This window comes from Sporisorium graminicola, chromosome SGRAM (genome assembly GCF_005498985.1).
Source record: "Sporisorium graminicola strain CBS 10092 chromosome SGRAM, whole genome shotgun sequence".
NCBI lineage: Eukaryota > Fungi > Basidiomycota > Ustilaginomycetes > Ustilaginales > Ustilaginaceae > Sporisorium > Sporisorium graminicola.
In genome coordinates, this window is record NC_043718.1 from 87,501 (window position 1) to 152,500 (window position 65,000).

Below are 65,000 nucleotides of genomic sequence, written 5' to 3' on the forward strand. Positions count from 1 at the left end.
GGTCCAGTTCTTGAACCGTTCAGCAAAGCGCAAGCGGTCACAACGGTGTTTCTTTGTCAGCATCGGACGCTTTTGAACAATCCTGGCCTTGTACTGCTGCTTAATCAGCTCCTTGCGACATCGTGAAGTTGAGGTGTTTGTTGACACTCTCGCACGCGTGACACACGGCTTTGATGGGCTTGTTCTTGAACTGGCGCTCCAAGAAGCGATTGACATGGAAGCCTATTTTTTTCGGATTACCAACAGCCTTCTTTGGAATGGCTTCTGGCAATGCTTTCCTTATGTTGCTGACTGCCCCAACGCTAAAAGCATAATGTATAGCTGTCTGGCTATGTGAAAGCCCTTCCTAGAAACATTGGATATGTCTTTGCGGCGATGGATGCTGAACTTTGCCATTGTAGGTGATGACGGTATGTGACGGTCAAATGGCAAGCTTGCATTGCTCACAGGCCTCCTCAAGTAGTCATTCTTGGCCAGCGTGACTCTGGAGGCCTGATAAAGAAGCAAGGAAGGATCTAGCTAGCTGCAAGGCCCAAGAGCGGCTCCGCTGTATGTACACGATCAGAGATTCGCATCTTTGGCTGTTTCAAGACAGGCTCAATATGGAAGACAAGGACCGCTATCTTGTAGCTGTGGTCAAGAGCTTTTGATTGACACAAGTACGTGAATAAGTCGATCAGTAGATCGCTTAGCATTGGTACGATGTATGTTGACAAGCGAATTCGGTGATCAATTTACGCGCACACCGTAACAGTTCGATTCGATTGACGTCCAAATTCAAAATTGTTGTGAAGCTACTGTAGCTCTATAGCCATTCTCTTTTTAATGCATGTCGATGCGTCTTGATCGGGCGAAAGAATAGCGCCGAAATTTTTGGTAATTGCTCGAGAAGAAATTACCAAAGGTTGAAGCGATGTGAGCTGAATCGTATCACGCGCACGTGTGACGATCGCTTAGTCAGCGCTGAGAGCAGGACCTAGCTCCGCTTTCATTCATACCGTACCTCGCTCCGCTCGCCCGTGTATATAAGTCAAGGCTTCACTTTGGTGGCTCCTTTCCCGCGAATCTCATTACTTTCCGTCAGTCCAAGCCTACGATCGTGTTCTCGCTTGACAAGCCGACAGCGAACGGGTAAGACCTCAACTACAGTGCTAGCACCATCCCGTTCCGCATCGCTTACTCTATCGTCGAAAGCAGCGCCTAACGCTTCTTTGGAATAAAACGAAGGAAGTGTAAGTTTTCGGCTAAGTGTCCTTGGGATTCCGAAAGCGGAGAGTAAAGGGCGAGAGCCTTCATCCGCTCCTGGTCGAACAAAGTTAGATCTGCATTGTTGTCTAGCCAAGTCTGGCTGTGATCTGCTTACCTTGATTAAGAATCGAAAGGCTCCATGGAACCAAGCGGTCCAGGCTCGACCTCGCGGCGATGCCTGCTGTCAGTCGATGTAAGATCGAATGATAAGCTTCCTGATGTACGCGGACGTCGAATCATCGGGAAGCACCACTATTTCGTGACCCCTTTTGAGACGCCTGGGATCGATTTCCGGTGGATAGTAGCCACAATGCTCCCAATGCAACTCCTCTTTCACCTCGAACGTCTGGCGATCAGCCACCACGTTCCCTTCGGGCAAATCCCCTTGACAAAGAGGATATCCTTGAGCATCTTGCTGAAATTGAGGTCGAACCAAATCGACACCAAGCTCGTCCGCGACCACGAGTGAGAAGCATGGCTCAGTACCAAAACTCTTGATTGTAGATGATCGGTGTCGCGCCAGCTCTTGTACGTAATTATCCAGCTGTTGGATCGCTTTCTCCTTGTCCATCGAGTTCTCAATTTGTATGGATCCGGGCAGCACTGCCTCGACTCTTCCACCGCCAGATAGACTCGATCTACTTCGTCTAGATAGAATATCACGTTGCGCACCGGGATACTTGTGTTCTTGACAATTTACTCGAGAGCGAGCTTTTCATTATGCAAATTGTTCGCCACATCGAGTCTTGCCATGACCTTGTGCGTGAAGGGCGACGTCTGGAATTAGCATGGGGAGAGGTTGCTGTCAGAGACCGCGCGCCTGACTTCTGAGCTCGTAAGTAAACTCGCCTTGTACTCGAGATCAGCTGAGCTCGAAGGCTAGGATGCCTCGACTTCGAGTTGGACTGAACTCGTAGCTGAGCTCGACTTATTTCCGAGGCCCGTTGAGCTCGAAGGTGAAGACACCTTAGGTTCGAGATGCGCCGATCTCGTACCTAACGGGATCTTGCTGACGAAGTCGACTGGTCCTTGTGGCCACTCCGTTCAGAGGCAGCGTGGCACGCTCCGATGTCGTGGTAGATCTGGACGACTGTCAGTAAGGCTCTCGCACACGGCCGGAGTGACCTAGCGACTAGTGCGAGAGTTGTTGATCGACGACGAGGTGTGTCGACGTCGAGAGTGGTGAGTCTATGGTCTGGTGGAGGTTCCAGACCGCGGTTGAGGTTCCGCTACGGTTGAGGTTCCGTAATGCTAGTGTAGGTTCTAGCACTGTCGATCACACGAGCAAATACTGCTGCACTGGATTCGATTGCAGCGACGGGCTGAAAGACTGTAACAGATCTTGTGGTAAGTAAAGTATAAAGTAGAGTGGATGGGCCTCCGCCCTTCCACCATCGTGAAGCATGGAACTATATAGTACGGCCGCCGCCGGCCGCGGCGCCTCCAGCCTCGCCGGCCTCCTTCTCCTCCTCCCTTATCTTCTCACAAGAGCCCACCAGGATGACGTGGCCGGCCATGCTCGGTCCTCTCCTTACCCCCACCTGCGATAGCAGCTCATCGCTGGCTACCGCCAGCACCTGCAGCCCTCCCGGCCGCCGTAGGCGTCCAACACACCCTTGCCCTTTGTTGGTGGCATCGTCCTCATCCGTGCGTGACTTTCCCGGCCGTGATCGCTCCACGCAGGTGAGCTCGAAGCTGAGGCCCTCCTCTATTCGAAGTCGCTCGACCTCGAACCTAAGACTCGCTTGCGTTCGAGGTGAGCGCTTCCCACACCGATACCTCCTCCTCCTCCACTACCCACCAATACCTACTCCGGTGACCGCCTGCGGCCACCGACTTCATCCTCTACACCTTCCCGGGACGTCTTCCTGTAACAGTTGCGCTTGGCAATACAAGGTATGGCGCTGACCAGGATGCTATGATAGACCTTCTCATCGTTACGGCTTCTCTCCGAAGTAGGAACTTTGGTTTGGATCAGCATTGTGACGACGCAATATAACCTATAAGCTGCTTGGTGCTACGGTAGCGTACAAGCAGCAGCAAGCACTGCAGCGTACGTACGCAGCAAAGCGCTTTGCTGTAAATGCAGATTGTACCGACTGACACTAGTCCCGAGAGGTGGCACAGAGACAAACGTACAGTACTGCATTGTATGGTGAATCAATAGGGTATGTGTAGGAGAGAAGGAGAAGGGATGCGTGAAAGGTGAATGCTACAAGTCGCCCTCGTAGACAGCCAAGCCGATGAAACAAACTTGCGCAGCGCTCGAAGCAGGTTTTAAAGCCAGGCCAGCTGGGTGGGTGGCTGGTGTTCAGGTCGGGCTCGAAGCGGACAAAATGTGGACCACGTGAAATGATGGGTGAACGGTGTGGAAAACGCGAACGATGCGCGTGAAACGCACCACGCTGGCGGGATTTATGGCTACTGTAACGGTGTGAGTTCGTGCGTACGTGGTGGGCACGAGCTTCACTGGTCCTGCGGAATTACAGGCGCATGCTCCAGACGAGGTCTAATGGTCGGACAAGCAATCACAAGAGGATCCTGTTCAGTCTGAAAAGCGGATCAAAGACGTTCTGGTGTACCGCTGAAGAACAAGGCTTCGGGAATCCAGCAATGACGGGCGTTCACACTGCTCATCTCAGCATGAAAGCTTCCGCCAGTCTTGGCATATTCACTTTACACATAAGCTGCAAGGCTTTCCAGCGAGGAATTCCAGTTTGGTTCAGGCTGCTGCCACCGCAAGCACCTTTCCAGAAATCTGGTCTTGCTCACTATCTTACTCTTAGGCGCATTCAGTACTCCAGCATGAATCTTGCGTGGTATTGACAGGGAAGCCAAGGACCTTGCGCGAAATGTTGTGCAGATGTGCGGCCGAAATGTACCAGACTGTTCTCAATGGTACCCGAAATGACGTCGTCGTCGAGTACGTGAATGGAGTGGCCCTCGGCATTCTCAAGATCCAACGACGCCGCGGAGCTTGCTTCACCGCTCTTGCCTTGGCGATGACATTCTGATCTTGGCGGCACCCTCCAACATCTGCCAACACAACAGATGCCAACTGACAGTTCTGGTCTTGTCCTGCTCGGCAACCACCGAACCGGCAGCGGCCAGGTCAGCATGCATGTTGTATCTGATTATCTTTCACCTCAAGGAAGCCAACGGATATGGCTACATCAAGACTTTGCTCAAACAGACTTTACCGCTTCAGCTGGGACGACACGGACAACGAGCAAAGACATGATTGAACGTAAAAGGAAGCGTGAATCTTGATGACTGAGGCAAGTGCAAATACGGAACATGAAGGCGTAGAGTCGTAAAGGCAAAGGAAGAGGTGGGGAATAGCCTCGTTCAGCCGAGAAGATGGACATCTTCGAGGAGAGCATCATGCAAGTACGAAGCGTGCTGGAATACCCCAATGGCGTTCCATGAGCCGCCGGCAAAGGCAAGAGATGTGGGACTTGACTCCACAGCTATGCTCCGTCCGAGCCTGAAGACGCGCTTGGAGTAGACTTTCCGCGCTCGGTGAAGCACCAACTGCAATAATCGGAAGAAATGAAAGCTTGGCAACGAGATCCAGAGGAAGAGGGTGACATGCACTCTTGATGGCGCGCTCTTAATCTACCTGCCTTCACAAAGATGCTGCTGGAATCACGGAGTGTAGCTTGTTCGAGAGGTCCACATCGCTGCGAAGTAGGTGCTAATGATAGAGGGCTCTAACGCTCGACTTGGTGCCACGCTTACTGTTGCTGAACGAAGTCGAACGTCATTCGAATGACGAAGAACAACGTGCGCAGAGGTCTTCGCGTTAGCAGCCGAAATGATGGTAGCTGCCAGAGAACAACCAGCAAGATAAGCGTTGGGCTCTCTCGGCCTATTGTTCTTGAAATGAAGGCTTTCGATATCCGAGCAGAGTGCTTCCTTGGTCTGCTGCAAGTTCGAGTAGATGTGGTCCATGCAGGCGCAGAACTCGGCGGTGGAGCAGACACGTGCAGAGGGAACCTTGCACAAACCTGTGCGAAAGCTGGCCGACCGATCTCGTCCCAAGACGATCGTCTTGAGGCAACTGCATATGTCACACAGCGCGTCGAAGAGGTTCCCCAAATCATGCCGGCGCGTGTTCAGCTGCTGCGTTCATGGAGCCCGCTCTGATGCCTTGAACGACGTCTGCGTAGCTCGAGACGTGCGATGAGGCTACGAGGCGGGGGAGGCACGAGCTGCGTTGGAAGAGAACGAGTCGAGTCGAGCGGGGAGCAAAGCAGAGCCGAGTCATGGCTTTGCTGCAGGTCGACCGAGGACTCGCACTGTAACATGCCCTCCAAAGACCTATGCAAGTAAACGAAACCCACCAAGTCGGTCAACGCGGTTGCATTGCCCAATCTGACGTGTAAGCAAATCCTTTCGATGTGCTGATCCGAGTACAATGGTCCCGTCCACCTCGAGCAACTGTAAGAGGATCAGGATAATCACCACATACGATATGGAGTCTGCAGATGTAATCGACAAAGATGGTAGAGACAGAGGCGACGAAGGCAAGATGGTGGCAGGAACGATGGAATGCATCAGAGACAATGTGGGACAGCGCTATGGCCAGATGCACGCCCTCTCGCCGGAGAGGATGGTCTTGGTACAAAGCCAGGAATTTGTTTGACTGCGTTCCGCCGTTGTCATGAGATTGGTGGGACAGAGATGCTGGCCTGGCACAACGCCAACATGTACTCTCTAGCTCACCGGTCGGGCGAAGACGCACGCGGAATCCCTCGCATAATGATGATGATGGTGATGGCGGCCGCGATGGTGGTGTCCCAAGCGACCGCAGAGCTGAATGGGAGCCAAACACTCGCAGGCGAGCACGTTTCGCGGTTGGTGGCTGCGATACGCGGTGCGACTGGGTGAGCTGTGCAGGCCTCCGCCTAGAATTTTATGCGCGCAGCACGCGCAGCCCCTTCCCGCATTTCTGTAACGTCACTTTGAGTTCATCACATTGTGGCGTTCTCTCCCCTCTCCTCTGGACCGTCACATTTTCCGTCCCAGCCGCCTGCACTCGAATCAGTCCGAACTCAGCCAAGAAGACAGACAGCTCAGCACAGCCAAGGATGACTCGAGAGCTGACAATTTAGCAGAAACGCGAGGCTTCCTCCTACCACCATGGTCTGTATACTGAAGGTTACCGTCCAAGATACACTGCCATGACACATCCACCGAGGCGGTTAGCTATGGACTCTCTCATTTCAGCGTCTTCGCTCGCGCGCACGCCATCGCCAGTCGAGGCTGATCCGGCTCAGCCTCAACCGCAACTCTCTTCACCCAAACAACAAAGAAAGCTGAATGACATCCTTGACGAGTATTGCGAATGCACAGATGTCGATCATCGTCATTGGTTCAGTCATCTCTCATTCGCATTTCGCAAGAGTAAGGATAAGAAAAGACGTGTCCAAAACATCACATTCTTTTTGGAAGAGGACAGGTGGACCAGATTGATCCAGGCTCTCGAGGCCGAAAGATCAAATCTTCCTCGCGCTTTTGTCGAGCACATCTTCACCATGGACTCATCCGGGCGTGGAGCTGCTCTCAGAGACCTTGTCGATGCAAGCAATCTACTTGGCCATCTCGACCTCGTAACGTCACCTCCCGATCCCAATCTGCAGCCTCGGCAGTGCCTCCAGCTCGTGCTCGAGCACGCCTTCAAGAAGCGAGGCTGTCAGCCAGCCCAATCCAGCAGCTCCCCGACAAGTGCCTCTTTTAGCGACAGCCTCTTCCAAGGTCCAGGTCTTGAGCTGCTCTCACTCTTTCTTCGAACTCACAAGCGAGTCTTCACTAAAAAGCTCAGCGCCGACGACGACGCCGATGTCGACATCACTGCACAGAGCTCAGCCCACGCCAAAGTACTTCCTGTAATTCAGTCGTCCGGATTTGGCAAGTCGCGACTGTGTGTACAGCTCAGCACCCTCTACCCAGGTATGCTCGTCTGTCTGCGCGAGCTGGGAGGCGATCAAGCGTCCTTTCCTCCCCAGGACAGCCAGGCTTTCGAATATTTCGAGCAATCGCGCCAACTCGCCAGCAGGCACACGGATTTTGACAAAGTCGATGCCCAACTTCATATCCTGTCTTGGCTCGCCCTCTACTGCGATACTATGGCTCACTATCTCGACATGTTCAAGCAAGCCTCGGGATGTTTTGATGTCCAGCACGGATGCCCAGCGGCCCAACATCAAGCCTGTTGGAGCACGGTTGTCTTTCACCTCGCCCTAGCCATCCACTCCTCGCCCTCGTCCAGGTTTGTGCCGGAGTCTCACTTCGACAACATCGACCCTGCATCGATGTGCTCGCGCGCCAAGGCAAATCTTGACCCGCTTGTCCGCTCACCTCCTTCGCACCCCATGCCAGCTTCGACTCCGCCAGTCTTTCGTCTGGCAGACGAGACCAACGCTGCCGTCGACGACGTCAGCCGAGCGCGCCAACGCGCTCCCCCGCTATCGACTTTTCGATTTCGAACCGCGCTGCTCAATCACATCTCGAGACACGCACACGATCTCTATCAAGTGCTGCAAGTCACTTGTGGTACTGCAACCACTTCGGCTACCATGCGCATTCGTGCGGCCCTCGGCCAGTATCTTAGTCCCGCGATCCGTGGCCTGGAGAATCTGGCACCCCGCCTGCCCACTCCCTCGTTTGCCTTCATCGCTCTCGACGAATGCGGCTATTTTATCGACTTGCTTCCCATCGTCCGTCGACTCTGGTTCCAGGCACGCCCAGCAGCCACTTGGATCTTGCTCATCGACACCAACGTAGATCTGGCTCCACCTACGTCTGTTGATGCCTTCTACAAGGCCTCGCGCCGCCTGGACATCGAAAACATGTTCCAACTATGCCGCCCCTTCTTGGCGATGCCCACCGATGTCAATCTGTCAAAAGACGACCTCACAGCCATTTTGCAGCTTGCGCTCCCTGCCGATGGTCACAATCTGAGCTTGCGCGACCTCAATCTCTTGCTACCAAAGATGGGCCGCCCGCTGTGGTACGACGCTATCTATCAATCAGAAGGCGTTCTGAGGCCCCACAACATCATCTCCAAGCTCGTCTTCCCAGCAGGTTGGCAGTGGCCGAGCTCTACGCCCCCGGCCTTCAGCACCGGGATCGACGAGAATGCCCTTGCACTTGCCTCGCAACGTATCCGTATCGAACTCACCGCCAACAGTGGAACAAAATTTGTCCACACCTTCCTGCAGCGTCAGATTTCAGAGCACCTTCGCTACGTTGGCCTCATTTCCACCACCTCTGAGACCATCGTCACCAGCAATCCTTCGGAGCCGGCTCTGTGCGCCGCCGTCGCCTGGTTTTTCCGTCTTCCAGGCCCTGACCTCATGTGCAAATGGGGATTGGTTGTCCACGCGCTAGTCAACGCAAGAGCTCCTCTCGGCATGGATGTCGGTGCTCAAGGTGAGCAAGGCGTGATGCTTCTGTGCACCATGGCTGCCGACCTAGCAGCCACAGCCATGTATTCAGCCCAACTCAGCGTCAGCGAAGTGGTCCCGGCATCGGCAGAGGTTATGTACGAAGCCGTCGTCGCTCCAACCAGGCTCTCGGACTGGTTGAAAACCTTGATTGGTGAGCGATATGTCAGGGTTTCGTGGCCACCTGAGAACAACAAGGGTGATAAGATGGCCGATGACGACGTCGATGCAGCCAACTACGAAGGTGCCGCACAGACACCGAACCAGAGCGCACATGGCCAATCACCGGCCGACGCAGAGGATACGAGCTTGGCCGAATTCGACTCTTGGGCCCAGCAGGCGTGGATCAACTTCAAGCACGTCGTGGTGCTGGACAAACTCGTCGATCACGAAGCAATTGATCCGATGCTGCTGCCGGAGCTCTGGTTGAGGCACGCGGCTGCTCAAGGCCCGTCTAGCCAGCCGGGATGGGATCTGTTGATCCCAGTGTACCACTGTGCATCAAGCAACAAGCCTCCGATCGGCGCCGAGCGATTCGATGCGCAAAAGATGTCGTACGTTGCGATCCAGGTCAAGAACTGGTCGTCTGCGGTTCCCGTCAAGATCAAGAATGGACCGGTAGGGCCAAAATTGATGGGACTAATGCAACCGACACAATGTGTTGAGCTGTTCCTGGAGTTAGGTGCTCCTTGCCACGAGACTGGACATGAGTACTCGATTCGACGCTTTCCCCCTTTGGCACCACCTCATCAGTCGCCGGCAGCAGCAGCAGCGGCAGGTCGTCAGACAGGTAGGGGTAAGAAGCGCGCCCCGGATGTTGAACCGATCGAGCCAGACACACCTGTGCTACTTCGCCATCATTTTTACGTGCGAGGCTCGGAAGCGACGACTTTCCCTTTGATCTCTCAGCTACGTCCCGATTATCAGCATTTTATCTCGTTGCTGCTGGGACGATTCGAGACAGTCTCGGACTTCGAGTTTGAAAAGGCCAAGAACCAGCTTGTGCGCGGGTCGAGCAAGCAGCATCAAGCCGCTTGGCAAGCCGAAGAGCATCGACGTCAAGGTCTGCTGGTACGCGTGGGCAATCTCAGCAACTGACCAGTTGCAAGATCCCGTCATTGCATCCCTCTGTTACATTCATAGTCACTGTTGCCGTTCAATGAATCTCTCAGCAGCCTCTTGTGTTTGTGCCTTTTCGAGAGGCAAGATTGGATCCTGAAAGATTGCTTGCTGAAGGTTAGGTTCGTCAACGGTTGCTGGCAGTGTATGTTTGCCAATTAGATATTAGATACACATCACCTTGCTTGTGCACGAATCGTCGAACGAAGGCCAGTCCAGTGCAATATGCCATCCAACAGCATCCGACCGCGGTTCTACATAGCGGGGTCAGCCTAATGCTCTTCGACCGTTTTCAGATCTCATTTGAGCTGAGAGTGCAGTCAGCCATGACGGCCTCGGCCTCATTTTGATGCTTGCGCGCCAGCAGCAAGGCGCTTGCGGGTCACACATCAAAGGAGCTGGGTGACCTCACATTCACATGCCAGTCAAAATTAAATTTCAAGTGTCCGGCTGAGCGTCACTCGCTGCATGGATGAGAGAGAATGATTTGATTGCGGCTCAGCGTATGTGAGACCTGAGAGCTCGATGAGGCTACCTGCCCGCCGGAAAGGGGGCCGGAAGAGCGCAAGGGCGAGCGAAAGAACAAAGGGAGGTAGTACAGGGAGGGAAAGAATCGAGCGCTAGGCGGTGACAAGCCTAGCGACGAGAGAGAGATGATGGAGGAAGAGAAGGAAAACTTAGATGCAAGGCCTAGGCATATGAAGAGGTGGGAGGCGAGCTTCGCTCGCCCAGACGCCCTCGCCCTGTTGTCGCACGAGAGGCAGACCCACCAATCTGATGGAGTGAGACTGCATGATCGTGGACCCTGAGCTAGCATCGTTCCCGAGCCCACCAACCGGTTTTCCCGAAGACGTGGCCGCCATCGCCTCTACTGCCAACACCGCTTGTATCTATCATCAAAGCTTCTTTTGATGGCTTCCAACTCGTCTGCATGCCTCAACGCCCCTCCTCCAAGCGCTCGGTATCGTTCCGAGCCGAATCGGCAGTCCAGCGAGACCAGAAGGAGCCTCGACTGCAGCTAGCCGCTGCCGAGCTCGGCACTGGGGACCACGACAGCACGCTGCTGCGGCTCATAACGTCCCAGAAGCGACCTTGCGCCACCGGATGAACGGCCGTCGTACCAAGAAAGACAGTCATAGCGACTCGCAAGGGCTTACTCCTGCCGCCAAAAGCGCGCTTGTCGATCATATCCGGCGCTGCGCCACCAGCGGCTTCCCACTGACGCCCGCCCTCATCCGGGAATACGCCAATGCCGTGACCTGCCCATCTCCGAGAAATTTCGACCCCATTGACGTCGGCCAACACTGGATGCAGTGGTTCCTTCTGCGGCACCTGTCAATCCGGTCGAATTGGTCACTCTGTCTTGACAATGAAAGGCTCTCTGGAGCCAATGCCGACGTCATTCAATGATGGTTTGCGTTCCTGGCCAACATCATACGCGAATACAGTGTGGCGCCAACCAACGTCTTCAACATGGACGAAACAGGGTTCATTTTTGGCGCAGCCGGTAGCGAGCGCGTGGTTGTACCTGCCGGCGACCCGGCATCTCGGTTCAGAGCGCAGCCAGGAACACGAAAATGCGGTACCCTGCTCAGCCTCGGCTTTCAATGCGATCGTTGATGCTTATCGTCAGGGAACCAGCTTACGGGAAGCTCGAACGCTCAAGCGATCGCTCATACAAGCAAACGAGGAGGCGCAGGCGTCTGTTGCGGTTCTAGAAGCCGAGAACTCTATCCTGCGGGCGCAGCAGGAGCATAGAAGCAAAACTTCGGAGAAGCTCGGAAAGAGGCAACACAAGGGTGTTGACGAAGGATCGCGTCATCACCCGAGACGTTGCAAATCAAGAGTTGGCGGCGAAAGGTCCGCCAACGTTGCAACACCGGCAAGGAAACCGTCAGGAGGAGGAGGAGGAGGAGGAGGTGGTGGTGGTGGTGGTGGTAGTACCACACCCCAGCCGCAGCTTCTGATTGCGATGCAGCGTCCAATGATAGCGACGAAGCTTGTCTGCTGTCCACAACAACCCACCCTCCTCGTCCAACGCGATTGCTCTTGGTCGAGCTCGACGACGACGAGCCTCTCAGCACAATCAGCGATGACGACGAAGACCTGTTCGGATTCTTCGAAACACTCCCACAGGCTGGTACTTCTCGTGTGCGGCATTGATTCGATCATGTACCGTAGCATCTCAATGTCCTGTAATCCAAGTCTCGTCTCGTTGCAATCACAGACGGCCGAGCTTACGATCAGAACGAGTACTGACATCATACTAAAACTTTAACTCAGAAACGCGTCGGAAGTACAGTTGCGTTGGAGATACAGTCATTACGATATACGCCTTCGGTGTCAGCCGCCGCTCATCATGGTACGGGTGAAACACGCGCACACGTCGCTCTCATCGACGCTCAACAGCTCTGGTGTATACAAAGGTGGTGAATACAGGGATTAAGAATCTCAAAATGACTTGCCAAGCAAGGAGGCTCTGACTGACTTTGCTGTCTGGCTTGCCTGTTGATCTGATTTCCTTGCTTGCTCGCCATCGCCTCCTCTCCATCATTACCGAGCGCCATCGCCATGTCGCGTGGCTCTCACATCGCCCAGCTCTAGCGTTCAAGCTCGCAGCGATGTCCATTCCGCCGCCTCCGATAATCCAGCGGAAACGGCGACAGCCAGTGGTGGAAGCCTGCAAGATCATCCTGCACCTTTATGGGCGAAATGATCGGTTTGCCGATTGTCCAAGCCGATTGTCTAAGGTGTTTGTGCCCGTCTTGCACCAAATTTCACGCACTGAGCTGCTCGAAGGGTAGAGCCACCTCCTCGCGTGATTGGACGCACTCATTCCGCAGCATTGCGCTCTGCTTCGTTATCATAAGGATCAGCACCGTAGGACAAGATACCTTGGATGCCCTCGTGAAAGATGATTGGCAAATCAACAGCATTCTCAGCTCCGAGTCGAATTGTACCTTCAATCTCGAGTTGCGACCCTTTGAATGAGTCTGGATGCACACCGACGATGAGGACCTGATCGTCAAGGTGTGACTGATCGTCCAGGATGACGAAGGAAACCCAAGCGAATGGCTTGTCAGCCTTCCTCGTCAAGTGTGGCATCACATAATTCCGAGCAAGTCTGAATGGGGTCCAGCCCTGGAACTGACCAGGGATTCTTTCCAAACGAATTGGTTCATCCATGCCGTCTGAGACATCTGCCGACGTCTCGGCTTTCGTGCAGAGATTGTGCAGCCAATCATCTGGGAAGGGTTTGGACGAGGTCACGAAGAGCGCCACCTTTGCAGATTTCTGGTAGGGAATCGATGCCGTCGATGCCATGATTGACTAACTGGGCGCTGCTGTGGTGATGTGGTGGATGGTGGTTGAAAGCATACAGTTGCTGGGGAAGATCATGCGAATATTCGAAGTGCAAATGAAAGCGCCGTATCTCTCCCCTCCTTTGTTCAGACTATATATACTGTTCGATGCTCCTATTTCCCCTGCCAACTTCTTCGCTCTCCACCTCAGGCTGCTTTGGGGGCCTAGTCGGCCTTTCAGACTAATACACTAAATGAATTCCAAAATTTGATGACCGGTGAGGATACACTGTACAGTACAGTACTGTACTTTACCCGAGTTGCGGCAGGTGAGAGAAGCTTAGAGCCTTTAATGACGGTGAGTTTGGAATTTGTGAGTTAAGAAATGGACACATACGCTTCGACGCACGGAATTGATCAACATGGCATGTGATTCTTCCTGCTCCCGATGTGGGCCATTATATATGATTAAATTAATCATTTGTTTCACCCGTAATATTAGATGCCAGCCGAAGCTGAACGGAAAATGAAGAAACAAAAAGTTGAGCAAAAAAAAAGAAGAGGTCAGCACGGCTGTTTATTTTTGGGAAGCCAGGCAAACTTACCAGCTTGGCATGGCACGGGGAAGTCGACGGCTCTTTGCAGCGAGGGAGTGTACAGTATTGGGGGAAGGTAGAACTGTCAACGAGCATGGTGCAAGGACGGACTGTAACAGCGAGACACGTTTCGAGCGAGGTCAATATTGGCAGGGAAAGTTCAAAGCGGAGCAGACTCTACCATAGTCAGCCTCGGATCTTTGGGCTTGCAGCTGCGAGATTATCTGATCCTTTGCAGTACTGAACCTGCTGCATTGCCTTCAAGTTTGGCTTTGTTGACGTCAAGCTGACCAGGTCGCCCGTGTTCATGCTTTTCTGGATCCTACATGGTGATTGTGGAAAGCAGCGCGCCCATACTGTTGCAGAGTGTGGCTTTTTGGCACGGTTGTCGGCTTCCACCCTATTCAACTTACCCTCAACAAACTAAGGGTGCTTCGGAGGTGTTGCAACACGTTCTCTGAGCCCAACCGCGGTGAGGAGACGAAGAAAGACTTGGGCGTACATCGATGGTAAGCACCACAGGTCGAATGCAGCTCGTAACACCCTCAAAACAGCAATAGTGAAAAACGCTGGTCCGGGATGCAGTGCTTTACTTCCGGACCGACGAAGTGAAGGAGTGGGAACGTCAGAGACGATTGTACATTTGACTGAATATTACGCGGACCGATGTTGCCTGCCGGGTTGTAGCTTTTTCTCTAGCCTCTTTCATGTCTTCCGCATGATATTTTAACACACCTCAAAGCTCTGCATCCGTGGGAAGGCCTCTTCTGTGCGCCTCATCTCATGATGGAAACTTCCCACACCAGGAGGTAGTGCTTGCATTGGCCGATGATCTGCATTTGGGTCTGTTAGCATCGCGCACAGCCAAATCCCCGCGTCGTCCAGGTACCTTCGCACGTAGGCATCTTCTCACTCACGAGTTCACAGGCCATTTCAATCGCTCGCAATAGATGGAACTCTTGGAACTGTCGATCCGAATCGAAGGCGCCATCGGCTCTGTTGAGCGAGGGACATTTGCGCCGTGTGTTTGTCCAAACGCCGTCGCATAGACAGATAAACCAGACTGCATGGCTGGGACCGGTAGTCGAGATTGTACTGCGTCGAGGGTGGCCGGCCCTTTCCCCATCGCCTTTGTCCGCCTGCTGCCTCTCACAGTCTGCACCTTGTGGCTTCGGTGGCCAATCAAGGCCAGGATGTCTGATCCACCGTACTCAGCGCCCAGCTGGTTGCCATACCTTGTTCGGCTCACATGTACGAATCCGCATTTAATAGCTGGCCAATTCGGTCCAGCTAAAGTCTTTGTTCCAACCGCACAAAGTCCCCCGAGGGAACAGCAAAAGTATGCTCGTCACCCTTATCGCAATTGTGATGCGGCCGCTGAGTGAATTGGAATCCGAGTTGGTTCGTTGTCTCCTGCGCACTGGTATTTTTGAAGTAGGCCGTGGATGTGATGGTTCGACAAGCACCATCGGCGGAATCGTGCAAAAGCTTGTTGCTCCCCTTGCATCACCACTCGTCGGAGAAGCACAAGGTAACAAAGAGAGCGCTAGATGTCCGGCGCTGGATACAGGAGCCTCCTGCTATGTGTGGACGATGTGGAGGTATCGTCTTTCCCCGAAGTTTGCAGCCGAAAAATCGATTCCACGCGAACGGCAACTTGTACGTGAAATTGTGGTGAGCTCTGCTTTATGTCCTGAGCACCGCTTACGACTTTCGGACGTCCTAGGTTAAAGACAGAGTTTGCGTGTCATGGCCCTGACCGGAATGCTCAGGTGCGTTTTATTATATATTTAAGCGCCGCCAGCCGCAACGTGTTACACCTGTTGGGCATTCCAGGAATGCCCATCCAGATTCGCTACAATCAACCTTTCTGTGGTCAGATCTGTGAAAGCCACAGCTACCATGGTAGACGTGCTCCTTGCCAGTCTACAAAGAGCGGACTGTCTTGAAAGTTGAGTTTCGACTCGACAACCTCGACGATGCCCTTGACGCTCTTCTCTACTGGCATCCCTCCGTCCCCGGCAGTATTGCCCATGTCGGTAGCAACCCAGCCAGGGTGTATCAAACCCACTGCCACGTTGTGGGCACGCAAAGCGTTGTGGTACTGGACCATGAGCATGTTTGCTGCTGCTTTGGAGACAGACTGAAGAGATACGTTCGTGTCAGAGTCAACCAACATCTTTGTCTCTTAGTATTAGGAACTTACATAGGGACCTTGGAGGCCGGCCCTAGCACCGATCTGGCGCTCCATGCTTGCAGAAGTGCTTGAAATATAGACAAGGCGCTTGGGTGAAGAGCCAGCCAGCAATGCTGGAATCAGACTCTGCACTACTGTATGGACGCCTACAACGTTAGACTCGAGATACCACCTCAGGAGGTCGCTGTTGGTCTCCAAAATGTTATCAGGGTTACCGACGGCAGCATTGATGACGAGGGTGTTCTGCCAGGTGAAAAAGAAGGGGAGCATGTCAAGGAGAGTGCAAAACAGGGACTACCCAATTAGACCAAAGTCACATCACACCTAACCTTAACTGCTACTTACGATTGAGCTAAACGCTTGGGAGAAGGCATGGATGCTATCTTGGCTAGTGATATCTAGCGCGTCAACCACGATGTCGGATGGTAGCAAATCGGTGTTGGGCTTCCTCATTGTAACAACCAGCTCACCCGTTGCGGGGTACTTTGCGTGGAATTGCTTGGCAAGCTCGAGGCCGATGCCACGGCTAGCACCGACGATGACAACGTTGGCTTGCCTCTTTGCTGCGGACATTATGGTTGTATCTTGTAAAGGCACTGGGGGTCGAGGGAGGACAAGAAGGAGGGATAGGGCTCGGCTTTTGCTCTTTCGACTCAGCACGCTGATCCGTTGCAACTATGGAAAGCGTGCGTGATGCTGGCGTGACGATAAGTGGCCTTTCAAAGTTGCAACAAGTGGAGGCAGCCGCGGACGCCTGCCGCGACTGTACCGCCACATTGGCGTGTCTTGCAAGGTGGAGGGCTCAGCAATTCTGTTGAAAAACAAATTGTGCAGCGAGCTCTCAATTTACGCGTTGGTGGGCCTTACGCCAAGCTTACTTATTGTAAATAGCTGTTCCCTAGCCCTTGTTCGAGCGGGGTGTTTCAAGGGGACCGACCTTAAACGATTGAGCGACAAGAAAGTCAATTCCAGGCGCGGATGGTTGCGAGACCTAGGTTTTCTTGACTCGACTGAGCTCGAATATCCAGCCTTGTTTTGCGGGGTTGGGCCTTTCTATGCATGGGCTAATGACAGGGACTCATTTGCCTCCATTCCCTTACTCTAACTGGGTACGCGTGATAGTCATAATTGAGCGCAGAAAGAACCTTGAAATTAGGGCTCCAAAAAGGGGCGCTGAAATTGAATCTCGATGGCCTTTTCGGAAACACACTCCGGGGGGCGGAATTGTTTTGAACGACAAATTGCAATCTAAACATGTTCGCGTTCACAGTGGAAGAGTCGAAACGCCCATCCCGGCTGAGCGTCACTCGCTGCATGAGTGAGAGAGAATGATTTGATTGCGGCTCGGCCTATGGTAAGACCTGAGAGCTCGATGAGGCTACCTGCCCGCCGTAAGGGGGCTGGAAGAGCGCAAGGACGAGCGAAAGAACAAAGGGAGGGAGTACAGGGAGGGAAAGAATCGAGCGCTAGGCGGTGACTAGCCTAGCGACGACGAGAGAGATGATGGAGGAAGAGAAGAAAAACTTAGATACATGGCCTAGGCATATGAAGAGGTGGGAGGCGAGCTCCGCTTGCCCAGACGCCCTCGCCCTGTCGCACGAGAGGCATCCCGGCTGAGCGTCACTCGCTGCATGAGTGAGAGAGAATGATTTGATTGCGGCTCGGCCTATGGTAAGACCTGAGAGCTCGATGAGGCTACCTGCCCGCCAGCAGAGGCAGCGGCGCCAGCGCAGCTGAGAGCGCGCGCTGCAACCCGGACAGGAGAACCATCGGTGAGTAGGCCGCCATCAGAGCACAGGATCTCGCCAGGAAACACTGGCTGGGACGAGTGGACCGTCTCGGACGGAGAAGAGGGCGGAAGCGACCATGGAGCGACGCTCCACGGCCGATCGATCGATGTAGCGGCGGTAGCAATCGGAAGACCATCGTCCAAGCAGCTGGATGGTGCTGCTGTCGATGCCGGCCGATGCTGCCCAAGTAGCCGCGCCACGTCGGAATGAGTGACCGGCGTAGTGGGAAGGCTGGAGGCCAAGCCGATCCAGCGCCAGGCGCAGGATGCTGAGAAAGAACGAGCGGGTGAGTGGCTGGAAACCGTCATTGATTCCAAAGACTGGGGCTGCTGCTGGGCGTTGCGCTGGACAAATGGACTTGAGCGCGGCGTAGGGACATTCGATGCCGCCAACCTTTGGCAGGACCAGCGGCGCGCCGAGCCTGAACGGGTCGGTCTTTGATGCTGGGAGGACGAGGATGGCGTACTCCTCGTACCAGGTGATGGCGCCAATGGTGGTGACAGAGTGGTCGAGGCTGGTCCAAGTGACTTCGCCGCAACGGAGGAAACAGGCAAAGGACACCGCAAAAGCGGCTGAGACAACTTGCCGATTCCAAGCGCTGAGGGAGTGGATAGACCTGAGCTGTTGCAGGATGGCGCGAAGGAGCGGCAGGGTGATGGGTAGCTTTGCCGTTGCTGGCTTGAGGCCAAAGATGCGTTTGACGCCTCGAATGGCTCGCTCCAGGCGGCCGCATGCAAACCCCCCAGTGTCAAATCCGAGATCAATGTGCCACGACTGCAAAGCGTGGAGCTCATGCTTGATGCTGTGATAGGAGCGCGTGCTGGCCATGTCTGCAACCCATTCGACAAGGAGGAGACCTGAGGCTGGAACGGCTTGGCAGCTGGGTCCAAACCGGCGAAGGACGAAGGTTTGGTAGCGGTTGACCGACTCTGCACCACGGCTACGGGTTGACGCTGCGAGGCCGTGCCAGATAAGCTTGGCCGCGGCTGTGGAGCACCCAGTGGCGGTGACAAAGTGGGGTGGCGGGCTGGCATGCTGGACGCTACGGCCTGGCGGGGGAAGAGCAAGGCGTGCGCTTTTGGGAACTGTGATTTGATGTTGGAGAATTGACGGCGTGATAAAAGGTCAGCAAGACGATTGTCGACTGATGATACCCGTCGTGGCTGGAGGGTGATCTCGCGCGTGAAACACAGCTCAAAGACCGCCCGAAGCAGTGTCTGTGTCAATGGATCCCTTGAGCGTCCTGATCGAAGGCCGTATTCGACATTGGTGTTGTCCACGTGCAGCACCACAAGGCAGGGGCCGGACCACGTCTGGCTGAAGATGCGCAGAGCGTCCAACACCGCTAAAGCTTCCAGGAAGCGGATGTCTTTGGCTCTGTGGCGACGGCTGACTTCCTTGGAGTACACTGAACATGGATCATTCATGGTTCCAAGGTGTCCACCATACGCTCGCTTGGACGCATCTGTCCAGATATGCTTGACAACTAGCGGTGACGGTTGGAGCATTGTGTGACCGGTCCAGCTGGACAAGGTGGAACGCCACCAACGAAGCTCGGCTACCGCTGGGCCAGATAGTCGTCTTCGCTGCTGTGGGTGCTGGTGCGCCCGCCTGACAGCGTCATAGAGCCTTCGCAGGTATGCTTTTGCATGCGGGATGACCTGCGACACAAATTGAAGCAGACCGGCGATCCGCTGCCAGTCCAAGAGCGTAGCTGAGCGTCGCGACAGCAAATGATCGATTGCTGCTAAGATCCGCTCCTTACGCTCGGCTGTGATGCCTACCGTTTGCTGCATGGTGTCGAGCTCAATCTCCAAGACTTCCAGCCTCGTAACCCCGCTGAAAGTCTTTGCTGGGGACGGCTGCAAGCCAAGTGCGGCGCACGCGAGAGCCAAGCTGTGGAGCGGCGCTCCAGGATTGTCGTCTGATGGGACTGCTCCAAAGAAATCGTCAAGATAGTGTTCCACTAGATGTGTTGTGGTCGTGCTGACAAGCCAATGAACCATCTCGGCGAAAAGATTGAAGAGCCATGGGGAACTTCGTCCGCCAAAGGTGAGGCTAGTCTCCATGAAGTATCGATTGTTGAATTTGAAACCCAGTAGTCGTGCATCGCCATTGCTGACAACTATGTGTCGGAATGCGTCGACTAGGTCACTCTTCCAAAGCAGGCAACCAACATTATCTCGAATGTACTCTATGAGTGGCAAGAGACTAGCGTACTTGATGCGTGTGAAGGCTGGGTTGATTCCGTCGTTGACCGAATGGAGCTGGCCGGAGAGAGGACGTCTCGGGTGGGAAAGGTGGTGAATGGTGCGAAGCTTGGTTGAGCGCGGCTTTGGAACCGTACCAATTGGTGAACAGACCAGCTGGCGCTGATGCGCGTCCACTTCTTGGAGCCTGCCCTCGGCTACCCGGAGCTGGATCTCTGCGTCAACATGTTGACGGCCTGCTTGATCCATGGGAAGGTTTTTTATGCTTTCGAAACGCCCACACTGTTGCAATGGGCCTGAATAGCCCACCAAGATGCCGTGCTTGATGGCGCCAAGGAGATTCTGAGCTACACGCTGGTCTGGGTACGAGGCAAGCATTCGATCCCAGGCTGGAAGAGCCGCTTGCATGGAGCCCTGGCGAGCTGGCTCTTGGGAAGCGTCAAAAAGCATCTCTGGCATGCCGGTATTAGGACGAGCAGGTGGGTGCTGAATCTGCCTGGCAAGGAAGGTACGCAGGCAAAGGTCAGCCAATGGGACTGTGAGGGCCTGCTGTGTGTCTTGGAAAGGATCTGCTTGGCGCTGCCAGGATGGAGTACCACCGTCTTGGGCAGGCAGAGAGGGGAAGGGATGGAGCGAAGCGGCCATCTTGGGCTTTGAGGCAGGTGTTGCAACTTGCGAAGGCCGGGGCCAAGGAGGAATGTCACTATGCATAAGCACGAGGCGCTGCAGGACCAGAAGGTGGAAAGAAGGAGAGAGAACACCGGGCTAGAAGTAGCGCTGTGGTGGGCCAGGGCACGGAGGTACCGCTTGGGCAACTGTACGGCTTACAGCACGGCTGAGTGATACTTGAAACTCACTGGGAGGCAAGCTAGGCTTGCTTTTTGATGCCCGAGCCTGAGTCTGCGGTCGACTGGCAGGTTTTGGACTGGTGAGGGGCGTTGCACTTGCTGCAGACGTGGAGGCGGATGCACGGTCGCTTTTCAGTACCTGAACACTTGCCGTTGTTCCAGGAGAAGCAGACTTGCTTGCGGCGGGGGTCGTCGTCCTTTGGCGCTGGCCGCTTGGAACCGGGTGTGGAGGAAGAAGGCGCAACACGACCCTGTACGCCTTGAAAGCTGGCAAAGTGCGCGTTGGAGTCCGTGTTCAGCCAGTCCGCAGAGGAGGACCGTCCAAAACGCTTGATGCAGACGGTAAGAATGTAGTCGACCACCCGCGACCAGGGAAAGACTTGCTCCACTTCGTAGATGTGGTGCAGAAACGTGCCGAGTGCAATGCCAAGACCACGATCCGAAGAAGCAGAAGCACGAAGCTGCATGTACACAATCCACACTCTCCAGAAGCTAGCAAAGTTTGGAAGTGCTTTTGCAAATTGACGACTGGACGAAAGGCTAGTTGCTGGCTTGCCAAAGACAATGCCGTTCACTGTGAAGCCTGTGCTCTCTTCGGGGTCGGCAGGTAACCAGGCTGGGTTGGCGAGGCGGTGCAGCTCTTGAGCTGGAAGGGTGTCGTTGTAGACCTTGTCGGCAAGATCAGGTGTGACCCAAGGGAATCCAGTGAGATTGGCAAGAGACTCACCAGGTGGGATTGGAGCAGCCGGTACTACCGGCTGGAATGTTGGTGTTGGCAAGGGTGCAGCGGCTGGCACAGAAGCCGGAGCCAAATGGGCTGCCGGGACGTTGGGCTGGGCTGGCGCTGCCGCGTTTGCAAAGTGAGCTGCCAGGAGATCACGCAGAGTGTCGGTGAGGTCGTCCTGCAGGGTCTGGCGAAGCTCGGCGAGGTCTGCGTGCGTAACCACTGGTGCCAGAGCCCCGACGGTGCCAAAGGCCGGAGTCGGTTGAACCTGTGCCTGCACCGCCGGGAAGGGCTGAACTGCCGGTGGGTGGGTCGCTGCTGGGGCTGCAACCAGCGGTTCGGCAGCCGTGTGATGCGTGGCGACGGGCGTTGGCTGTGGTACTACTGGCGGGGGACGCTGCTGCTGAGGTGGCGCTGGCGCGACAACAGGCAGCCGCTGTAAAGCTGTTGGCAAGCGCGTGGGTACTGGAGCTGCGCGAGGTGCTGCACGAGCTACCTGTCGACGGCTAACTGGTGTGGGGTTCGGCGTAATGAGCGAACGGCAGCCAAAACAGTTGAGAACCGTCTTGTTTGGAAAACGCTGATGTACAAACTGGGAAGCTGGTTGCGGGAGCTTGCAGGTACGGCAAGCGATGAGTGGCTGAGCAGGCGTGGTGGTATGCTGCGCTGGGGCTGCGGGGGAGTGTACCGCAGAAAGGGCTGCTAGGATTGCCGTGAGGTCCATCGGCAAAGAATCGAGCGCTAGGCGGTGACTAGCCTAGCGACGACGAGAGAGATGATGGAGGAAGAGAAGAAAAACTTAGATACATGGCCTAGGCATATGAAGAGGTGGGAGGCGAGCTCCGCTTGCCCAGACGCCCTCGCCCTGTCGCACGAGAGGCAGAGAATCATGCCTCTACTATAAACGTACAGGTATCCACCACAGCCCATGCGCCACAAGTTGCTGAGGGATGTCGCATGATGAAACCGTCGGTGCAATGGTTTCTACGACGAGATGGAAATCTATATGGGCGGTATCGAGGGATGGCGAGATCAAGAGGATGCCATAAACAACGATACCTCGGGAGCTTGCAGGCTCCGAGGACTCCCAATATGGACCTCTCTTGGCACACGGCACCAAGCCCAGTTTTGCTGAAGGATCTGACAAGGCATCTGTAACTTCTCGCATGAGATCTTGCTTGAAACTTTCTTCCGAGGTCCACAACACATAGTCGTCGACACCCTCCTCAGAGACATCAATCATAGCGCACTGTGGAGGGGATTGTCCGTTCACAGGCTACTGACGGTAGCTTCGTGTTCGCTCTCGAGACTAGTTGCTGCGCCGAGATGCTTGAATGGTAAGGTAAGAAAGGTGGCAATGAGCGGCAGAAGCAAGATCCTGTCGGTAGTAAGGAAGGCAGAGATGGGGGAAAGACAAACCCAGTCCGGCTTTTTTCGGTGGGTGGGTACCGTGTCTGCGCTCGGCGTGTTTGTATTGTTTCCGTACACCTTATTTTCGACCTCTTGACTGTTCATAGGTTGTGGGGAGCAGGGGGATTTCTCAAATTTGCAAGTGCTCCCCCCCCCTTTTTCTCAAGAGTTAGTGTCCTAACATTGACTAAAACGAAGCTTCCCAAAGGGAGTGTGAGTGAGCGAGCTTGATAAGATTGACGTTGAGCATTGACTCCATCACTTTCCAACCCAAAAACCCTTACCTCACGACTACATTACAACAGTTACGGTCGACACAACTATTTCCTTTCTTTTAGTCTGCAGCGACGAAACGACCCTCTGCCACAATGAATCAAGGCGACGACTTGTATGATCGTGGTGACGTCGAAATTTTTTACATGGGCAAGGGCACCTACCGGCAAGTTGTCCAAGGTGACGGACGCAAAACAATCCAACAGTTTCTTGACGTCCTGCAAAGGTTCGAGCAAGATCCAAGGTTTTCCGTCAAAAGTGCGCACTGGGAGCCGACCAGAGCCACCATCTTTGTACGGGACGATGCTCCGGAAACCGACAATATGGCTGGCACATTCGAAGTCGAAGATATTAAGCACTAGCTGTTGTAAGTTCCAGCAAGGAGCGGTCCCACCATTCTCTTCTCCCTCGCTGGCCTCTCCGAAGCAATTCTCCATTTCTCCGGAAGGTCTTCCCCAAGACTTTTCTCCCTTTCTACTCACGCATACCTTGAGGCTGGCTCTTCTGCATCGGTCTGATACGGTCGCAGTAGATCATTTTGTCGATGGAGTATCCTAGACGCGGCTAGGTACTCGATGGGTAAGTTGGTCACGGTACCGCAAGGGACCGCATTCAGCTTGGCAGAGGGGTGGAGGAAGACATTAAAGACCAAAATGAAGCCAGATAAAAATGAAGTCCAGAAATACCTGAATACATGGTTGGTTGGTTCTTTTGACAATCCCAGAGAGACCACTGAGCGTTTGCATGGTGTGTGCGGGCGTCGAGCGGGCGTCAAAGCTCAGGATCCAATCACCATCTGATCCTCCCTCCTTTGCCCACCCATCAACACCACGCCCGACCATCACAGCCAGCTGCTGAAATTGGTACCATGACTACTCAGGCGCCGCCCGAACAACCCTGGATCGACGCCAAACATGTGGCACTCTTCACCACCGCATCACGCCCATTCCCTGCCGACTGGATCGAGACGCAATGCCGAGCCGCCGAGCGAGCCTCCGTCGCCAACGACAGCCTCGACGACAGAATCCAGCTGACGCCTGTCTCGGGCGACTTCATCGGCTGGACGCCGTACAAGCTCGCGCGCGACTACGTCTATCCGGAGCTCTTCGAGGTTAGGGTTAGGGTTAGGGTTAGGGTTAGGGTTAGGGTTAGGGTTAGGGTTAGGGTTAGGGTTAGGGTTAGGGTTAGGGTTAGGGTTAGGGTTAGGGTTAGGGTTAGGGTTAGGGTTAGGGTTAGGGTTAGGGGGTTAGGGTTAGGGTTTGAAGCTTTCGCTATTTCCTATCCGTCATAGGCTTGGAGCGCCTTTACCACTCCAACTACCTGCTAGATATAAAGCCAATCTTTAGTCGGAAAATTTCCTTCTTAATTAGATGTTTTATCATCTACTAAAGGTATGTACTTTTCTTCCTCGCCTGTACGCCATGATATTTATAAATATCATACGACTTGCATGAGTAAAACTACCAGATAACGTTCTAACTTTGCCACGATTAAACAATTACTAAGCGTTTACCATTCTTTAAAAACTTAAAACGCGTCTCATAATAATTACATTTTCTAATTATTATTTATTGGATACACTTTATCAGTGATCATTCTTATCTATACCTTTATAAAGATACATAAATACATATAAACTTATTTATCTCAAAAAACCTATTTCAAATCTTATTTTATTACTATCACCATAAAAATATTTCTTCTATTTATATAAATATACTTTGCATCAAAGGAAAGTCTTACTTTACAATCCTTCTCAATTTATAGTATTTCTCTATTTTATTATATATATATATATATAGTTCTTTGAAATTCAATATTGATCCTATATAGTATATTAATATATAAGAACTATAAAAGTAGTATGCAGAAGGGGGGGGGGGGTAGAAAGTAGAGTAAAATATTATACAATACTTCGTAGTAGTGGTGTAGGTGTTTTTTGTGAAACAACTTCTTTAGAAGTTCCTTCAACTAGAGCAATATCCATTAGTGTGTTTTCAATAATACCAATTGCTGGAACTACTACTAGGAACCATGCAAAGTAGTAAGCAGTAGCAGCAGCACCGATTTCAACATATGGGCTTTCAACATGTTGACTACCGATAAACATTAGAATAAAGAAACAAGCAACGAATGTCCAGAATGAGAATCGCATTAGTGGTCGGAATTGACTACCTCGAATTCGTGATGTATCTAGAATAGGCATTCCTAGAAGAATTAGAAGTGACATAAACATAGCAATAACTCCTAGTAGTTTATTAGGAATTGATCGAAGAATAGCATAGAATGGTAGTAGATACCACTCTGGAACAATAGATGCTGGTGTTTGCATTGGGTTAGCTGGAATATAGTTATCAGAGTGCCCCATAGCATTTGGCATGTAGAATACAAATACTGATAGTGCTAGTAGGAATACAAATGCTGTAACTAGATCTTTGAATGTAAAGTAAGGGTGGAATGGTAGTCGATCTGTATTACCTGAAACTCCTAGTGGGTTACTACTTCCATGCTCGTGTAGAGCAATTAGGTGCATAACTGCTAGAGCAGCTAGTACAAATGGAAGAAGGTAATGTAGTGAGAAGAATCGATTTAGTGTAGCATTATTAACTGAGAATCCTCCCCAAACAAATTCAACGAAATCTTGACCAATCCATGGAATAGCACTTAGAAGATTAGTAATTACTGTTGCTCCCCAAAGGCTCATTTGTCCGTATGGTAGAACATACAACATCTCTAGCTATTTACTATTCTATATCACAGTAAATAGTAGCTGTACCTAATTAATAAATAATCATATTACTATTATTCATATCATTTTAGGCCTTGAAAAGTAAAATTACTTTAGATGTCCGACTGTACATTAAGCACCATTTCAGGTACCCACAAGTGACCCAGTCTGTAGCGATCGTGTATACAACCGACGGTCTTGAAAGGTGATAACTTTCGTTGACCGTTTTCACTCGCATTGCCAGAGATAAAACTATCTCCAATACCCCCGTCGAGGTATTCTATTATTATTAACCCTATTCTCTATACAGATTTTAAAGGGGAAAACAATAGGACTATAAATGTGTTTTATATAAAACTTTACAGTATATCAATATAATTAATTAATTATTCAATGATCTATTTTATTACTTTAACAATATAGTTCTTCTTAACAATCCCATTTCCGTTTAGAGCACGTCGAATTGTCTTTTCATTACATGAAATAGCAATACTTGCTTCTTTAATACTTACAAAATTCATAATGTTAGTACCATCTAGATTTATAATAGTAACGGGTTGTACATTTACAGCGCATTTCATTCGAGTTTCGCTGGACATACTTTTACGAAGTAGAGCTGATTTACGAATAAGTTCACGTGTCTCTTCAGAAAGGGTTTTTCCTTTGTTAATATTTGCAACTTGTTGTCGTCGTTCTTCCGAATAATTTTCACGCATTTTTGCTAGAGATTCTTCAGAATGTTTCCACCCTAGGCTATTACTAGCTAGTGGTGCAATATTATATTCTGGTTTTAGAGTCTCTAGATAATAATCCTCTCGATTAAGAAGTAGTGTACTATCTATTTTATCCTTTTGAGGTACAATTTCTAGTACTAGAAACGCAAATTCAGATAGCCCATATTTATTTACAGCATTAGCAACGCGTTTATTTCCTGTAAAAGAAAATAGATGTTTATGGAAACGCATATAAAGATTCCCTGTAACAGCACTTCCTACATAATATTTCTCTGTAATTAGGTTAACAATCATATAAATACCTGAAAAAGGTTTAAGAGCTCGATAAGCTATTTTCTTAGTCTCTGAATTTGTAAGATTTTCAAATAGAAGAACAGGTTTAATATTATGTTTATCAAGAATGCGTTTTAGGCGTGTACTCGGTGTTATAAGAGTAGGAATAGAAAGATATTGAAGAATAGTTATGTCGATATTATAAAAACACATATATTTTTGGCCATTAAAACCAAGAAAAGCAATAGCCATCATTAGAACTAGAATAATTACTCCAATTGACCATAGAAGTACTCGTGGTGATTTGTATGATCCATAGTATAGTCCTCGTCCAATATGAAGATATACAAAGATAAAGAAGAATGATGCTGTATTAGCATGTAGATATCGAATTAGCCATCCATAATTAACATCTCGCATAATGTGCTCTACACTAATAAATGCTAGATCAACTGATGGTGTATAATGCATAGCTAGAAATACTCCTGTTAGAATTTGGATTCCTAGACAAGCTCCTAGTAGTGATCCAAAGTTCCACATGTAAGAAATATTTGAAGGTTGTGGGCTATCAACTAGGTAACTATTAAATAGACCTAGAATAGGGTGTGTTTTAAGTAGTCGCATTAACTATTATTTCTTTTTTTAACATATCATGAAATATAATAAGTTATTTTATAATTAAAGTATTAAAAAGAGTAGCTTTTTATAGTTATTTATTTATAATTTATATTATGATAAGGCTTTTATTTATTAATCGGACTATTTGTTGTGCCGTATAAATATACGATTTATAAGGCACTAGTCCTAGTTTATAAATCAACATCCATCCTTAAGGATATTCAAGATTATAAATTTTATAATAAATAAAGAAGTAAAACACTTCTATAATTTTCGATGAACTTATATTCATCTTGTTCTGTAAATATACACACCTCTACGGTATATTACTATTTCTACTACTATATCTAAGCTTCTATTTTATAGATTCAATTATATCAACACCTATATTAATCAATTCATTATATATATATAATGAATTGATTATAGAAGATACCTGTTTTTTTATTAAATAAATAATTTTCTTATCTAGCACTACTTTTTATTTGATTTGTCCTAGAGGAATCGAACCTCTATAATGTCTTTATCGGAAACACATTCTAACCGTTGAATTAAGGACAATTTACATATTTTCTATTCTTATATAATAGTAGTATCTAAGACTATTCTAAATCCTTGATTCTAGTATTTTATAAAGTTGTTATCTAATAAAGTGAAATTGGTAAATATTTTAGGTAAGTAAACAAAAAAAAGAGTAATTTAGTAAAACTTATTACCTTTTCTCTTATGAAAAGGTAAGGGGGGGGGGGTATAAATACATAGTATTTATATTAGCTTCCCCACCAGTATACTGAGATGAATAGGAATAGCCAAACAACATCAACAAAATGCCAGTATAGGATTGATGCTTCAAATCCTAGGTGGTGGTGATCTGTTAGATGGTAACTAAGCATTCGGAAGAATGCCACTGCAATGAAAGCTGTTCCAATAATAACATGAATTCCATGGAATCCTGTTGAGAAGAAGAATGTTGATCCGAATACTCCATCTGCGATAGTAAATCCAGCATTTACATACTCGATACCTTGACAAATTGTGAATAGTACAGCAAAGATTAGTGTCATTAGTGTTCCTAGGATAGCTCCTCGTCGGTTACCTTCAATTACAGAGTGGTGAGCATATGTAACTGTAGCTCCTGATGATAGTAGTAGGATTGTATTAAGTAGTGGTAGTTCAAATGGGTTAATTGTAGCGATACCAACAGGTGGCCATTGGGCTCCTAGTTCTACTGTAGGTGATAGACTTGAATGGAAGAATGCCCAGAATACTGAAATAAAGAAGAATACTTCTGAAATAATAAATAGGGCAACACCCATAGTAATTCCTTTTTGTACTAGAATTGTATGGTCTCCAAGGAATGTTCCTTCTGCTACTACATCTCGGAACCATAGAGCCATAGCAGCAACTGTTGTTGCTAGCCCAATTCCAACTAGTAGAGCTCCTGAACCTCCAAGAGGATTCGCGTAACCGTTGAAGTACATTACTGCAGCTGAAGTTAGAATTAGTAGTGCAAATGATGTTAGTAGTGGCCATGGACTAGGTGTAACTAGATGAAATGGCTGAAATTGAAATTGTGTTCGTGATAGTGTTGTGTTTTGTGTGTTCATTGTTAATTTTAATATATTATAGAAAGGATGTTAATTTTTGTTTTTTATTATCTATAATCTTTTCACTATTTTTAGTAGTACTGGTTTTAAAATATATGATCTTAATTAGACCTAAAATACTACACTTAAAATAATAAGACTATAAATAATACTTCCAATAAAATCATTCATTTTATTGGGAGATATATAAAAATAGTAAATATTATTTATATATCTCTATAGTATTAGAATACTTTTTCATACATCAATAGTATACCTTTTAAATTAATCTAGAATATTATTCCTCTATCTAAAGAAATAATAGAAAAATAGTCAACTAGAGAGTAATTCTATTAAAACTTCCAGATTTATTTATTACTATAAACAGTTAACTAGTTAGTATATTACTGAAAAAATGAAAATTATTTATAATATAATAAATGAAAAAATAGATAGTTATATAAATAATTACATAAAACGGTTTATAATTAAAAATTTATAATTGTATATTAATTAATAATTTTTATTCATTTTATAATTGAAAGTAATATCTACTACTTTAATATATTAATAGGAAATTTTGCTATACAATAGCTGGTATTTATTTATTATATTATTAGATAATAAATATTGGATTGCTTAATAAGGCAAGAAAATTAGAACAACAAAATAGTATGTTTTTATTTTCTAATTACGCTTACCGATTCCTATACAAGTAAATATATATAGGAGATATATTTATATATCATAGTGAAATATAAATAATAAATTGAAAGCTATCTTATTGGTTAAAAAGGACTAAAAACCAATAGAAGAAAAAAGTTTTTAATACTATAGTACTATATATAAATAATATTTTTTGAATTCAATAAAAAGGACGTGTGACAGAGTGGTTTAATGTACCTGGCTTGAGTCTAGGAGTTCTCACCCGAGAACCGGGAGTTCGAATCTCCCCGCGTCCGTATACATACACTATTAACATTATAAAAAGAGAAAGATTAATTGATTTACTATATATAAATCCCCTATCAATTATCCTAGTTATTTATTTAAAAAAGAATGAAACCTAACTAATACTATTAATAATTGATAATACAATAAGACCCTTTTTTTAGTTAATATACCATTCGCCATTGTATTTATATATAGTAAATCAATTTTATATGTATTATGAGGCACATTAAGTATTAATTACTAAATTGCAGATGTGAGATTCGAACTCACCACGGCATACAGCCAATGCTTTTACAGAGCACCGCCCCAACCAATAGAGCATATCTGCATTATTTTAAATAAAAAGGAGACCTTTCAATCTATAAATAAAGAATGCCTCAAACTGGAATCGAACCAATCCGTTAGAAGCTTCAGTTCTATGCTCTACCATCTAAGCTATTGAGGCCTATTTATTAATAAAAAATCAATGATTTCTATGATAATAAATAAAATATTTATAAGAAAAGTGAAATTATTATTTTCTTGGAGGCAACAGGACTCGAACCTGTCTCTCATCCTTGCAAAGGAAGTATACTAACCAACTATACTATGCCCCCTCTATAAATAAGAAAATATTTGTATTCCTTTATAAACCTTTTTAAACTAACTTAACTAAATAAAATAAAATTAATTTAGTTGTATCCTTCGCTGCTTAGAGGAAGGGGAAAAGTAGTAATAAAGAGAATATTAGTATGGACTAATATCAAAAGCAATTAGTAGACTAGGAACAAGAATAAGTAGTGCAATAGCTACAGGAAGCATACCAGTCCAACAGAATGTCATTAGTCCATCATATCGCATTCGAGGCAGTGTTGCCCGGATCCATACAAATAGAAACATAATTAGAACTGCTTTTACAGCTAGAGCAATACTTTGTAGATTAATAAATGAGTCTTCAGCAAATAGCACTTGAGGTGACATGTTGTATCCTCCAAGGAATAGAATAGCTGTGAAAGTAGACATTAGAACAATACTTCCGTACTCAGCTAGGAAGAAGAATACAAAGATCATACCTGAGTGCTCTGTCATGAAACCAGCAACTAGTTCTGATTCAGCTTCTGGAAGATCGAATGGTGTACGATTTGTTTCAGCAAGTGCTGAGATGAAGAATAGAATAAAGATTGGTAGTAGAGGTACAATATACCATACACTTTGTTGTGCTTCAATAATTTCTGTAATATTAAATGTACCACAAAGTAGAATTACAGCTAGTACTGCAGCACTATAAATTAGCTCATAACTAATCATTTGTGCAGTAGATCGTAGAGAACCTAGAAAAGCATATTTAGAATTGGCAGACCATCCAGCAAATAGAATACCATATACACCAATACTTGAAAGGGCTAGTGAATAAAGAATACCTAGTGAGAAATCACTAAGAGCTAGACCAGGACCTAGAGGAATAACACCCCAACCTAGTAGACTAAAAATTAGTGTAACCATAGGTGCTAGAAAAAATAGACTTTTTGTAGCTTGTGATGGAATAACTTGCTCTTTAATTACCAGTTTTAGAGCATCTGCAAATGGTTGTAGTAGAGCATAGTATCCAACAACATTAGGTCCAATTCGTCGTTGCATTGATCCCATTACTTTTCGTTCAATTACTGTCATAAAAGCAACACTTAGAAGAATAGGAACAAGTACTACCAGAATCTCTAGTAGATTATATAGAATTGAAAGCATTTTTTTGTAGAAAGATCCTACTGCGTTATTAATTTTACTTATTACAACGATATATAAAAAATCGATAAGTAAATACACACGTTACTAAGTCTATATTTATTACTATAATTTATTTATAAACTAGTTAATAAACATAAACAGGTTTAAATCAAGGAATAATATGATATTCCTATATATCTGAAAAAAGAAAAAAAAATAGACAGAAGAATAGTATGGTATAGAAATTTATTTCTATATTAGATTAATAAAATACTAATATAATGAAGTAATTTGAATTAAATTCAATTTTCTAAGTAATAAGGGGGAAAAGTCTGAAATATTAAGCTTGGCTATCAATCCATGCAAGATATTTTTCTGGTGTAACAGCTTCTACTGCAATTGGCATAAATCCATGGTATACTCCACAAATTTCTGAACATTGTCCATAGAATACTCCTTCTCGCTCAATTAGAACTGATGTTTGATTTAGTCGTCCTGGTACAGCATCGATTTTTAGTCCTAGTGATGGTACGGCAAAATCATGGATAACATCTGCTCCTGTTACAATAAATCGAATGTGTGTATCGATTGGTACTACTACTCGGTTATCTACATCTAGTAGTCGTAGTTGTCCATTCTCTAGATCTGTTTCAGGAACCATATATGAATCAAATTCGATTGATTCTCCATCTTCGTTAATAAAATCTGAATACTCATATGACCAATACCATTGATGTCCTGCTACTTTAACTGTCATAGAAGGACTAATTACCTCATCCATAAGGTAAAGTAGTTTAAAACTAGGAAAAGCAATAGCAATAAGTACTAGAGCGGGTGTAATTGTCCAAATTAGCTCAATTAGAGTTCCGTGGTTGGCATATTTGTATACTAGTTGTGATTTGTTACTATTAAAGTTAACAATAACTGATGATAGTACCCATAGTACTCCAAAACAAATAATTACTAGATAGAAGAAGATAGAATCATGTAGTTCTGTAATTCCTTCTTGTGTTGGTGAGGCACCATCTTGGAATCCTAGTTGCCAAGGTTGTGGTGCATCATTAAAAATTGCTGTACTAGCAAATGGAAATAGATTAAACATTGTATAAATATTATAGAATAATAATAGCTTTACTAACCCTATATCTATACTAAATAATTTAATATAATTACAGTAAGAAAATAGTATTTAAAGATAGATATTTAATTAAATATCTATCTTTAAATAATTTTATACCATATTATATATATAATATGGTATAAAATAGTACTTTTAGATTGATTAATGAAAATAGTAGCCCAAAATTTTTATTGATTAAAAAGAGTTTTTGTTTCTATTTTCATTCTATATTTATCATCGTTTACAGCCTAGGCTGTAAACGATGTAAAGACTAAATAGCCTGTAACTGAAAAATAAGAGAAAAGTAATCAATTTAAAAGAGAAAGCAGCACGTTAAAAAAAAGAAAAAGATTTTTCTTTCCTATATTGAATATAATAAAAATAATAATATTTAACATTAGTAACTACAAATAGAAATAGTATATACTTTATTTTATTATTATACATTTTTTATTAAATATTTTTAATCCTCTTTTAGCAGTTATTGTTATAAATTGAATATTTACAATATCTTTTGTCATATGTCTAAGATTGAAATTGATTTATTAATTTAAGAATTAGAGGAATCGAACCTCTGTCCTCGATGTGTAAGATCGATGCTAAACCACTCAGCTAAACCCTTACATATATATACCTATATATAATAGTTTAAGGGAATATTTTTTATTTATAGTAATAAAATAAACTATTATAGTTTACTATAGTAGCAATTTTATAATATATGTAGTAAATCTTATGAAGGGGAGATATTAAATACTTATTTTATCAATTAAATTTTATTATTTAGTGTAGGTCAATAGCATCTTTAAGGTATGATGCTGTTAGGATACAGAATACATAAGCTTGGATGAATGATACTGCGATTTCAAGTCCAATTAGTGCAATAAAAATACTGAATGGGATTAGAGTAATAACAGCTGTAATAGCACCTGATGTAAACATAGGTGCTAGGAATCCTGAAAGAATTTTAAGTAGAGTATGTCCAGCTACTGTGTTAGCGAATAGCCGAACTCCAAGTGAGAAAGCTCGTGCTAGGTATGAAATCAGCTCAATAGGTACTAGTAGAGGTACTAGTCCTAGTGGTGTACCTGAAGGAACGAAGAATGAGAAGAAGTGTACTTTGTGTAGTCGTAGACCAAGAATTGTAACTCCAATAAAGATTGTCATACTTAGACCAATACTTACCATGATTGATGTAGCAACTGTAAATCCATATGGAACGTTACCACTTAGGTTAGCAATAAGAATAAAGAAGAATAGTGAATAGATAAATGGTAGGTACATTTCGTTAGCAGTACCAATTTGTGATTTAACTAGTCCATGTACTGAAGCAAAACTACTTTCTAGTGCAATACTCCATCGACTTGGAATTAGTTGTTTGTTGTTACTTCCCATAATGTGAAGTGCTAGTACTAGATATACTGTTAGAATTGTATATAGTCCTAGATTTGTTAGACTTAGATTAATATATCCAAGTACTGGTAGATTTAGAGAAATAAGACTAGTTACTTCAAATTGCTCTAGTGGTGAATGAATTAGGAATGCCATTGCATAAAATAATATAAATTGGATTGTTACTTACTATTTATTTTAATTTTAAATAGTTCACTTAAATATAAAAGAAGCTCAATATAGAAATCTTTTATTTATTCCTATATGTAAATAAAATGATAAGAATTATCTCTTCTCTATTTTACTATTCTTGTAAGAAATTCTTTTTATTTATTCTTGGTGTCTTATAAAATACTAATAAAATTAAATTTTATAAGAACTAATTATATCTAGTAGATATAAACTTATAAAAATGAATAAAGGGGGTTATACCTAAAATATTGAAATAAAAAGAATTTCTTACAATATTTTGAAATTATAGTTTAGTAATATACATTCGTGAAACAAATAGTTCTACAAAAGCTGGTAGGATGTATTTAGAAAATACAAATAGTAGTACAAATAGTCCTAGGAATGCAAATGAAATTTGATTTACGAAGTAAAAAGGTAGTAGTTGAGGCATTATTTATCGATTAATAAAATGGTTTCAAACTAGTAGATTCTATCTTTATTAATTTATCTCAAGATATACTTTTACTGAAACTGTTGCTACTAATCACTCTTCTAAATAATTATTTAGAAGAGTGATAAAGTATATTTTTATAGTAAAAGCTCTTTTACTATAAAATAGGGAACAATAGCAATGATAAAATATTCTATTTTCTAAGAGTTAATGATGTGAAAGCTAAAAACAACCTCTTTTACATTAAAATATAGTGTTTATGCTTTGTGCTTAGAAATCATAATTTATTTGAATAAATTATGATTGTACAGGTAGCATGTTGAAACTATGGAATGGTGTTGGTGAATCTAGAGCCCATTCTAGTGAAGAAGCTGTGTGACTTTCCATCCAGAATTCTGGTGTTGATTGGAAAAATGCTGGTACTGCCCATGGGTTAGCATCTACTGGTTTACCATTTACAAGAATATCATAAATGATGTAACCAAATAGTGCAGTAGCAACTACTGATACAAGACTACCGAAACTACTAATAGCGTTCCATGCTGCAAATGCATCTGGGTAATCAGGGATTCGTCGAGGCATACCACCTAGACCTAGGAAGTGTTGTGGGAAGAATGTTAGGTTAACTCCTACAAATAGTGTCCAGAAGTGGATTCGTCCTAGGTTTTCGTTAAATGTTTTACCAATGATTTTTGGTGTCCAGAAGTAGAATGCACCAAATAGAGCAAATACAGCTCCCATTGATAGAACATAGTGGAAGTGAGCAACAACGTAGTATGTATCGTGTAGAGCCACATCTAGTGAAGCATTAGCTAGAATTACTCCTGTTAGACCTCCAATTGTAAATAGAGCAATAAATCCAAGAGCAAATAGCATAGGTGTAGTAATTCGTAGTGAACCACCGTATAGTGTAGCTAGCCATGAGAAGATTTTAATTCCTGTAGGTACCGCAATAATCATTGTAGCAGCTGTAAAGTAAGCTCGTGTATCAACATCTAGTCCAACAGCATACATGTGGTGACTCCATACTAGGAATCCTAGAATTCCAATACTAAACATAGCATAAACCATTCCTAGGTATCCAAATACTGGTTTACCTGAGAATGCACTTACGATGTGACTAACCATTCCAAATCCAGGGATAATTAGAATATAAACTTCTGGATGTCCAAAGAACCAGAATAGGTGTTGGTAAAGAATTGGATCACCACCTCCTGCTGGATCGTAGAATGATGTATTAAAATTACGGTCTGTTAGTAGCATTGTAATTGCTCCAGCTAGTACTGGTAGTGATAGTAGTAGTAGAATAGCTGTAACAAAGATAGCCCAAACGAATAGTGGTAGTTTATGTAGTGTCATTCCAGGATTTCGCATATTAAGAACTGTAGTAATAACTAATAACCTTATATGTTAATATAAGTATGGACTATATCTTCAGCGTATCTAATATATTTATGATACGGTGTCTCACACATAGTCTCTGAGGATCCTACTTGATTAAATAAATCTTTGGTTTCCTGCTGATTATCCAATCTTTTGTATTTTCACTTAAATCAAATAATTAATCTATAGTAACAAAAGCTCTAAGGAGTTTCCAGCATACAGTGAAATATTTATATGAATCTTATCTTTTTATAATAGAATTTAGTACTTATGACATGTAAAACCATGATATGAAATATTCGTATTAATTCGTTTAACAAGTGTTCGTTGATCTGCTGGATAAGATATATTTTTAAGAAATTTAACAGCACTTCCTATACTAGGAAATTTATGCTCTTCCTTAGTATTAATATTAATTAGAGTTACAGCAACACTGAAAGGTACTAGTGTTTTATTTTTATTGGTAGTAACTCGATCAATATCCAGCATTGTAGCTACTTGCTCTATTGTTATATCTGATTGTTCTGCATTTGGTAGTTCTTCAATAGAAAATAGATATTTATTTAGATAATAAGTACCTTGTTCTAGATGTTTCATAAAAGTAACTTTATGAATACCAAGTGTACGTACAAAATCAATTTGTTTTATTGATTTATAGTAACAGATACTACCATCTCGATTATACATAAATAGAGGTTTAGCTGTAGACCCACTAGGATTATTAGATACTCGAATAGTATTAAAATCAAATTCTGGTTGAAGAAGAAAGTATTGTTCTAGAACCATTTCGGATCGATAATCAAAAGAAGGAGTAAAAATAACTTCTAGAGTAAAATCACTAATAGGTGAAGATTTTAGAAGTGGTAGAAATTTACCAACAATTCGTGAAGGTACAATTTTCTTAAAGTAATAACTAAGACGAGTCGGTAGATGATTCGCTGATCCTACATATTTACTTCCTGAAGGGACATGTGTTCAAATGTAGATACCTGAAAAAGTACTATTTTGTTTCCCTAGATTTCGAAGAGTTGCTAGTACCTTTTTATGTTCTGTTAGGTCTTTAAATAGATGTTTAGGTCCATTAAGTAGACTAGACAGATCTTTATCCGTAATATTAGTTCCTAGTAGTTGATTAATAATAGCACTGGTTGGTTTTTCACCGGATAGAATAAAAGTTTTAGCTACTTCAAAAGCATGTAGAATAGTATCACTAAATTTTCACTTTTTCTTAGGATCTTTATTAGAGTTACTTTTATTAGATGTTGTTGTATTCTGTTTGTTAAACTCATTCGTTCGAATATCCTCATTTAGGTTAGATGGTTTATTAATAGCATAAAGTACGATTCCTAGCCCAAAATTCATAGCTCCTAGCATTGATGAAATACCTGATAGGTGTAGACTAAAAATAGCTAGATCTACTGAACCTCCTGAGTGACTTTGTAGTCCTGATAGTGGAGGGTAAACTGTCCATCCTGTTCCTGCTCCTTGCTCTACAAAAGCACTAGCTAGTAGTAGAATTAGTGAAGGAGGTAGAAGCCAGAATGAAATATTATTTAGTCGAGGGAAAGCCATATCTGGAGCTCCGATCATAACTGGTACAAGATAATTACCAAATCCACCCACCATAGCGGGCATAACCATAAAGAAAATCATTACAAAAGCATGTGCTGTAATAATTACATTGTATAGTTGATGGTCCCCATTAAGATACTGTACACCAGGTGCTGCTAGCTCCATTCGAATTAGTACTGAAAATGCTGTTCCAATCATAGCTGCAAATACAGCAAAGATTAGATACAGTGTACCAATGTCTTTAGCATTTGTTGAGTAAAGCCATCGTACCACAGCATATTGCTGTGGTAAATCCTTTTAGTCTATTCCCTTTTTTACTTCTATTCTTATATTTAATAAGTAATTTAATCAATCTATTAAATTAAGAGAGTAAATAAAAAAGTCTTCCATATTTATTAATTTTGATATACCTGTATATAGGTATATAATTACTCACTACGGACAAAAGGAGATTCGAACTCCTAAGGAAGTTTTTAATATTCCAGACAATTAGCAATCGCCTACACCTCGCCAATAGCGGTTTGTCCATAAGTAACCTATATAAAGAAGGTATAACTCAGTTGGTTAGAGTGCGATACTTTTAATATCGACGTCGTAGGTTCGAGCCCTACTATCTTCATATATATCTAGGATGGGTTGAATCGAACAACCATTCTCATTACCAAAAAATGATGTCTTTCCTTTAGACGACATCCTATATTATTATTAATATAAATAAATTATAATAAGGAATTATTCCTATCTTCTTTTTATTAGAAACTCTTCTTTTTTAGATGCACAGCTTTTCTTTCTATTTCAATAGTTATATATAATACTATTCTCATCTTATTCTTTTCTTTTTACTATATATAATACATTGCCGACTACTAGAATCGAACTAGTGTCAAGTAATTACAAGTTACCTATTCTACCACTAAACTAAGTCGACATTTCTGGGCATAATAAAATCGTCGATTTTATAACCACTATTTTTTTTTTAATTGATTATTTTGTATATCTGCATTATAAAATAATTTTTATTTTCCTTTTTCTTCTTACTATTTAATTAACAAAAAATAGTTAATTAAACTCAAAAGTATAGTATTTATTTATTCTCTATTTTTAATAGATCTTGCATTAGTACATACAATGATCTCTAGGAGAATCGAACTCCTATTAGTAAAATGAAGATCTACTGTTTTACCTTTAAACTAAGAGACCTATCCCTATATATCTATAGAAAAACAACAGTATATATTTTCTATAAAATATTATATAGGTAATACTTATGCTTTTATTATAAAACAAGGAGCTAAAAGCATTAACCTACAACGTAGGTTAATTATAGCTAGTAAAAAGAAAAATAGAAGAGATAAGAAGGTTTTCAGGAATAATAAAATTTATGATTTTATAACCATAAACAGAAAAGGACATCATTAATAGAATTCTAAAATAAAAATGCTAACACTACTACTAATTATTCCTCTGGTTGGTGCTCTAATGCTAGCACCAATGCAAGGAAATACTCTACAATCAGAATCACAAATGAAACGTGTAGCACTAGGAACATCACTAATTAACTTTGTTCTAAGTATTGTACTATGGGGTGAATTTGATTCAAGTACTAGTGAATACCAATTTACACAAGAATTTAATCAAGTTAATTTTTGTCACCTACACATTGGAGTAGATGGTATTTCACTTTATTTTGTTCTACTAACAACATTTATTACACCAATTTGTATCCTAAGTAATTGGGATAATATCAAGCAACAACTTAAATACTTCCTAATGTGCTTTCTAGTACTAGAAACACTACTTATTGCTGTATTTGTTGTTCTAGATATTCTACTATTCTATGTATTCTTTGAAAGTGTACTAATTCCTCTATTTCTAATTGTTGGTATTTGGGGAGGTAGTGCAACACGAGTACGAGCTGCTTTTCTACTATTCCTTTATACACTATTTGGTTCCCTATTTATGCTACTAGCTTTTCTAGTAATTTATTACAATGTAGGTTCAACAGATTTTCAAGTAGTATCACTATCTGAAATTAATCTAGAATCACAAAAACTACTATGGCTAGCAGTATTTATTAGTATGGCTATTAAAACACCACTACTACCATTCCATGTATGGCTACCTCGAGCTCATGCTGAAGCACCACTAGCAGGTAGTGTTATTCTAGCTGGTCTTATTCTAAAACTAGCAACATATGGATACATGCGAATTCTAATTCAATTCCTACCAGATGCTACATCATACTTCTCTCCACTAGTGCAAACTATTGCAGTAATTACTCTAATTTATGCTTCACTTGCTACACTACGACAAACAGATTTCAAAGCTCTAGTTGCTTACTCTTCAATTGGTCACATGGCTGTTGTAGTGCTAGGACTATTTAGTAATACTATCCAAGGTATTGATGGAGCTCTACTACTAAGTATCGCTCATGGAGTAGTTAGTCCAGCACTATTTATTCTAGTAGGTGGTGTTCTATATGATCGATACCATACACGAACTATTCGATACTATCGAGGTATGACTGCTTATATGCCACTATTCTCAATTATGTTCTTCGTATTTACAATCTTTAATGCTGCTGTACCTCTAAGTGCTAATTGGGCTGGTGAATTCCTATGTCTAGCCGGTGCCTTCCAACGTAACCCTGTATTCGCTGTACTAGGTAGTACAGGTATTGTTCTAAGTGCTGCTTACTCTATCTGGCTATACAACCGGATTGCTTTTGGTGCATGGAGTAAATACCTAAACTACACTACAGATCTTACTCGACGAGAATTTATGCTTCTACTACCTCTTCTATTTGTTGCAGTAGTATTTGGTATTTTCCCTAATATTATTCTTGATTCTGTTCATGCTTCAACATCAGGACTACTTTATTCTATTAACTAAAATTAGTTAAAGTAGTTATTTATTTAATAAATAATTCCCCCCTTCTTCTTAATAAATACCTATTTAAATATCTAGAAAATATGACATTTAGACAAGTAACTAATTAAATAGGTTAGTTAAAAAAGTAAGTATAAATTAAATTAAAAAATAACAAATAGCTAAGTGTGAAAAAGAAGGTTAGTATAAGAATAGTTAATTATCATACTAATTAAAAAAGTACTTTAGTGTAAAGGTGGCACAGCAGATTCATGTCCTGCTAGACCAGTGTTCGAATCCTGGAATGTACTCCATTTTTTAACTAAAATTCGCCTGTTGCGTTTCTCTCTTAATAATTCAAATAAAACTTTGTTAAAATAGATCTAACTAATATTAAGTAATATTTCCTTGAATTATATTATACAGAATATAAATATAAAGAAATTATTGTTTTCTTTATATTTATCTGTACTACTAAATTGTACTAGCGGCGCCAGTACAATTTAGTAGTCTTATACCTTCTTATATAGCGTACTATATTAACTTACAATATTATGTTGTAATATTGTTTATAAATTAAGTTTTTATAGCACATAAAACAATATCTATAAGAAATTGATTTCTATTTTTGTAACGAAGGCATTATAAAGTTTAGCTTTATAATGCTATTTCAAAGTAATATTGTATAAATAGAGTACTTAGAAAAGTACTTCACTCAGACAATTTAGCTTTGAAGAAGCATTTTCTAATTAAAATAAAATTATTAGTACATATTAAATAAAAAGAAAAGGCATGAAAATTAATAAACGTAATAGAATATTAATTATCCATTTATTGTTTAGAAATTGATTTTAATAGAAAATTTAGGAATGCGCTAGCGCGAGAGGGGGGGGAGAATAAACGTAGTTAAGATTTTTCTACACGAATAGAACTTCGTTTGTCAGTAAAGTATAGAGCTCCTGAACCAAACTCATAAATAAATCCAATAGTTAGTACTAGGAAAAAGATAATAAATACCCAGAAACCGTAACTACTTGTTTGATATACATTAACAGAGAATGGATAAACAAGTAGGATTTCAAGATCAAATACTAGGAATAGAATACCAACTAGATAAAATTGAATAGAGAAAGGGTTTCGTGTTTGACCGTATACAGGACTAAAACCACATTCATATGGTGTAACTTTTTCTGAATCAGGTCGGTGTACAGCTAGTAGAAGATTAGCGAATAGTAGAATAACGGCTAGGATTGGAATAAAAATAAAAAATAGTGTAATTGTGTTCATTAGTAATAGAATAGAGATAGAGCTAGAATATGACAGCTATTTAGTAGGATTGAAGGTTGAAGTACAAATAGTACAATGATCATAGTTAGACTGGAAATTAGTAGACTATGTACATTAGTAATTGTAGGAGTAATCATAGAATCAAATGAATTCATATTATTTTCTTTATATACTACATCAGTTTGAGTATCTGGACTATCAAAGTAGATAACTCGAATAATTTTTAGATAGTAAGATGCACTAATAACACTTACTAGAATTGCAATAATAGATAGGAAATAGTAACCACCATGAGTACTTGAGTATAGAACCATTTGTTTTGCAAAGAATCCAATTAGTGGTGGGATACCTGCCATAGAGAATAGACAAAGAGCTAGACTTAGTCCTAGTAGAGGATTTTCTTTAAATTGACCTTTAAGTTGATCAATAAATTGAATATCTGTACTATTCACTGATTGTTTATTAACAGCTCGATTTGACAGTAGATATGATTTACTTGTACTCATAATATATCCAAATGCAAGAAGAATTAGGAATGTATTCACATTTGTAAGTGAATATTGAATTAGATAGAATAGGAATGATTCAATTGATTCTTCAGTATTAATAGCTAGAGCTAGTAGTAGAAATCCAACATGACTAATAGTACTATATGCTAGAAGTCGTTTAATTCGATATTGACTTAGTCCAACAACTGTACCAATAATTAGACTAAGAACACTAGCAATAAGTAGTAGATTTTTCCAAATATTAATAGATGTATCATCATTTACAAGAAGACTTAGTGATTCAAAGCTACCTTCTAGTCCTGATTGTAGTTCTAGAAGGAATACAAAAATAGAAATCTTAGGCATTGTTGTTAGCCAAGATGTTACAATAGTTGGTACACCATCATATACATCAGGTGCCCAATTATGTAGTGGAGCAGCAGCTACTTTAAATAGGAATCCAATACCAATTAGAAGTAGTCCACATGTAACACCACCACTATAAGCAGCACTATAAGTAACAGAATCAGATCCTGTTACTTGTACTAGAGTATAAATACTCTCAAATTGTGTTAGACCTGTATAACTATAAATTAGTGCAGTACCTAGTAGAATTAGAGCTGATGATAGACCTCCTAGTAGGAAGTATTTAAGACCAGCACTTGTTGCTGATTCAGAATCTCGGTAAAGTGTCGCAAGAATATAAACAGCAAAACTTTGTAGTTCAATACTTAGATACATACTTACTAGATCAGAACTACTTAGTAGTAGTGTAGCACCCATTGATGTAAAAAGAATCATTAGTGAATATTCACTAATTGTTGGTACTACTGTTGTATTTGAACGTACAATTGTTTTATCTGTAACTGGTCCCCAACCTAGTAGGATTAGAGCACCAGTGAAAAGTAGAAATCCTTCAATAGCTACTGATACTGTAGTTACATGGAATAGTCCACTGTAGATACCTACTCCGGAAGCTAGTGACTCAATATGTAGACCATTAAAAGCCAGTAGAGCAGAATAGATTAGAACTACAGATGTAATTCGATTAAATAGACTTGGGGTAATTCGGTAGGAGAAAACAGGAATGGCTACTAGTAGTGAAATTAGACCAATTGAAAGCATTACTAATTTAATGCGCTTATTAAAAATCAATAAAAATAGGATTTATTTATAATATAATAATATAGCTAGTACAGGGTATAATTTATTTTATCTATACATATTATACTAGTATTCGGAATCGAACCGAAAATGTGAGAGTGGAAGTCCCAAGTTTTACCATTAAACTACACTAGCTTTATAATACAATTAATAATATGTTAATTACTTTATAAAAATTTAAATTTTTTCATTCTCTATAAAACAACACTATCATTTATATACCTATATAAATAAGAGTCTCTCTTTATAGAATTAAAGGAAGATTCAAACTTTGTAGAGTATATTGTCTCACTAATTCAAATCAATTATTTAAAACAATCAAAAGTATAAAAAGATTAACAGTACACACATCTATCTAATGTATTGTAATGCATATTTATGTAAAGGAGTTTGAGTTAAAAAAGGGGGGAGGGGAGTAGTATTCTATTTTATTTTAAAGGATTCGTAAATATTATACGTTAAATCAAGAATCATTTACTATGTTAGTTTAGCTAGAGTGATCGTTGACAAATCCAAACTTTTACAGTAAAAGCACCTAGTTCGTTTTTAGTTGTAAATTTATTGTAATCAATAATTTGTGTTACATTCTTTGAATTATGTTGGAACGAACCAATTAGACAAGATTTCACGGAAATACGTGGGATAACTGTTTCGGTAACTAGTCGTCCTGAAACTTGTACTTTAATACCACTAATATGTGCAGGAAGATTTGTTTTGTGTAGACTAGGATTTGTTAGAATAGCCTCTTGGAAATCCATAAAAGTGTTACTTGGTGCATTGTGAGCAAGATATTGGCTTAGAATATCACTATTTAGATATGGATAATATAGTCGAGTAGCAATAACATTTACTTCTTTTTGATATACTTGAGCTAGTGTAGTACTTAGATCTGAGAAGTTTTTTTGGAAAATTGTACTATCGTTGCTTTGTACTTGTGTTCGCATTCCATTTTGTGCACTAGCACTATAATAAAAGAATTGAATAGTAACTTTACTATTAGTATGACTAAAGTTTGGTTTGCTAATGAAAAAAGATGCAGTATATACATTATTATTATTATTTACTGTACCAAAATAAGCATTAATAATACAAATTGCACTATTATTTATTGATGTATTTCCAGCTAGAGTCGAACCTAGCCCTGGAGATTGTTTACTAAATGAATAACCACCATAATTATTCATTTGAATTTGTGGTTGTTGTAGACGTCCACTATTTTTAACGTAAACATTAGGAATTGTTGGCATAATAATATTCATTTTTGTTATATAAAACGCGCAATAGGCGTGAATAAAGAGATGCTATGTATAAAATAATTAGTAATTAATTCAATTAACTATTTCACTTTATAAGCCCAACATTTTTCTGTATACTTATAAATATAATAAATAGAAAAATGGGTACAATTACCAGAAAGGAGAAAGTATATATTTTTATTATACTGTTACTTTACAATTTTATTAAATAACTTTAATACTACCGTTATAATGGATTATATTAACTTACGAGTTATATACTATAATTATGCTATAGATTCTATTTTTACAATTTTACTATAAAATATAAAAATCATAGAATAAAATAAGGCACTAGAAAGAATCGAACTTTCGTTAAACGTATTAACAGTACGCCACATTACCACTATGTTATAGTACCTATATTATAAAGCTTCTAAATTATATAGTTTGTGCTAATAGACTGTACTATTTTATTTTACTTAGCCTTATTAATATGAACAGTTTTATAGGATTCTTTGTATAATCTATTCTATTTTTAGTAAAGTCATCTATTTATAAATAATCAGACTGCTGAGACTTGAACTCAGTACTATCACTCCCAAAGTGATCGCCCTGAACCATTAGGCCATCAATCTGTATATCAATGAAATAGAAGTTTATAAATAAGTATAAATTTTATTACTTACTGACTTTAATATTACGCTAGTTTATTATAGTTATACATATACATTACTAGTAATTCAATAAAATGTTATAAGGCAGCAATTAATTAATATAAAATACTATAAAATAGTAGACAATGTTTTATGATTAAGTAAATCAATAAATTAGTAGTGCTAAACTGAATATATTACTATACGTACATTTGCACCCTATTAATTAAGAAGTAGTCTTCTTCTTATTTCTTGTAATCTAATAAGGTGTGCTTCGTGCTTAAGATGCTTTCAGCGCTTATCTGTCATGATTGTGGCTACCCTACGGTGCTATGTCTAAGATAGATTTAACAATAGGTACACCATGGAATCATCCCCAGCGGTCCTTTCGTACTAACCGGAGGTCCTTAATCGATTACTTTTTCCTTCAGAAGATAGGGACCATACTGACTCACGTCGTATTGAACCCAACTCGCGTACCTCTTTAATCAGCGAACAGCTGAACCCTTCCAAGCTACTACACCTGGAGGATGAGATGAGTCGACATCGAGGTGTCAAACCGTTTGGACAATATGAACTCTCGCAAACGATAAACCTGTTCATTATTTATTACGAATAGCACATTTAATACTATTTTTCTACATATCACTATGTAGTTTAGACTATGTCATCATTTAACTATTAATACAAAACTAACTCTATTGAAATCAGAGTAATTTACAGAAAAATAAATAAAAGGGAATATCAATCAATAGATTATCGCATTCGAAATTTATGTTTCATACTATCATAAATGTATTTCCCAGTAATTTCAAGAAATCGTTGATATTGATTTGCAGGAATATTAATAACAGGTTTTGATTTATTTACACCCATTCAAGCATTAAACTTGTACCGTGAATTTAGAACTTCACAAAGTTTATTTACTTCAAAATGACTGAAACCCTGTGTATGGAATTGGAGACCATGTGAATGACTACCATTCATTCCACCATCATCCATGAACCAACAAGCTAGTGTCTGGGGGCGAATGTTTTCATATACTTTGTCATTAAGCACCTTTTTACCATCTTGTAGGAACAGATCACCTAGATAGTCTAGATCAGGATGTACAATAGTTTGAAAGCACCATGTAATATTTTCATTTCCACTAGTGTTAATACGCTTTTGTTCACGTGGTGGCGTAATTACATAAGATTTGAATTGTTCATAAACATCATGTGCATATTCCTTATTAGCCCATTCAAACTTCATAAGATGTCCATTCCCGCTTTTAGCCTGTTCGATTCGAACATCTCCTAGAAGATGTCCAATAGCACTATCTTTTTGAGATTCAGATAGTCCAGTTAGCGTTTCTTTATATTCTTTAAAGTAATTTGAGTTAGGGCTAAGTGTTTTCCCTTGTTTAGCTAGTTCTTCTTTAATAGAAACTAGCATTTCTCGTGTCATTTTATTTTTCATTGTATATTTTATTTTATTTTATTTATCGTAGTCGGTATTAATACTGTTAAATGTCGGGCGCTCGTGTCCGGATTATTGTTAGTGCAACTCACCGATTAGTCGTTGAACTTTCTTACATCACTATCTATAAATTTAGATATACACTGATGTAAGCTTAGCTGCAAATTGTCTTATATAGAAATAAGATGTCCTTGCAATTCACCCGATTTTGTATCTACTTACTTTTATGTTATAGTAATTATAAATCTATATAGTAGATTTAGTAACTATTTCAATAACTAACATAAATAATAAATAGATGGGACAACAGTCTATCCCTAGCGTAACTTTTATTTCTTGAGCGATGACCATTCCATTATGAATCACCGGATCACTATATCCTACTTGCGTATCTGATCGACCTATCAGTCTTTCAGTCAAGCATGCTTATACTATTACGCTTTAATAAACTTTACATAGTTCATTGGTTTCTGACCAATATATGCATACCTTTGAAGGCCTCTGATACTTTATTAGAGGCTACCGTCCCAGTCAAACTGACCACCTGATATTTTCCCAGACTAAAAATTAATTTTCTAATTTCTTATAAACAGTTGTAATTGTTCTATAAATTTTAGAAAGGAAGAAAATTCCTTCCACTATAAACCGGTGTAAAACACACGGAAATTTATAGAGAATTGACTAGAAAATTTTAGCAATTCTCATAAGGAATTATTTATTACTAGTATTAGGTAAGTTTCTTCTTTAGACTAGTCAAGGTATTTCACTGATGTAGAAAAATATCTACTCCCTTGTATACTACACCTAGCTATAGAAGAAACAATATCAAGCTACAGTAAAGCTGCATAGGGTCTTCCCGTCTAACTGAAGGTAAACCGCATCTGCACGGCTAATTCAATTTCACTGAGATGCTTGTGGAGACAGCAGGGCCACGTTACCTCATTCATGCAGGACCACATTTAATGGCCAAGGAATTTCGCTACTTTCAGATCCTTATAGTTAAGACCGCCATTCACCATGGCATCAGTTAGTGACACTATTTACTAGTTTATAATAAATAGATCACCTTCTTTACACGACATGGCATTGGGCAGAGTTCACAACTTATACAAGTACTATTCGTCTTAGCAAGTTGCTGTGTTTTTGGTAAACAGTCGCAGCCCTCGATTTTGTGACACTCAGAATTAGAATATAATTATTAATTCTGGTTACCCTTATCGTCTAACTTACGGGCACAATTTGCCGAGTTCCTTCACAAGCATTATCTCTACGCCTTAGTATTCTCTACCTACGAACCTGTGTCGGTTTAGGGTACGGATTCACTATAAATATAGTGACACTTATTTTTCTCGATCTAACCATTTATGTGCAAGCACTATTCTATAAATTTTCCTATAGACAAATGGTTATTATATATAGATGATTCAGTGTAATTGTAATTATTCTCATCAGATATAGACGTTCGCCTATAACCCTTAGAGTCCGTATAACTCATGGCAGATTAACTTCTCCATGAAACCCTCTCGTATTCGGCGAGGAGTGTTTTAACTCCTTTCTACGTTACTCATGTCAGCATTTTCTCTTCAGTACTGTCCAGTAAATGAAACATTTTCCTTCAATCAGATACTGAGTGTTCTGCTACCCTTACTTATAATAAAAGAATGCGCTAACGCTATAAATATTATAAATAGTCACGGTGTAGGTATATTGTCTAAGACCCGTTAATTTTCGACGCTTCTCTCCTCTAGTTTCCCTAATCCTCTGAGGATTAGGGAAACTATAATAAAAATTAATTTATTTTTTTTATAAGACCACTGAGTTGTTACACTATCATTAAAAGATGGCTACCTCCAAGCCTACTTCATGGTTGTATTAGGAGTTAAACTTTCTTATATTCACTTAACAATATTTTGGGACCTTAACACGTGCTCTGGGCTGTTTCCCTTTTGTCTATCCACCTTATCATGAATAGACTGTGCCCTTATCATTCACTATTATCCTTCCGAGGTTAACCATCAATGGTAGGGTTGTGAGACCCCCCAATTTAACATAGTGATATTAAAATATCTGGCTAATGTATGATGATCAGTGCTGTACATATAAAAGTGTAAATAAAGGCCCTACCTAAATAGGTTTCGCAGAATACCAGCTATCATCCAAATTAGATTGGCCTTTCACCCCTTACCACAGCTCATCAGAGAATTTTGCAACATTCACCTGTTCGGCCCTTTTTTAGCCTGGCCATGGTAAGATCATTTGGCTTCGGGTCTAGTTCATAAAACTATTTTTGATCCACTTATTATAGTCGCTTTCGCTTAGATTTTTCATCTTGCTCTATAAACTAACTCGCTGACCCATTATGCAAAAGGTACGTTGTCATTTTTTACTAAAACTTCAACTGCTTATAGGATTACTAGTTCAGGTTCTATTTCACTAGTCATCTACTTACTTTTCACCTTTCACTCACGTTACTCTTCACTATCGCTAGATATGTTATACTTAGCCTTGGAGGATGGTACCCCCTTATTCATACAAGGCTGACGTCCTCATATTACTTTCTAATATTTTTACTTTCATCACATACAGGACTTTCACCTTCTATGGGATTAAATAATGTACTCGTATGTCACTATTTTAATGTCTACTTATTCCAAAGTACTATGCATGTTAGTAAAAATTTAGGCTATTCTGGTTTCACTCACCATTACTCCCAGAGTCTCTTTTGATTTCCTTTCCTATTGGTACTGTAATGTTTTACTTCCCAACGTTCTATACTATTCGGTTTACCTTAGGATTGTATAAATATTCTGATTGTATCTATACTTTTAGTATTCTACTTCCTTTTCAACATATCTGCTAGGCATCCCTAATAATCCCTTTAATTACTTAACCATATATTCAACATTGTCATCGATACCTATATTACTTACTTATTTTTCATTAATTCTTATACCTCCTATAAATTTCCTTAATATTATATAGGATGATCCTATTAGGACGATAGTATTAAATATACTAATACTATCAGATATTCATATAATATTTTACCATCTATTAGTAATAATTATAAAATCTATGATTTTATTACGCTGATATTTTATTAGATTTATTATATAGAATATTTTTAGTAGTAGAAGCAAAGCGCGATCTACAAGACCTTTTCTTAGAAAGGTAAAATAATACTACTTTTCAAATACGGTCCTATTTTTATTTTTTTATTATGAACAATTTTCTACTTGATTTTCTAGCACTAGGTGCAATTCTTTCTGGAATTCTGGTTATTACATCTAAAAATCCTGTTATTTCTGTACTATTTCTAATTTCTGTATTTGTTAATGTAGCTGGTTACCTAGTACTACTAGGAGTAGGGTTTATTGGAATCTCTTATCTAATCGTTTATGTTGGAGCTATTGCTATTCTATTTCTATTTGTTGTTATGATGCTTAACCTACAACTAACAGAACTAAGTGCTGTTGGTACAGAATATACACAAAATCTACCACTAGGTACAATTATTGGAAGTCTATTCCTATTTGAACTAGTATCTATTGTACCTGGATTTTCAGCTTATAGTGGATCAGAAAATGGTACATTTAATATTAGTACTGTAACTAATCTTCTACCTCAAGCTGAACTAGGTATTATTAATTGGTTTAATTCTCTATTCCTAGGTGTTGATTCAACTAATCCACTTACAGATAGTGATGTACATTACACATTTAATACTGCCTTTGGAGCTGCTGATACACAATTTGCTAGCTTCCTACAAATCCAAAGTATTGGTTATAGTATTTATACTACTGGAGCACTATGGCTTATTGTTGCAAGTGTTATTCTTCTTCTTGCAATGGTAGGACCTATTACTCTTTCTATGAATAAAACACCTGCTAATTAAACAAACCCCCTTTCATATTAAATTAGTATTAAAACTGCACCATTAATTTAGTAATGATAATATCATCATTGATTTTATAAGGCCTTGAAAATCTACAACGACTTAAGAAAGATTAAATTGTCAGTATTTAATATAGAAATTATTTTTATAATTAGGATATTAAATAGATTTCTTTTTTTTTTTAATTCTTATATTTATAACACTTTATATGAATAGCTATTGTATAGAGTCAGAGTCGAGTACAGATGGCTTCTGTTGGGGAACTGCAAATTCTACCATCCAGGGTTCAATTCCCTCTTGACTCTAATAGAACTAGTAAATATAAAAGAGAATATAAAATATTCTTTCTATTTTCAATTATAGGATTTAAACTGATAGTAAATTGAAATTTTCAATTTTTTATTAAATTACGTTAATATATTTATATAAATAAGAATATCGTATAATGGTAATACAATGATCTCCAAAGTCATTTATGTTGGTTCGATTCCAGCTGTTCTTGTTATTAGAAGTGAAAAGCAGAGATTAGAAAATCGAGGATTTTATTAGTAAATTAAGTAATGAATTAATTTAATTATATAGGTACTGAAAACATCTTTTATAAAGATCTTCAGCATCTGTTCACCAGCTGGTGTTTACCGTAAAAGAATAGATAATATCTATTCTTTTATAGGCATACTGGCGTATCACTTCATTGTTATTTACTATGCTTGCTGCTGCTAAATACATCGGATCAGGAGTTGCTGCTCTAGGACTAATCGGAGCCGGAATCGGAGTTGGAATCGTATTCGCTGCTCTAATCCAAGGAGTTTCACGAAACCCTAGCCTACGAGGTCAACTATTTACTTACGCTATCCTAGGATTCGCTCTATCAGAGGCTACTGGACTATTTGCTCTAATGGTTTCATTCCTTCTACTATACTCATAATAAGTATAAAATTAAATTTAAAGTTAACCTATCCGGGGGAAGCAATGCTTCCCCTTTCATATTCTATAAAAACGAATACTATTTATAGCGCCTAATAAAATCAATGATTTTATTATCATTACTACTAAAATCAAATAGGCACAAGGCACAGTATTTAAATCCTTATTTTTTAATAAACACTATAAAATTATTAAAAGTATTAAAAATTAAATTAGTAAATTATTTACAGGATAATAAACAGAAATATACAACTCATTATATAATCTATTTATTTTATTTTTATATAGTTATATATTAGTTATATAGGTATATACATACCTAAAATGTGAGTGTGTTGAAATTGGTAGCCAAGTCGACCTTAGGAGTCGGTAGTCTTAGACTGTGTAGGTTCAAGTCCTATCACTCACAATATAATTTGAAAATAAATAAATAAAAAAATAAAAAACATAAAGTTTTAGTATAACTATAAAACTTTATTTATATACACCTATCTTATATATATAAATAAAGTTAATTTATGGAACATAATAAAATCAATGATTTTATTATCATTCTCAATATTTAATTCTATTATAGTATTAACTTTACCATTTCTATTTTTTGTTATAATAAATAATGAGTTAGTAATCTATTTGGATAACAAAGCATACTTAGCTAAATTGGTAAAGCGCCTAACTTCGGATTAGGAGATGTAGAGGTTCGAGCCCTCTAGTGTGCTATAAAATAATAGAAATAATAAATTTAGTTGAATAATTCAAAAGAGGGACAAGATAGATAAGGTAATATATATATATATTACCTTATAGATGCTTTGAATTAGAATTAACTTGTAATTCGGTTAAACCAACTAATTTTTCTGTAAAATGGCATCATTATATATTATAGCCACTAGTTATAGCTGAGATAACTATAAAATTTAAACAATAGTCCTTTTTAACTAGAATAATAGAAAGAGCTGGGAGAGGGACTCGAACCCATCGATTTACCAGTATGAATGGTATGGTTTAACCAGTTAGCCTATTCCAGCAATACAATAAAGGGGACTAATTATAAATAGGCCAAATTTTGTTCAATACATTTAGTTCTAGTTTAAATTAAATAATCAAGTAGAACATTGTATTACATTAAATAAAACGATAATATACTCTAGCAAAGTAATTATAAACTACTTTACTATATAGTGAATTATATTAGGAGACAATTTACATTTAAAAATATTTATTTTAGTAAAAACCACTAGGATTATCAGGCCTAGTTCATCCATAACTAAAATATTTTTTATTTCTTTTTTCTCTAATTTTTCTCTATCCTAGATGGAAATATTTTCTAACATTATTAATCTTGGACCTTACTACTTTATGAAAGTATAACTTATATAATATAGTTCTACCTATATAAATCTATTATAAAAAGGAGGAAGGATAATTTGGGGTAAGACTCCGGACTTGAACCGGAATGAACGCAACTCCACAGATTGGCGCTTTACCAATTAAGCTAGTATTACCTTAATTATACTAATTAATAGTATTCCTATACTACATTTTAAATGAGTATGCTATATTCTACTTTTTAATACTCAATATAAAAAGAGATAAAACATATAAAAATAGTAGAGAAAGAAGGGGGGGAAGTTTACTATTTTGTAATAGAAGTAATGTATGGAAGACATACCATACCGACAAGCAGCACAAGAATTAGTGGTGCATTAATTAGTGCAGCATTAAGTAGTACTGGGCTTAGTAGAATCATAACAAGAGTTACTAGAGCAATAGCTAGATATAGAGCATAACTAGTTAGGTTACCAGTATCTAGTTTAGCGATATCTTTACTTCCAGATGTAAGTCCTGTAGCTAGACCATAAGGTCCAACTAGTTCAATAATACCACGATCTAGTACTTTACTAATAATGTACCCTAGTTGAAGTCCACCATTAATAATATAATGATTATAAATAACATCAACGTAGTATTTACCATTAAAGAATCGATAAAGGTTTTGTCCTAGAGTACTATTAGTTAGATCAATAGTAAATACAGGTAGCATATGGTATAGATATAGAGCTAGTCCAGCACCAAATAGAGTACCGATAGCAGGAAGTAGTTTAATAATTTGAGGTAGACCAAATTCTGCTTCAATTAGACTAATATGTGCTGGATGTGTAAATAGACTAGGTGATAGAAAATCAGAACCCATACCAACAAATAGATCTCGTGCAACATATCCAAAGAAGATAGCAAGTAGTGATAGAATAATTAGTGGGATCATAACGATTGTTGGTGCATCATGTGTATGTAGATATACTGATTTACTTGCATTAGGGTATGTTAGGAATGTTAGACTAATAAGTCGTAGACTATAGAAGGCAGTTAGGCAAGCACTTAGAGTACCAAACCAGTAAGCAACTTGTCCAGAGAATTCATACTGTCCATAGGCAACTTCTAGAATAAGATCTTTACTATAGAACCCTGTTAGCCAAGGTAGAGCCATTAGACTTAGACTACCAATTAGAATAGCAGTATATGTGAAAGGTAGGAATCCAATTAGACCTCCTAGTCGTCGTTGGTCTTGTTGATCATATGTAGCATGTAGTACTGCTCCAGCTGCTAGGAATAGTAGAGCTTTAAAGAAAGCATGGTTTACAAGATGGAATAGTGCAACATTATATTGACTTAGACCACAAGCCATAAATAGATAACCCATTTGTGAACATGTACTGTAAGCAATAACCCGTTTAAGATCATTTTGTAGTAGACCAGTTGATGCTGCAAAGAATGCTGTAAGAGCACCAACCCAAGTAATAACAATAAGAGTTGTAGGTCCATATTCAATAACAGGAGAAGATCGTAGAAGAAGATATACTCCTGCTGTAACTAGTGTAGCAGCATGAATTAGAGCACTAACTGGTGTTGGTCCTTCCATAGCATCTGGTAGCCATGTATGTAGTCCTAGTTGAGCACTTTTACCCATAGCCGCTAGTAGTAGTAGTAGACCAATAATAGTAATAATAGTTTCATTAATAAAAGGTGCAATACTAAATACAGTACTATAATCTAGATTACCAAATACAAAGAAGATAGCAAAGAACCCAATTGATAGAAACATATCACCTACTCGGTTTACTACTAGAGCTTTAATAGCACTTTTATTAGCTTGAATTCGTGTGAACCAGAAGTTAATTAGTAGATATGAAGAAATACCAATACCTTCCCAACCTACAAACATAATTAGATAGTTATCTCCTGTTACTAGAACTAGCATGAAGAAAGTAAACATACTTAGATATGCAAAAAATCGTTGGTTGTGTGGATCAGCACTCATATAATCTACTGAGAAAATATGAACAAGACTAGAAACAACTAGAACTGGTAGAAGCATTGACACTGTTAGACTATCAAACATAAATCCCCAAGAAACGTCCATTAGTTCGGAATCAATCCAACTAATTAGATTAATTGATACTGGACTATTACATAGCCCTACTTCGTAAAAGGCTACAATAGCTAGAATAGCAGAAGTAATTAGACAAGAACACGTAATAATATGTGCCCCTGTTACTCCAATTTTACGTCCTAGTAGACCTGCAACAGCAGATCCAAACATTGGTAGTAGAAGAAGTGATAGATACATTATTGTCGTAGACTAATATTTCCTCGTAGTCGGTAGTAAGCAACTAGAATACCTAGACCAATTGCGGACTCAGCACCAGCAATTGCAATAATATAAATACTATATGTTTGACCAAGAATGTCATCAAAGCTGTAACAACTTACTAGCACTAGTAGTGTTACAGCTAGTAGCATTACTTCAATTGAAATTAGCATAAGAATAATATTTTTTCGGTTAAGAACAAATCCTAGAATACCAATTAGAAATAGAATTACTGAAAGATTCATTTCATATAGTGCCAGTATATCTGGCATCCTTAAGGACCTTGAAACAAATACTATCTATTATCATTTATAAAATAACGATATCTAAAAGATACAATAAAGAATATACTATAATCTTATAAGATTAAAATAAGTATATTCAGTGATAAAATAATGAAATTAAAACATTAAAATTCTTTTTTAATTATCTTAATTTGTATTATTTTTTACAAAAGAATCTCTCTTAAAAAAAGAATTTTATTAGCTGAACTAAAAAGAAATATCTTGTAATAATTAATACGATACAAAATACGAGAATCACCCGATTCGAACGGGCATCATCTAAACTGACAATTTAGGACATTAACCAATTATGCTAGATTCCCATAAATAACTAAAAAGTGGTTTTTCACACTTAATTATATATTATTATTCAAATATATATATAATACCTTCCATTTTTGTTATAAAAGAAGATATCACTCTCGTTTACCTTTATTATAAAATTAAATTATATTAAAATAAAAAGATTTTTAAAAATTTTTCTTATAGTCGTGTATAAAATTCTTTTTAATAGGCTTAGCAAGAAAAATAATGGGTAGGGGATAATTGAATAGTATCCATCAGCCACAAGTTCCCTTACGGCTACCTTGCTATAACTTAGCGTTAGGAGTTCTAAGCTATTCCACGTGTTCATTATAGAAACTTAAAACTATAAGTATTATTTAAACTATATAGTCTATATTTATACTAATAAGTAATAATATATATATATAAATAAGTAATATTATTTATATATAACTCCGAAGTAGTAACTATATAGCAATACTAAAATAGTGAAAAGAATCAAAATAAACACTAGTTCATAGCTTGATAAACGACCAACACTTGATAGACGGTTAGTATCTCCCAAATGTAAAAGTTCACCGTTGCGTACTTATCAACGATTACTCGGAATTCCTGATTCACGTAGTCGAATTTCAGACTACGATCCTAGTATCACCATATTTTACTGGTTAGCTCCACCTTACGGTATTGCATCAGTTTGTTCGGTTCAAGTAGCACGTCTGTAGCCCATACTCCATAAGGGTCATGAAGGCTTATCGTATTCCCAAAATGCTTCTTATTGAATGCAAATAAAAAGAACAGTATAACTGAAACAACTTTTTATAGGGATTGCGTTCGTTGGCGGACTCAACCTAACATCTTACGACACGAACTGCCGACAGCCATGCAACGCCTGTGATCTTACAAACAAAGTTATGTAAGCCATTCAAGGAGAGGTAAGGTTCTACGCGGATTATCGTATTAAACAACATGCTCCACTCCGGGTCTTTAGGATGGTCTAATCTTTTTGCTTTCGGTCCTGGGACTGTACTTACAAGGTGTTACACATACAGCGGTTTGCTGCTTATCTGACATAATGAATTTATATTTTACCAAATAAGAAATGTAAATAGTTTACGGTCTGGACTACACAGGTATCTAATCTGTTTTGCTCCCCAGACTTTCATCCCTGAGCGTCAATCTTTAGCTGGATAGCTGCTTTCGCCTTTAGTGTTCCGCTAGATATCAATGGATATCATCCCTCCTCCTAGCATTCCACTATCCTCTATTAGATTCTAGTTTCTTTAATAGAAACCGCCTACGGATCCTTAATACCTATTAATTTATTAAACGTTTGCCCAGTTCGTATAACCGCGTCTGCTGGCACGAGACTTAGATTGGACTATTAGTAAGGTAACGTCATTATCCTCCCTTACGACACTCTTTCGAGTTCTGGTTAGCTGGGTCACTCTTTCGAGCATTGCCCAAGATCCTCCTCTGCAGCATGTCTTAAAGACACCATTGGTTATTCTCAAACCAATTGCGGGAATTGAAGCTTTCGCTATTTCCTATCCGTCATAGGCTTGGAGCGCCTTTACCACTCCAACTACCTGCTAGATATAAAGCCAATCTTTAGTCGGAAAATTTCCTTCTTAATTAGATGTTTTTATCATCTACTAAAGGTATGTACTTTTTCTTCCTCGCCTGTACGCCATGATATTTATAAATATCATACGACTTGCATGAGTAAAACTACCAGATAACGTTCTAACTTTGCCACGATTAAACAATTACTAAGCGTTTACCATTCTTTAAAAACTTAAAACGCGTCTCATAATAATTACATTTTCTAATTATTATTTATTGGATACACTTTATCAGTGATCATTCTTATCTATACCTTTATAAAGATACATAAATACATATAAACTTATTTATCTCAAAAAACCTATTTCAAATCTTATTTTATTACTATCACCATAAAAATATTTCTTCTATTTATATAAATATACTTTGCATCAAAGGAAAGTCTTACTTTACAATCCTTCTCAATTTATAGTATTTCTCTATTTTATTATATATATATATATATAGTTCTTTGAAATTCAATATTGATCCTATATAGTATATTAATATATAAGAACTATAAAAGTAGTATGCAGAAGGGGGGGGGGGTAGAAAGTAGAGTAAAATATTATACAATACTTCGTAGTAGTGGTGTAGGTGTTTTTTGTGAAACAACTTCTTTAGAAGTTCCTTCAACTAGAGCAATATCCATTAGTGTGTTTTCAATAATACCAATTGCTGGAACTACTACTAGGAACCATGCAAAGTAGTAAGCAGTAGCAGCAGCACCGATTTCAACATATGGGCTTTCAACATGTTGACTACCGATAAACATTAGAATAAAGAAACAAGCAACGAATGTCCAGAATGAGAATCGCATTAGTGGTCGGAATTGACTACCTCGAATTCGTGATGTATCTAGAATAGGCATTCCTAGAAGAATTAGAAGTGACATAAACATAGCAATAACTCCTAGTAGTTTATTAGGAATTGATCGAAGAATAGCATAGAATGGTAGTAGATACCACTCTGGAACAATAGATGCTGGTGTTTGCATTGGGTTAGCTGGAATATAGTTATCAGAGTGCCCCATAGCATTTGGCATGTAGAATACAAATACTGATAGTGCTAGTAGGAATACAAATGCTGTAACTAGATCTTTGAATGTAAAGTAAGGGTGGAATGGTAGTCGATCTGTATTACCTGAAACTCCTAGTGGGTTACTACTTCCATGCTCGTGTAGAGCAATTAGGTGCATAACTGCTAGAGCAGCTAGTACAAATGGAAGAAGGTAATGTAGTGAGAAGAATCGATTTAGTGTAGCATTATTAACTGAGAATCCTCCCCAAACAAATTCAACGAAATCTTGACCAATCCATGGAATAGCACTTAGAAGATTAGTAATTACTGTTGCTCCCCAAAGGCTCATTTGTCCGTATGGTAGAACATACAACATCTCTAGCTATTTACTATTCTATATCACAGTAAATAGTAGCTGTACCTAATTAATAAATAATCATATTACTATTATTCATATCATTTTAGGCCTTGAAAAGTAAAATTACTTTAGATGTCCGACTGTACATTAAGCACCATTTCAGGTACCCACAAGTGACCCAGTCTGTAGCGATCGTGTATACAACCGACGGTCTTGAAAGGTGATAACTTTCGTTGACCGTTTTCACTCGCATTGCCAGAGATAAAACTATCTCCAATACCCCCGTCGAGGTATTCTATTATTATTAACCCTATTCTCTATACAGATTTTAAAGGGGAAAACAATAGGACTATAAATGTGTTTTATATAAAACTTTACAGTATATCAATATAATTAATTAATTATTCAATGATCTATTTTATTACTTTAACAATATAGTTCTTCTTAACAATCCCATTTCCGTTTAGAGCACGTCGAATTGTCTTTTCATTACATGAAATAGCAATACTTGCTTCTTTAATACTTACAAAATTCATAATGTTAGTACCATCTAGATTTATAATAGTAACGGGTTGTACATTTACAGCGCATTTCATTCGAGTTTCGCTGGACATACTTTTACGAAGTAGAGCTGATTTACGAATAAGTTCACGTGTCTCTTCAGAAAGGGTTTTTCCTTTGTTAATATTTGCAACTTGTTGTCGTCGTTCTTCCGAATAATTTTCACGCATTTTTGCTAGAGATTCTTCAGAATGTTTCCACCCTAGGCTATTACTAGCTAGTGGTGCAATATTATATTCTGGTTTTAGAGTCTCTAGATAATAATCCTCTCGATTAAGAAGTAGTGTACTATCTATTTTATCCTTTTGAGGTACAATTTCTAGTACTAGAAACGCAAATTCAGATAGCCCATATTTATTTACAGCATTAGCAACGCGTTTATTTCCTGTAAAAGAAAATAGATGTTTATGGAAACGCATATAAAGATTCCCTGTAACAGCACTTCCTACATAATATTTCTCTGTAATTAGGTTAACAATCATATAAATACCTGAAAAAGGTTTAAGAGCTCGATAAGCTATTTTCTTAGTCTCTGAATTTGTAAGATTTTCAAATAGAAGAACAGGTTTAATATTATGTTTATCAAGAATGCGTTTTAGGCGTGTACTCGGTGTTATAAGAGTAGGAATAGAAAGATATTGAAGAATAGTTATGTCGATATTATAAAAACACATATATTTTTGGCCATTAAAACCAAGAAAAGCAATAGCCATCATTAGAACTAGAATAATTACTCCAATTGACCATAGAAGTACTCGTGGTGATTTGTATGATCCATAGTATAGTCCTCGTCCAATATGAAGATATACAAAGATAAAGAAGAATGATGCTGTATTAGCATGTAGATATCGAATTAGCCATCCATAATTAACATCTCGCATAATGTGCTCTACACTAATAAATGCTAGATCAACTGATGGTGTATAATGCATAGCTAGAAATACTCCTGTTAGAATTTGGATTCCTAGACAAGCTCCTAGTAGTGATCCAAAGTTCCACATGTAAGAAATATTTGAAGGTTGTGGGCTATCAACTAGGTAACTATTAAATAGACCTAGAATAGGGTGTGTTTTAAGTAGTCGCATTAACTATTATTTCTTTTTTTAACATATCATGAAATATAATAAGTTATTTTATAATTAAAGTATTAAAAAGAGTAGCTTTTTATAGTTATTTATTTATAATTTATATTATGATAAGGCTTTTATTTATTAATCGGACTATTTGTTGTGCCGTATAAATATACGATTTATAAGGCACTAGTCCTAGTTTATAAATCAACATCCATCCTTAAGGATATTCAAGATTATAAATTTTATAATAAATAAAGAAGTAAAACACTTCTATAATTTTCGATGAACTTATATTCATCTTGTTCTGTAAATATACACACCTCTACGGTATATTACTATTTCTACTACTATATCTAAGCTTCTATTTTATAGATTCAATTATATCAACACCTATATTAATCAATTCATTATATATATATAATGAATTGATTATAGAAGATACCTGTTTTTTTATTAAATAAATAATTTTCTTATCTAGCACTACTTTTTATTTGATTTGTCCTAGAGGAATCGAACCTCTATAATGTCTTTATCGGAAACACATTCTAACCGTTGAATTAAGGACAATTTACATATTTTCTATTCTTATATAATAGTAGTATCTAAGACTATTCTAAATCCTTGATTCTAGTATTTTATAAAGTTGTTATCTAATAAAGTGAAATTGGTAAATATTTTAGGTAAGTAAACAAAAAAAAGAGTAATTTAGTAAAACTTATTACCTTTTCTCTTATGAAAAGGTAAGGGGGGGGGGTATAAATACATAGTATTTATATTAGCTTCCCCACCAGTATACTGAGATGAATAGGAATAGCCAAACAACATCAACAAAATGCCAGTATAGGATTGATGCTTCAAATCCTAGGTGGTGGTGATCTGTTAGATGGTAACTAAGCATTCGGAAGAATGCCACTGCAATGAAAGCTGTTCCAATAATAACATGAATTCCATGGAATCCTGTTGAGAAGAAGAATGTTGATCCGAATACTCCATCTGCGATAGTAAATCCAGCATTTACATACTCGATACCTTGACAAATTGTGAATAGTACAGCAAAGATTAGTGTCATTAGTGTTCCTAGGATAGCTCCTCGTCGGTTACCTTCAATTACAGAGTGGTGAGCATATGTAACTGTAGCTCCTGATGATAGTAGTAGGATTGTATTAAGTAGTGGTAGTTCAAATGGGTTAATTGTAGCGATACCAACAGGTGGCCATTGGGCTCCTAGTTCTACTGTAGGTGATAGACTTGAATGGAAGAATGCCCAGAATACTGAAATAAAGAAGAATACTTCTGAAATAATAAATAGGGCAACACCCATAGTAATTCCTTTTTGTACTAGAATTGTATGGTCTCCAAGGAATGTTCCTTCTGCTACTACATCTCGGAACCATAGAGCCATAGCAGCAACTGTTGTTGCTAGCCCAATTCCAACTAGTAGAGCTCCTGAACCTCCAAGAGGATTCGCGTAACCGTTGAAGTACATTACTGCAGCTGAAGTTAGAATTAGTAGTGCAAATGATGTTAGTAGTGGCCATGGACTAGGTGTAACTAGATGAAATGGCTGAAATTGAAATTGTGTTCGTGATAGTGTTGTGTTTTGTGTGTTCATTGTTAATTTTAATATATTATAGAAAGGATGTTAATTTTTGTTTTTTATTATCTATAATCTTTTCACTATTTTTAGTAGTACTGGTTTTAAAATATATGATCTTAATTAGACCTAAAATACTACACTTAAAATAATAAGACTATAAATAATACTTCCAATAAAATCATTCATTTTATTGGGAGATATATAAAAATAGTAAATATTATTTATATATCTCTATAGTATTAGAATACTTTTTCATACATCAATAGTATACCTTTTAAATTAATCTAGAATATTATTCCTCTATCTAAAGAAATAATAGAAAAATAGTCAACTAGAGAGTAATTCTATTAAAACTTCCAGATTTATTTATTACTATAAACAGTTAACTAGTTAGTATATTACTGAAAAAATGAAAATTATTTATAATATAATAAATGAAAAAATAGATAGTTATATAAATAATTACATAAAACGGTTTATAATTAAAAATTTATAATTGTATATTAATTAATAATTTTTATTCATTTTATAATTGAAAGTAATATCTACTACTTTAATATATTAATAGGAAATTTTGCTATACAATAGCTGGTATTTATTTATTATATTATTAGATAATAAATATTGGATTGCTTAATAAGGCAAGAAAATTAGAACAACAAAATAGTATGTTTTTATTTTCTAATTACGCTTACCGATTCCTATACAAGTAAATATATATAGGAGATATATTTATATATCATAGTGAAATATAAATAATAAATTGAAAGCTATCTTATTGGTTAAAAAGGACTAAAAACCAATAGAAGAAAAAAGTTTTTAATACTATAGTACTATATATAAATAATATTTTTTGAATTCAATAAAAAGGACGTGTGACAGAGTGGTTTAATGTACCTGGCTTGAGTCTAGGAGTTCTCACCCGAGAACCGGGAGTTCGAATCTCCCCGCGTCCGTATACATACACTATTAACATTATAAAAAGAGAAAGATTAATTGATTTACTATATATAAATCCCCTATCAATTATCCTAGTTATTTATTTAAAAAAGAATGAAACCTAACTAATACTATTAATAATTGATAATACAATAAGACCCTTTTTTTAGTTAATATACCATTCGCCATTGTATTTATATATAGTAAATCAATTTTATATGTATTATGAGGCACATTAAGTATTAATTACTAAATTGCAGATGTGAGATTCGAACTCACCACGGCATACAGCCAATGCTTTTACAGAGCACCGCCCCAACCAATAGAGCATATCTGCATTATTTTAAATAAAAAGGAGACCTTTCAATCTATAAATAAAGAATGCCTCAAACTGGAATCGAACCAATCCGTTAGAAGCTTCAGTTCTATGCTCTACCATCTAAGCTATTGAGGCCTATTTATTAATAAAAAATCAATGATTTCTATGATAATAAATAAAATATTTATAAGAAAAGTGAAATTATTATTTTCTTGGAGGCAACAGGACTCGAACCTGTCTCTCATCCTTGCAAAGGAAGTATACTAACCAACTATACTATGCCCCCTCTATAAATAAGAAAATATTTGTATTCCTTTATAAACCTTTTTAAACTAACTTAACTAAATAAAATAAAATTAATTTAGTTGTATCCTTCGCTGCTTAGAGGAAGGGGAAAAGTAGTAATAAAGAGAATATTAGTATGGACTAATATCAAAAGCAATTAGTAGACTAGGAACAAGAATAAGTAGTGCAATAGCTACAGGAAGCATACCAGTCCAACAGAATGTCATTAGTCCATCATATCGCATTCGAGGCAGTGTTGCCCGGATCCATACAAATAGAAACATAATTAGAACTGCTTTTACAGCTAGAGCAATACTTTGTAGATTAATAAATGAGTCTTCAGCAAATAGCACTTGAGGTGACATGTTGTATCCTCCAAGGAATAGAATAGCTGTGAAAGTAGACATTAGAACAATACTTCCGTACTCAGCTAGGAAGAAGAATACAAAGATCATACCTGAGTGCTCTGTCATGAAACCAGCAACTAGTTCTGATTCAGCTTCTGGAAGATCGAATGGTGTACGATTTGTTTCAGCAAGTGCTGAGATGAAGAATAGAATAAAGATTGGTAGTAGAGGTACAATATACCATACACTTTGTTGTGCTTCAATAATTTCTGTAATATTAAATGTACCACAAAGTAGAATTACAGCTAGTACTGCAGCACTATAAATTAGCTCATAACTAATCATTTGTGCAGTAGATCGTAGAGAACCTAGAAAAGCATATTTAGAATTGGCAGACCATCCAGCAAATAGAATACCATATACACCAATACTTGAAAGGGCTAGTGAATAAAGAATACCTAGTGAGAAATCACTAAGAGCTAGACCAGGACCTAGAGGAATAACACCCCAACCTAGTAGACTAAAAATTAGTGTAACCATAGGTGCTAGAAAAAATAGACTTTTTGTAGCTTGTGATGGAATAACTTGCTCTTTAATTACCAGTTTTAGAGCATCTGCAAATGGTTGTAGTAGAGCATAGTATCCAACAACATTAGGTCCAATTCGTCGTTGCATTGATCCCATTACTTTTCGTTCAATTACTGTCATAAAAGCAACACTTAGAAGAATAGGAACAAGTACTACCAGAATCTCTAGTAGATTATATAGAATTGAAAGCATTTTTTTGTAGAAAGATCCTACTGCGTTATTAATTTTACTTATTACAACGATATATAAAAAATCGAT

At 39.9% G+C, this 65,000-nt stretch overlaps 3 protein-coding genes and 1 pseudogene across 4 annotated transcripts; 1 reads left to right on the forward strand and 3 right to left on the reverse strand.

Moving 5' to 3' along the window:
- Window positions 1-6,788: 6,788 nt before the first annotated feature.
- On the forward strand, window positions 6,789-9,797 carry EX895_000001 (uncharacterized protein; the record flags this gene model as incomplete). Its single annotated transcript, XM_029880603.1, has 1 exon — window positions 6,789-9,797. The coding sequence occupies one exon, from the start codon at window positions 6,789-6,791 to the stop codon at window positions 9,795-9,797; it is 3,009 nt and encodes a 1,002-aa protein (XP_029743051.1).
- Window positions 9,798-16,483: 6,686 nt separating this feature from the next.
- EX895_000002 lies at window positions 16,484-17,356 on the reverse strand (annotated as a pseudogene; the record flags this gene model as incomplete). Its single annotated transcript has 3 exons — window positions 16,484-16,729; window positions 16,793-17,026; window positions 17,129-17,356. Coding segments are annotated over 3 exons (708 nt in total), but the record flags the coding sequence as incomplete, so codon positions are not given.
- Window positions 17,357-17,700: 344 nt separating this feature from the next.
- EX895_000003 (uncharacterized protein) lies at window positions 17,701-20,558 on the reverse strand (the record flags this gene model as incomplete). Its single annotated transcript, XM_029880604.1, has 2 exons — window positions 17,701-18,788; window positions 18,893-20,558. 2 exons carry the CDS (start codon window positions 20,556-20,558, stop codon window positions 17,701-17,703), a joined length of 2,754 nt encoding a protein of 917 aa, XP_029743052.1.
- Window positions 20,559-20,781: 223 nt separating this feature from the next.
- On the reverse strand, window positions 20,782-22,209 carry EX895_000004 (uncharacterized protein; the record flags this gene model as incomplete). Its single annotated transcript, XM_029880605.1, has 1 exon — window positions 20,782-22,209. One exon carries the CDS (start codon window positions 22,207-22,209, stop codon window positions 20,782-20,784), a length of 1,428 nt encoding a protein of 475 aa, XP_029743053.1.
- Between the last annotated feature and the right edge of the window lie 42,791 nt (window positions 22,210-65,000).